General features: G+C 41.5%; 5 protein-coding genes across 6 annotated transcripts in view; 1 reads left to right on the forward strand and 4 right to left on the reverse strand.

Moving 5' to 3' along the window:
* The first annotated feature begins 3894 nt into the window (after positions 1 to 3894).
* dixdc1a (DIX domain containing 1a) lies at positions 3895 to 12633 on the forward strand. 2 transcript variants are annotated; one of them, XM_071527620.1, is made up of 15 exons: positions 3895 to 4431; positions 6679 to 6836; positions 6979 to 7124; positions 7837 to 7926; positions 8183 to 8236; positions 8339 to 8389; positions 8660 to 8764; positions 8889 to 8942; positions 9037 to 9129; positions 9236 to 9313; positions 9537 to 9698; positions 9850 to 9916; positions 10024 to 10132; positions 10432 to 10540; positions 12175 to 12633. In XM_071527620.1, the coding sequence occupies exons 1-15, from the start codon at positions 4409 to 4411 to the stop codon at positions 12256 to 12258; spliced, it is 1383 nt and encodes a 460-aa protein (XP_071383721.1). In that variant the 5' UTR covers positions 3895 to 4408; the 3' UTR covers positions 12259 to 12633. The 2 variants fall into 2 exon arrangements, with proteins under 2 accessions (XP_071383721.1, XP_071383722.1); XM_071527621.1 differs by having other exon boundaries at positions 9853 to 9916.
* Positions 12634 to 13334: 701 nt separating this feature from the next.
* Positions 13335 to 15243, reverse strand: pih1d2 (PIH1 domain containing 2). The gene is made up of 5 exons (XM_071527619.1): positions 15061 to 15243; positions 14440 to 14566; positions 14096 to 14332; positions 13627 to 13904; positions 13335 to 13469 (listed from the first exon to the last, which is right to left on the reverse strand). Exons 1-5 carry the CDS (start codon positions 15241 to 15243, stop codon positions 13335 to 13337), a joined length of 960 nt encoding a protein of 319 aa, XP_071383720.1.
* A 486-nt stretch (positions 15244 to 15729) lies between these two features.
* tmprss5 (transmembrane serine protease 5) lies at positions 15730 to 23251 on the reverse strand. Its single transcript, XM_071527623.1, has 13 exons — positions 23159 to 23251; positions 19848 to 19995; positions 19311 to 19391; positions 18414 to 18527; positions 17894 to 18029; positions 17536 to 17649; positions 17385 to 17428; positions 17112 to 17274; positions 16782 to 16966; positions 16601 to 16699; positions 16339 to 16481; positions 16046 to 16198; positions 15730 to 15896 (listed from the first exon to the last, which is right to left on the reverse strand). The coding sequence occupies exons 1-13, from the start codon at positions 23249 to 23251 to the stop codon at positions 15888 to 15890; spliced, it is 1482 nt and encodes a 493-aa protein (XP_071383724.1). The 3' UTR covers positions 15730 to 15887.
* Positions 23252 to 30475: 7224 nt separating this feature from the next.
* On the reverse strand, positions 30476 to 46321 carry zbtb16b (zinc finger and BTB domain containing 16b). The gene is made up of 6 exons (XM_071527622.1): positions 45141 to 46321; positions 42022 to 42119; positions 39435 to 39521; positions 32703 to 32873; positions 31375 to 31542; positions 30476 to 30705 (listed from the first exon to the last, which is right to left on the reverse strand). The coding sequence occupies exons 1-6, from the start codon at positions 46316 to 46318 to the stop codon at positions 30476 to 30478; spliced, it is 1932 nt and encodes a 643-aa protein (XP_071383723.1). The 5' UTR covers positions 46319 to 46321.
* A 5975-nt stretch (positions 46322 to 52296) lies between these two features.
* The window catches only part of ncam1b (neural cell adhesion molecule 1b), a gene marked incomplete at its 5' end in the record, with an annotated part of 36427 nt that continues 17564 nt past the window's right edge, over positions 52297 to 71159 (reverse strand). Inside the window, 13 exons of the mRNA XM_071527624.1 lie at positions 52297 to 52417; positions 53310 to 54452; positions 55266 to 55382; positions 56426 to 56624; positions 58619 to 58799; positions 58938 to 59062; positions 60328 to 60330; positions 61081 to 61113; positions 63469 to 63597; positions 64519 to 64689; positions 66149 to 66245; positions 66564 to 66751; positions 67375 to 67525. Coding sequence (XP_071383725.1) covers positions 52297 to 52417; positions 53310 to 54452; positions 55266 to 55382; positions 56426 to 56624; positions 58619 to 58799; positions 58938 to 59062; positions 60328 to 60330; positions 61081 to 61113; positions 63469 to 63597; positions 64519 to 64689; positions 66149 to 66245; positions 66564 to 66751; positions 67375 to 67525 — 2658 coding nt within the window. The remainder of the gene's footprint in view (positions 52418 to 53309; positions 54453 to 55265; positions 55383 to 56425; positions 56625 to 58618; positions 58800 to 58937; positions 59063 to 60327; positions 60331 to 61080; positions 61114 to 63468; positions 63598 to 64518; positions 64690 to 66148; positions 66246 to 66563; positions 66752 to 67374; positions 67526 to 71159) is intronic.

Below are 71159 nucleotides of genomic sequence, written 5' to 3' on the forward strand. Positions count from 1 at the left end.
GACAAAATCTTATCAAATGGGGGTCTGTGGTGCCTCATGCATATTTGTATGAGGGTCGCTGACATAAAAACGATTGGAAACTCGTGTTTATTAGCATGCACATAGTAGGTTACAATCAGAATCCAAAGTCTCAGACAAATAGAGAAGGTTAACATGCAAACAAATTGTTCTTTATGAGCAACTCATTTGATTCACAAATGTGTCGTCCCTGCGGCAACCTGACCTGCTAAATCTTCTTCTACCTCCTTTCTCCCCCGTGGTGGAACGACTTTCCCATCCCACCTTGAACAGCAGAGTCACTCACTATCCTCCTGCATGAATTAAAAACTCGTTACTTCCCCAATTCCCTATACCTTCCTGGCAAATCGTCATCCTCTACTTGTATTGTACCTGATCTTGCCCATATCTTTTTAATAGTGATGGAAAAAGTAAAAGCAAAGTTGTAAAGCATAGGAACCAATAAAAGAACAAGTACATGTAGGCTGTTTTAAATAAAAAAAACTATTAAAAGAAGTTACCAAATTTTGCGAATCTGATCTCATAGCTCCACCGATTGTTGTAGCTCCACCCAACAGTCTTGATCTACTATTTTATTTTATGTTTTTTATTTTATTCTTCGTCAGGTCTTTTGATGGAGCAAGAATGTTGTTTGAACCTACTTTGAGTTTTGCAGGTTAATCCTTGCCCAGCACCAGTGAAAGAGGTGTATGTGCGTATTACTTTGATTTACTCAGTGTCATTAAATCCCACTGTCTCATTCTCAACTCACAGAAATAAGGTGTGATACTAAGTAAATGGAAGTGCACAAAATACTAAGTACCCTACAAAGTAGAAGCGGACAAACGAGTGTGTATTTAAAGGTTTGAAGGCCTATATAGGGGTGTAGCTAGGAGTCATGGGCCCTATATGCAAAGGAGGTGACTCTGCCCCCCCTCCACTTTCCTCTCATCCCCACACCACCATTATTCCATCTTTGACAAACATCTGACATCAACAACTCAAACACACCTCCACACATTCATTTACTAATCAGTCATCAGACACATTCTTAATTGAAATTATGTGTTTTGGGTGCTTCCCTGATAGCGCTAATTGGTTGCCATAACCAACTTTCACCTGTAATCCCCTTTCAGAATCTGTAGGGAGGACAGATTAGTTTTAGTCTGCACAATTTGACATGTGTACATACAGTTGATGCATCATATCTTTTGAGAAAGGTGTATTTGTTTGCAATTTTGTAGATTTGAACCAAACCCTGTTTCAAAACCAGAGCAGTGTGAAATCAAAGTATAAAATATTCATGAATCTACCACAAAATATATTTCAGTGCAGACACTTAAGACACTCCCTCAGTTTAGGGCCTGTGGGTAGTCAATAACAACCCCCCCCCCCCCCCCCCCCCCTCCTCACTCATCCACCCTCCCAACACACACACACCCAACACCCCAGGGCCCATAACCTACCATAACCATCAACTTGTTACGCATTATATTGAGTGAAGTTTGACTGCGCTAGTTACACAAAATTCCTGAAACAAGTGAAACTGCATGGAAACAAGTGTAGTTATCTCACCTCATCGGCAGAATTTTTCTCTTGGTTTAAGTAAAATAAGATCTGAAGGCTGAAAATGAAACTAAATGACTTTTTTTTTTGCAGTGTACATCTGACTACAACATCAGACTCTTGGCTCCCACAACAGCATTCCTCAGCGCTGAATCAATAAACAGACGTTTGTTAACACTTGTGTTTTTCTGGTTTGTGTCTTTGCATACGGAGTTATAGCTCAAGCATGAATATTCAGGAACTTATCATATCTGTGGCAGACTGAGGCTGCTTGTCACTCTTTTTAATGATGGGTGTGTTTCTCCACATCGGCTGTTTACACTTGAAGTTTCCTGTAGGCATCGTTTAGCTGATCCTGTTATTCGGACCAATTTAGTCTGAGTGCTATTTTGTGACATCCAATTTCTGTTGTGATCTACAGACAGTCTTTCCTAAAAATTGGTATCATTACTTTTTCCACATCTCGTTGCGAACAAAAATGATTACAGATTTAGAATTTAATTTTTTTTACACATTGACAACTTGAAATCTTTCCCCAAAGCAGAGTGTGTTGTGACTCAGTTTAGGGCATTTTGTCACATGCTAATTTGTGCTGTTAAGAGGAATAAATAGACTAATTGTCATTCCTGAAGAATTCTATATTTATTGCAAAACAGTTATTCAGATAATTAGCCTATTCATAATTCTACTTGGTGTCAGTAATTTCAAAAGAGATGCTCTAAATGTTTAATAACTAATATGACAGCTACTTTTGCCCAGTTGTCCACTGAATAGAGACAAAATCGATCAATCAAATTAGTTTGGTACCACTGACCCTTATGTGACAAGGATTATTAATTTGTATGACAATGATTATTGATGACTTACACCGATCAAAGTTAATGTTGTGAAAAACACATGACCCTCTAATTCCCACACTTAACAAAATGCTATAATACTTTAATCATATTCTGGATAATACATAGTGGAATTAGATGTTTTTCTATTTCTGATAACACTGTACAGCACAGAAACATTGTTTTTAATATTATGCAATGAAAAATGATCTCCATTTACATCATTGGCTTTCTTATGTGCCTCACTGCCAGTGTGACCCTTGTCTTCATAATGTATGTTTCAAAATATAATGTATATGTTCTATGGATTAATAGAAATATCCAACAAAAATGCAAAGATTTCAAATTTTCACTATCAGGTATTCAAAAAACAATCATCACCTAACAGTCATGTCATCTAAGACTTTATAGACTGTTGAAACTAACATAACCTCTATATGAAGAAGGCAAACATTTGTAGTTTCAGATTAAACATCCCTGTGACGACTAGCCTTGGCCTCTCCAGGTTAGCCTATGTTGGATCCTAATGGAGCCTTTGCATTTCATTGCATTAAATAAGTTGCATTAGCCTGATGGGACCACAGATTTGTACGGCTCTGCGTTATCACTCTACAATAAAGTAGCTTATTCAAGCATGTGCTGATGGTGCTCATGCAGAATTTAAGACACTGTCATATTGTTATGGGCACAATTGCAAGCTGCCACATAGAAAAAGTGGCTGTTATTGTTCACTGATGGCGGGTTACACATTCTGCTTGTTTATAACACCAGTAACATTTCTAACGGCATAGATTATGATAGTCTGTGTAGCCAACAGAGCACTTACCACTAGCAGTCCATACAAAAGCTTTTGTTTCAAACCAGGCAGCTGCCTCTCACTCTCACAATTTGGTTTAATCTGATGTCTCTCATATGTGAATGGAATCTCTAAACAAGATTTTTCAAGGTTTGTGCTTTTATAAGTGAAGTCAATGGTTATTCATTGTGCACATGACAATGGCTAGATTTGAAATAGCTGTGACTGAATGCCGACCTCTGCATTTTATAAATACCCTTCTCTGGTTGTTCCAGTCATTCCACACAAACTTCCCTCTCTGTGTGAATATATCATTAACGCTGCACACATGTTTCAACTTGCTTGGTGTGTCGTCTTCGTGCAAGGCAGTGATTTTTTCAAAAACAAAAACAAATGACTTCCACCACACAGAGCTTGAATAACTCAAGCCATTTTCATGTGTCTTTTTCTATCTGTATGTGCAGGACTGTACACCGTTTCAGCTACAGTGACATACACAAAAAAACACAGGGAAAGAGAAGAAGAATGAGAAGGAGAGAATCCCCCTCCTCCTTCACGCGAAAGGGGAGACCACTGAAAGGAAGGAGGAGGGATGAAGGAGGGGGAGGGTAAACACACCCAGACAGAGCCATGTCTGACATCCTCGCTCAGTAAAAGAAGGAAGGACTGATACAAAGCCAGTGCGACAGAGAGGAAGAAAGAAAGGGAGGGTAGAGGGAATAAATGCAAAAGAGAGGCAGGGGGGGGAAAACGGGCGAAAAGATGCACAAGAGCTGCATCAGTTCTTGTCCAGAAGGAACAAAAAACATTGTGTTCGTGAATGGGAGCTCGTGAGCTCACCCACAAGGCGAGTGCAATGAGAAACCAGGCAGAATTCAGACGCTGGTGTTGCTGAGCACCAATCCTCTCTCTCTCTCTCTCTGTCACCACAGGCTAGGATTGAGCCTTGCAGTGATTTAGGGAAGGGTTCAGGGCTGTAGGATTTGGAGCTTTATGTTTTAGGGAATATGCTACTGGAGAGGATTTGAACGTGCTGTTATTGCAGATTGAACACAGCGTGCGACGTGGAGACTCCTCCGGTTCGCTGTCCTCGGGGCTGCTCCCCTCCCTGCTGCCTCTGGCTCTGTTTGGGCTATGGTCCTGACTGAGAAGCAGGGCATCACCCAGATGCAGGGCACAGACTGTATGGGAGGTTAAGAGTGTAACCACCAGAATGGGAGCCAAACAGATGAAATGGTAAGAGCCAGTTTTCAACATATTCTCATTATTATTTTAACACCATGTCACTCTGGTTGAACTCAGGAGGCTGTTGTTTTCACCTACAATGCATGTGCCCTAGCAATAAAAAATAGGCCTGTAGCCAGTCAGGCAGTCGACTATTGCATCTTGATAAACATGTCCAGTCTTGACAATCTCACTGTTAGAAAGATATTGGTAATTACAGCATAAAAAACAGATATTTTGTGTCCTAGTTGTGCAGAGTCTTTTGTTCCGCTGTGTACAGTAGGTGTGGGTGTGTCTCTGTACCAGTTGGAGGTGGCTGCGTGTGTCAGTGTGAGCCGAGAGCCTGCTGCCTAGCAACGGCCATTTAACTTCAGTCAGCAGATCATCTGTTCGGTGATCCTGATGAAGACCAGAAATTCGAAATTAAATTAGAAAATCACATATTGACATGTTTATTTGTCATATGAAATTGATTGTCCTAGAGTTAAGTAATGCTTGCTTTGGGAGAGTGAATCATTTTAAAATGCTAACCTTTGTAGCTACTTTTGGTATTTACCAGACAAGGAAGTAACTCTTTAAAATGACATGATAAATAATAAGCCTACATATTGTACAACATTTTCATATAAAGTGACAAATGTAACAAAATGCCCACATATGAAAAAAATACATTAATCTGTTGCAATGAAGCTCATCTCTTGCAAATCCGAGTGCTTAATCTTTGGCTTATCTCATATAGTTCATATCTATTTGTATGCTGCCTGTGTTGGTGCATCAGATCAGCAGGGAGCATCTAAAAGAAATTAGTTAGAGTTTATTGAACTAAACCCTGAGACAATGATAGAGGGTATCTTGACAATGTCATCATCTGCACTGACAAGATTAGCTGGAACCATCTGCTTTGGAGCTGCTTCCCTTTGGAGAAACACTTAGGGAAAATCACAGCAGCTTCTGATAAGAAGCTTCATGTTTTTGTTTTTTTTACGTGACCCAGTGCAATTATTGTTTCTCAGAAGCTGGGAGGAACTATCTAACTGAAGTTGCTCAGTGTGGTGAATGTTGCCAATGTACCAAATGTACCAACATTTCTTTCTGTTTCATCATTAAACTCTCCTTATTTAAAGTTTTAAATTCAAGCAACCATGATGGTACTTATGTTCACACCATTTCCAATTAATCAGTAGCCAACTTTGCAGCTGACAGACAGGACATCAGTGACTAGGCCCACATCATTATAAGTTATATGTACAATGCAAAAAAATTTAATTCCATATAGTGGCAGTGTGAACTCAAAAGTGACAGATAATACCCGTGTTACTGTTTACAGTCTTACTGTTGCGATTTAGCTTGCACTGAGTAATGCTATTAGATAAGCAGAAAATCTCATCAGCTATAATCTAAATCTTGCTGCATATGCATGCTGAGGAAATTTTAACCGTGAAAATGTATTCCTTCAGTACCTTCCTTGGTTCCTCAAGACTGTTTTAGCCCAGAGTTCCACAGTTTTGTTTTTTTTCCTTCGCAGCTTGGTTGCCTGAGGAGCAGAGTGATGAATAGTGATGCTTTTCTATCCCTTGTCTGGCATAGAGTTTAGGTCTGACTCCACAGAAGCTGGGTTGTTTTCCCACAGACACAAAGGGAAGAGAGAGGATTCCCTGCTAGGGAAGCATGTATAATGCCATAGGTCACAGGTCACAAATAGCTGTATCCCATTTCTAAAAACACACCAGAGTGAACATGACAAGCGGCCTGAACCTCAGGGTGCTGGAAATGCACTCAGCGTACACAAAGATCACAAAACACATACTAAGCAGGAGCTGGAAGAAAACCAGCCATTCAGAAACGATGAAAACGTTATGTTTTGAAATTATGGCCCAAGGGGAATCAAACTATGTAAAGAATTTCCGGCCTGAATAATGACAGACTTGCACAAATTCCTGCCCTGATATTTTCTCATCAAGTCTCAATCATTTTATGTGATTGTCTTTTAATGAGGTTTTATGGTTAAGTAATGTATTGGCAGATAGTCAATGATCTTTGTACTTTGTACTATGGGAATACTGTCTGTATAGGCTAACTGTGGTCAAAGTTTAGGAATTCATTTTAAATGTTTAGTCCAGATGAGATTAATGTACAGTGTACTTGGGGAAGAATTTATGTCTAGCTTCCTTTTATGTAACTAGGACTATTTATTGCTATTTATTTGGCACAAGAAATGCAAACGCACTCATTCCTGTCTTTGCCCACCATCTGTTCCAGTCTCAGCTCAGCCAGTCCCGCTCACTCCCCCAAAGAAGAATATGTTATCACCCAGTCCACTGACACCCCCAAAGAGGCAATAGTCAACGATCAGTCTGCGGACCAGGGGGAACCTCGGGATGACAAATCAGAGCTGACAGAGAAGAAATCTGTTACAGGTTGGCTGCACATCAACTCTTGTGTAGCAAGATCCCATGCTACTTATCCCACATACAAAGAAAACGCTCCCATGCCTAGTCTCCCTTCTCCCTCTCTCCCTCTCTCGCTCCATCTCTCTCTCTCTGTTATTCGCCCTTTCAGAGGAGGTCTCTTTGTGTGGTTTGTGTCCTACCATGGGTCATGATGGGCAAGAGGAGGAGAAATCATGGGAGGAGCAGCTGGACGCCCACCAGGAGCAGCTGGAGAAGGAGATGCAGGAGGCCAGGAGGATGGTGTTCCGCCTACAGGTAACTCCAGCTGACAACACACACTCAAAAACAGACTGCACACCTGCTATAAAGACATCCAAAGAAGGCATACGCACTACATATGTATCTGGGGCAGGTAACAGCTCAACTAGAGGAGAGATTTATCGCTTAAGTTTTATCTAATGCCTGACTTCTATAAATCTTTCAGAGGTAAAATCAATATAAAGCTTGACCAATGTAAACATTATGTCAGTGGCGAGGTGATGGTGCAGCTTCGTCAAATCAACAGCCGTTTGGTACAGTACTTTCGGATAAAGGTGTGTAGAGACATTTTATAGATGCTGCTTCCATTCAAGTACCCTTTTCTGCCCTCTAAACACATGATACTGTCATGTACTACACATGTCCAAAGCGAGCGCAATGCTCTTGGCAAGGTGTCCAGTTCAGGTTAAGGTTGAGGTTCATTAATTCTTAGAGTTTTCTTAGAGTATTTATTGGACTTTTTGGTACAAAGCAGACACCATCTGCATAAATTTCCTCCAATACAAAAACAAATATATTAATTCTTAGAGTTTTTGTTGTGTCTCTGAATATATGTGTGCATATGTGGATGTGCATGCTTGTATATATGGGTGAGAGTAGCTGACTGAGATGGAGAAGTCTGTGTCTGTGGACTCCTACAGGCTTCTCAGCTTTGTATATTAAATTATGAGCGTCTGTTTACAGGCCTTGTGTGTGTATTCCTCCTCAGGCTTTGCTGTTGCATGGCTCACTCCCTGAGGAGGACCAGGATGGATCTGTGAGCTTCGGAGATAGCCGGGCTAATGCTGAGCAGCAGCTGGTACGGTGCCCTCTCCCTGCTAACTTGATGAAAACAGCTCTCTCTCGCTTGCCACTCTTGTGTGAAGTGCCGGTGTCAACCCGTCTGTTGTGACGATGTTTTCACCGTCACTCCACTTGAGAGTGGCTTGAGAGAGCGCAAATGAATCTTTCTGATCTGCTTATAAGCCCGCCGTCATGCAGGCCCACTGCCTCCTCATAAGCTCTGACATTTTTCCATTCTCTAATTATGCTGCTCATCCCCTCTCCCTTTGAAGGTTCTAATCCGCAGTCGTCTGGACCAAAGCATGGAGGAGGCCCTTGATCTCAAGGTACAGTAAGTAAATGTAATTAGGTTTAATATAGATGAGCTGCCATGTGAGCAAAGGGTCCCCCCCTTCTCTAATGTCTGTGTTCATTTGTCTGGTTTGTAGAGGGAGCTGCTGAGACACAAACAGGAGGCGCGCCACATTCAGGCCATCAAGGTAAACCCTGCCAACCTAACCCTCTTACTCCAGCTTGGTCTGTTGTGTATGAATTAAAGGATATAATTTAAGATATTCCACTCTTGTCCCATCCCCAGACTGATGGTTCTGCAATTTCTGTAATACACAATGGATTTTTTTGGTCGCATTTCATGTGATTTAAGAAAATGTACAGGTGGGTGTGTGCTATCGATAAGGCCGACAGGTTCGGTGTATCTGTATGCAGGTCTCCTCTGGAAGTTTCTTTGATCTCCCCCCCTCTCTCATTAGGATGCTCTGCAGCAGCGCATGGCAGTGCAGGAGGATGCTGTGCTGCAGCTAAAGCAGGAACTACTGAGGTGCAACATGGCCAGAGATCAGCTGGAAGGGGAAAATGTGAGACAAGTGATGATTTCCTTTTGACATCATAAATATTTGACCTGCTTGACCTGTGGCTCCCATTTATGTGAAAGTGATACAGCTCATATACAGTATCAAGTGGATATATTTATGTTTTCAGGTAGAGCTCAAACGCAAGTTGAGTGAACGGAACAAATTACTCAGTGAATATGAGGTAATCTCTTGATTTTTTCTTACATTTGAATGCATTACTTGAATATATGTATATACAATGAGTTTTAATTTATTCAACCTTCATGTCACAATAGCAGCAACTTGGGAAGAAGGACAGACTACTGCAGCAACAGCAACAAAAGCTAGATGAAGCTCAGCATAAAGTACATGAAGTCAGCCTTGGACGGGTATGGATCAAGAAATGTAGTGCCAATCGATTTCAAGTATACTACCATTCCTTTGCATTTCAAAAGACCTACTAATCTGTACGTTGTATTGTTTTCCATTTAACAGTCATTTAGAAATGAAAGCAGCAATTACAGTAACTCAGTGGCTTCAACCTCTCCTCCAGTATTTCAACACAATGCACCGGTGCGTCTAATATTCAAAATTATTTTTTCTATTTCAATCAGTGTTTTAATAGTAGCATTACTTGCTGTTTTAATAATAGCATTACTTGCTGTTTAACATGTTGATGTTGATGGCTTATTGCCATAAAATGATAAACAATCTACATTTACAACAATTGTAGCAAGAAGCTTTATGTCACAGTTTTTTGTTTTTTGTGTGTGTGTGTGTGTGTGTGTGTTATCAGGGAGAAGAGCTGCAGCTAGTGAGGGAAGCCCTGCGTAGTTTGAGGGACAGCTTCTCTGGTCACGACCCGCAGCATCACACTCTGGACACTCTAGAGCAAGGTGTGGCCAGTCTCATGGACCGCTTACACACTGTGGACACCCAGCGCAGGCAGGACAGAGGGGTACACACTCTCACACACACACACACACACACACACATACAGTTATGCACAGTACATCCACACACTGTATCACATCGGGCACCTGATGGTTGATGAATAAACAACGAATGACATTTGACTGATTATGATGAGTAATTGCTTCTTCTGCTAGGAGGAATTCAAATCACCGGGGCGCAGAGCCAATCCGACAGACCGGGACTCCTGGCCACCAAGCTCAAGTGAGACAAACAGAATCCTTGTTTTGTTTAGTATTCGTCATCCTCTGACTGAAACATTACTAATTCTCAATTCTCCTTGTGTTTGCTGTTTTTGTATTTATTTCCAGAAATGGCACACTCTCACAGCAGCCCGGGGTTGGACACCGCCGTCTCCACTAAAGTGCTCTACTTCACTGATCGTTCACTCACACCATTCCTGATTAACATCCCAAAAAGGTGCAAAATACATCATTATATGTTGCATTTGTATTACAGTGTTATTGTGTGTTCCTTCAATGTAGCATGCGTGAGTTTAATGCAAATTGTTGTTTGGATCTGTATATTTTTCAGTGGTTGTGCTTCGTAGGCACATGATCAGAACTATATATAGATGGTTAGATGGCTATACTGGTGAAATATGTCTATTTGGGGTGGAGAAGGTAAGTAAGTGTGGTGGTGGAGTTGCTTGAGCGTGTGTGTGTGTGTGTGTGACTGGGCAGACCAGCTCCCATGTGACTGACAGTGTATACTTATAGGTTGGGCGAGGTGACACTGCGAGACTTCAAGGCTGCTGTGGACAGGCAAGGCAGTTTCAGATACCACTTCAAGGCCCTTGACCCAGAGTTTGGCACAGTGAAAGAGGAGGTAGGCGTGGCAGTAAAATTATAGACCCCACTTCCTCTCAACTCAACTTCACCAGCGAAAGACCAAATGCCAACTAGACGATGCAGTTTTACATGGAACAGTGTGGGCCGGCTGAAAGCGCATGAAATGTTGAAACAGTAAATACATACATACATGTATGCAAGTCCAGATGTACACACATGATCACCTAATTACATACCTACATGCATACTGACGAATTGACGTGCATGCTATACCTAAAAATACACATACACACAAAGATATGTATACAAACACACAATTAATTTAAAACACAAATTAACAAGAAAGGAATGATTAACTGACACTGTAGCCTATAGAATCTCATAGGAAATTGGGTTACTATCTGATAAGCCAAAGCCACATTGACAAATCACAATCAAATTTCATATATAGACTAAACCTTTTTATGGCTTGACATGTATGCTTATAGTACACTCTTGCACACATGCACCAAGTGTAATGATCATAGGTTAACAGCCAAACGATATAAAAAGATCTAAAAAAGATATAAAAAACTGGGTAGGCTACATTCATTTTTGTATCTTGGTCTTCTGAAGCTATGTATCCATTTTTGTATCAATATGTCAAAAAATTGAAGAAGCCTACTATAAAAACCTGTTTTTCAAAATAACAGAAAATCTAATATGCTGGACCTGGATGGTGTAAGAGGCAAATTTGTAGATCAACAATAGCTGGAAGTGTGTGCAAAGTGCCATGTCTCTAGGACCAACGGTTGCAGAGTGTCCTTTTGAAATGTTTACTTTTGACCAGTGGTTACAGCGCCACCATCTGATATATTGCTGTTTCATAATTCATTCTGCACATCTAGCTGCACAAGTTAAAGTTTGAATGGAGTTGAGTTATGTAAGTCCAAACTTTTGGGTGGAAGAATAAATAAATAAAGAACTACAGCAACAGAGGTGTGCTTGCTTTCAGCTAGCCCACCACTTAATAATTGTAACTGTTCCTGCTCTATACTTTAAAACACTGTAGGGTGGCTGACTGATTTCCATCACAGAGAATCAGAAAATTCTGAATTGATTAATTTTCAGTGTTTGTCTGGACCTTTGTACAGACCTTTGTATATATGCAGGGGTGAAAGGGGTACCAAAACTTTTGCAAAGTATTGTTACTTTGCTGATATTTTAAGCAGAAGTAAAATTACTGGTGTAAAAATACTTAAGTAAAAGTAAAAAGTAGCTCATTTAAAATGTACTCAGAGTAAAAGTTACTGAGTTACTTTTTAGAGAAGAGAATGTTGTTAAATGGACAAGGACAGAGTTTAATCTAGATTATTTTAATTGGAAAAATTAGAAATTACAAACTAAAGAGCAAAAACTAAGTAAAGCCAGATTACTCTTCTCACTGCAAATGGCTTCACAACTTGTCGATTTACACTGGTCCAGTTTCTGTTCCTTATGGAGAGCCATAAAATGTGTTCCCTGTAATGGATGATTTATATAGCAATACTGTAACAATACTTGGCAAAAAAGTACACAAAAAAGCTACTCAATTGCATGTAAATTAAATGTAATGTAATTAGTTACTTCTTGTATAAATATGAGTCTTTCTTGGATATGTAAAGGTTGAAAGGTTCTGCTCTGGCTCTCCAGGTGTTCCAGGACGGAGCGGTTGTGCCTGGCTGGGAGGGGAAGATTGTAGCCTGGGTGGAGGAGGACCATGGAGAGAGGAGGTAGAGCTCCAAACCACAGATCACCACTACAAACCTCAGCTGCCACTGGACGAGGACGCCATTGAAAAATATTGTGATTCCATAGTAGAGAGTAGTTGTACACAATAAACTGGGACCAATGGATCTAACACCGTTTCAGTACAAAACCACATTTTCAAAGTGAATGTTTCATATGAAGAATTTGACTTGACATTTTTGGTACCACTTTATTTGAGCGAACACATATTAGACACTTTTTTTTTGCAGCTTATAGATGTGCATGTAACTACTTTAAAGGTAAATAACGAGCTTGCTGTGGGAGAACTAGCAATTAATGGTCAGTAATGTGAGAGTAGAAACATACTGACTAAAAACCAAGTATTTACATTAGTAAGTACATTGATTTAGAATTCATAATAACACCTTATATGCTGTGCAGTTATGAGCCGTAATTAGTGCTTAGTATGTGAACCTTAAAATAAAGTGTTACTGACATTTTTTCACAAGTTCTACATTGCCAAATTGTGATATTGTTGTTCTGCCTAAATTCTGATGTTTTAATAAACATGAATTATTGCATGAATATTTTTTTTTGTCAATTATTCCCACAGCATACAGTAATGAGACTGAACACCGGCTCCTCGCCATTATACCTCCACTCATACACCCACATATTCATAAACAAAACCCACAGATTTTCCATTGCAGTCAATTAATTTTTGGGTTAAGAATTAAATCTGCTGTAGCTAATCAGCCCACACGGCACAAAAGAGCATAGTGGCATTTGAAATATTTTGGTTTTCGTAAAGCATCATTTTACAGGGAAGCTGTTTGTTGTTAGCCAGGTTCAGAGGCACAGCCTGTGTCCCTCCATGACATAAAGTGTGTTTAAAAGGCATTTCAGATTGCGTAGCATCAATTCAGCCTCTCTTGGTCCATTTACTTTGAGGTACCTTCAGTAACAGAATTTACTCCTAGCCCCTCAATTTCATCAGGCCATTGCCAGCAGGAGGACTAATCACCTCCTGGGTCTCTAGGTGTGTTGCTCCACTAAGGAAAACAGTTTCAGATTGGATGGTTTTCCACAGATCATTTGATGTGTCACAGAACAGCCACACTCAAAGTGAGGCTTCGTTTCTTCTTGTTGAAGGTGGCGGAAGCACTCTCCTCATTTACAATTTCTGGGAGCTGCAAAAGGAGATGGTACACATCCTCCACTTCTAACAAGACATCATCCTGCAGAAGAATACATTCAGCACATTGTAAGACTCACAGTATTAGAAACAGGCCCACTATGTAACCTTGTTATGAGAAATAAGTACGCCCTGACACACACACTGGGTTCTAAAATGGTTCATAACAACTCAGTCAAAGGGAGGGTGCAACCACTGACCTTGGAGATGCTAAGCTGACACTCTGACATGGAGCAAACCTTTGGCAGTTGCACTGTCAGCTCCACGCTGCGAGGGATGCCCACAGCATCAGTGTTCACTTCGAGTTGGTACTCTGGCTTCTGTGGCTGCACTGTGAATGAGCTGGAAATGACCTGGATCAAATTCTTCTTTCTGTGCTCCGCGGGCCCCGAGATGAGTTGGGCTGCCGGGTCTTCTTCACTTTCCTCCAAACGAAGAGAGGAGATCTGCTGTAGGAGTTCAACTGGGGTCTGAGTGACTGTAAAAAGGAGATGAGCATAAGGGAGACCAGAGGTTGTAATTGAAACAAATCTCCTTTCAGCTACACATTTCTACAAACTAGTTGTGGTACAATGTGAAAGGTGTTAAAGCATCTGCATCAAACTAAAATAACTAAATCACAGATGCTTTACAGTGGCTTATCAGGGGCGATAGTTCTTGTCGCTCTACCTGTATCAGGTTGTTTGCCGCTGTTGGGCTGCTGGCGAAACTGAAGGCGGCGGTACAAGTCATCCAGGCTACCCTTCGGGCTACAGCTGATGACGGTGTACTGGTGAGATAACCTCAGCCCATGCTGCTGCTGGGTAAAGCTGAGGGCCAGCATGTAGACCTGGTCCATCTCCCTCCTGTCCTTACATTCCTGTAGCACTGCAGGGCTTAATGCCACATCCAACACGGTGTACCAGTCTATGCATAGGGAAAAACATAGGAACAATATATCAGTATCCCTATGCAAAATGAAGGGGAAAATGGGCAAGGCAACGGAAACCTCCCTATTCAGGAGTCTCTTTTACCTCTGCCTTCATCTGTGCCTGTTTCCAGTTTTCCTCCCAACACAGGTGTTGCTTCACTGGGATCCTGAGGTGCAGGCACACGTCTCCAGCCACATATATTGATGTACAGCAAACCTTTCTTTGGTTCCTGTTACAGACACAGATGTATTGTCTGTCAAGCTGTCAAAACCTCCCTCACCATCACTAATTAAATCATGCACAGACACAGGTGTGATAGCTATACTGGGACATTTGTGATTGACATAAAAGTCAATTATTTTGTATGCAACTGTGAGGTGTGCATGTGAGACAGAGGGAGGAGGGAGAGATAGAGTGAGTGAGAGAGAGAGAGAGAGAGAGAGAGAGAGAGAGAGAGAGAGAGAGAGAGAGAGAGAGAATGTACTGTTTGCCTTTCTTTCGTGTTTCTTGATGAGCAGCACTGTCAGTGACAGTGCACATTTGCTTTGGCAATATTGTTACAGAGCTGTTATGCCATTAAAGCTTGTTGAATTGAATTGAATTGAGAGAGATAGAGGAAGTGACAGACAGACAGACAGACAGACAGACAGACAGACAGAGAGATAGATAGCACTCAAATCAATGCAATTCAGGCTTGCAGAACATTAAGCTGCTGTTACCTACCAGTAATTCAGTGCGCAAACAGGAATCAAGCTCGGGTGCTGCACTGAATTCAACTCCCTCCTTCATCTGTTTTTCAATGAACCTCTGGTAGGCTTTGGGGTCATTCTGAGAAAGATCATCCAGCATGGACCAAAACTGATTGACCTGCTGCAAAACATCCTTTGGACAGCCGACGAAGGACATCCTAGGTAGGTTAACTGGTTAACAATAGCTAACGTACGGCAAGACAGAACAGCTGGAAAATCGTTATTGTGTACGAGTTAACGCTAGCTAAGTAAAGTTAACGTTAGCTCGAGAGAACTAGCGTTAGCTTGTCGACAGTTTAGTTGTAACTGAAAGCGCAGCTAATAACTATTAGGAAGAACCCTATATAGGAAGAAACTGTAATATATTAAAGATACTGACAGAATAATATAACAGCAATATTGCAATGCACCTTGGTATCCGGTACTGACAAAACCCAACTTATGTTTTTCCCTGTTGCTATGGAAACTAGCTGAGGGGTTAACGTCACACAAATGCCACCTGGCGGGGAAAAGGAGACAATAAAAGGGCTGTAGGTCAATGATAAAACTGGACACAGTCTGTTTGGAGGCATAATTTATATTCAGTACATGACAAATATAACGTAAAAATGCTTTTTAATCTCTGGAGTATGTGTGGTATCAATACAGTACATTATATGACAGACATTTATAGTAAAAAAAAAAAAAGAAAAAAAAAAAGAAAAAGAAAGAAAAAAGATTGCCTATGATTTTCAAATGTCTCAAATAGGAAATATCAGCAGCATCCTCTGCTGGTATGTTCTTGTCCTTCACGATCCCGCCTCAGTAATTCTGCAAAGAGAAACAATATTGTCTATGTAATAGCACTCAATTATTTGGCATCATGCAATTTCAAAATTGCCAACCTGAGATGATTATAGGGCCCTCTGATATTTCCATTCAAGTAAACATATTTGTATGATTGGATCATGTCTGTTCACCTCAATCATGTCATAGATCCAGCCCAAGAATTCAGCCACTTTGGTGTAAACCCCAGGATGGTTGGGCTCGGCACACCCTGTTCCCCAGCTGACCACACCCACCAACCTCCACACGTTGTCCTCCTGGCAAACCAGAGGACCCCCGCTGTCCCCCTGCAGAGGGAACAGGCAGAGGAGACATTACAGACCGACAGGCTTTCATTATGTCAAGGCTTCATCAAAAACAAATCACAGAGAAGCAGATAAATCTTTAAAAATGTATCTGCAAGGAACTGATGGTGCATTCAGCTGACCTGACATGCATCCACTTTTCCCTCAGTGTATCCAGCACAAAGCATCCGTGGAGTGATCTCTCCATTGTACATGCAGGAGCTGTTGCACTTCTTTGTGCTTATTAGCGGAACCGGCGCCTCTTTCAGGGTGTCAGGTATGTGAACTGAGGAAGAATCGCATATAAAGCTGCAGTCACAGATTGTGTCACCACACAATCTGTCATGATGTGTGAATTCAGCTTAGATGTAAATTATTTTTTACAGCAGTGCAGGAATGCCGTACCATCGTCCGGCTGTGTGTAGCCCCATCCGGAGATCCAGCACTGCATCCCTCCTGGAAGATCATAGTCGTACTGAGGCAAGCACACAGGCCTGATGGTATCTAGAACAAAAGACAAACATTTTGATTATTATAAAACCACTTTGAACTTCACTTTACATGCAAAGCTGGCTACCAGACTGACCTGAGAAATTCAGAGGGGTCCGCAGCTTCATCAGGGCTATGTCGCTGTCATGGCTCCTGTGGTTGTAGTTCTTGTTGTAGATGATCTTCTCCACAGCGTATCCAGTGTGCTGAGCCATTTTAGCCGAGCTACGCGTCACAATGCCGGCATAGACCACCCAGCTGGACACCTGAGGTAGCCTGTAGCTGACATTTGAGGAACAAACAAAGAGGAAGCAAAGACCAGTGAGAGAGAATCCTTCTCTGTTTGATGCGATTCAGTTGCTGATAACTGATTACTCTCCTTTGTGGAGTCCGTAACCTCTGACCTTTAGTCCTGGTAAGGCCTTACTTGTGCACACAATGGGCGGCTGTGACCACCCATTGACTGTTGATGATGGAGCCTCCACAGGTGTGGCGGTTGCTGTAGTAGAGGCTAACTTGCCAGGGCCACCTCCCCAACGTGGCCTCTACTCCCCCTATTATCCTGGGCAACTTGGCTCGTGTTCCACACTCTACACAGAGATAAATTAATGTAGCGTTTTCCTGAGTTATTTATGGAACTAGGGCTTGGTGTTAAAGTAGCTTAGGTGCAAAGTCAAACAAAAAGTTATGTTAAACTTACCAAAACATTTCAAAGCTATAACCTTCCCTGTGATACAGCTCCCCCTAGATGAAAATAAATGAGTTAACTAATGATGCATGATTCATGTGTTAGTAGCCATAATTTTCTCTGCACCATTATAAGTATTATGTACTCAGACAAATTGCCTTACCTGAATTGCCACATATTTTCCAGATTGTTCTTGTGTTCTGAGGTAATTTGTATAAAGCCATCATTATAGTTTGGCCCAATATCAGTTAGATTCACTCCTTTATGCTTGGTCAGTCTGGAAAGAGAAAGTATACAAATTGGGTGGGAGTCAGTAGTAAGATAATTCAGACCCGTGAGGCATGAAGCAAGCTTGTAAATATGGTATTAACAGGCCATAAATAAGCCAAGCCATCAACCTTGGCAACACAGGCTAAAGATTAAACTGTAAGTTATTGAGTGGGCGCTCGGTTCTCAATCAGTGTCAGGAACCCAGAGCTATGGGGAGGTGGTGTGTGATCCTGTCAGCGCAGCAGACCAACCTCAGATAGCCCAGCTGACGGCAGACCAGCGTTCCCAGGGAGGAGTTCCACCTCTCGTAGCACACGGGCAGCCAGGTGGAGAGCTTCTCCAGCTGGATCTCCAGGAGAGAGTTCTCTGGGCTGATTCTGTAAAACACTGAACCTGATTGATTGAAAATCCCTCCAGAGACAAGCTCAGTCAACAGTAATGAACTAGCCTCTTGTTTGAGTGGGAAATGAGTAGGAAAAACACTGGTATCTATGCTAATGTAGTCAATACAAACAGATCATTATGTGTGATGTTTTGATGTCAGTCAATGGGCATATCTCAAGAGTGACCAAAGGGCTAGAAGAAACAGCTGTTGCACAACAATTTTGTCACTATTCAATTTTAAACCTCTTCAGATATGAACCATTACTCCGTTGACTATGATTAAATACATAGTAGCAACCACAGAATTTTGTCCTGCCCATTTACTCATATGACAGTGAAACTAGGGCATGCTTCCAACGAACACCAGAGACTTAAGGTGACACAGACCTTTCCTGGGGTCGGACACAGAGATATCCTCAGTCACATTGCAGAAGGACGTCTCCTTGGTGTCTCCCAACCCTGCTGGACTCTGGGAGGAGGAAGGCCTCAGCAGAAGTCTAACTATATATGGAAAAGTTATAATGAATTTGGCTGTCAATCAGCCAGGTAGGCAGGCAGACTTAACATGTTCATTCACCACCTCAGAAAACTGAACATAACTGATGTTACAAAACTCCAGAGTATCTCTTACAGAATTAGCATAAAGAACAGACAAACCCTGTCTGGTACAGTAGCAAAATACTATCAAGCAGAGGTGGGAAGAATACTGAAGCAGCACTGCTCCTTAATTTAAATTTTACTCAAGTAAGAGTAAAAGCAGACAATAGCACAAGTGAAAGAGTAGCTCACTAAAACAATACTCAACAAGTTTGTTGCTTTTGAGCAAAAATCAAGATGTTTTGCAGGTTCCAAAATCTTCCCTCCACAAATTAATGGATTACTCATTTTGGCATGGTCCTTGAAAATAAGTTGATGGACCTTTATCAGCCAAAATTTGGGGGATATTTCCTTTTTAACCCATATCAACAAAGCTATAGTATCAGTTATGCTGGTATGAGAGTTCTAATAAATGCTCTCATCACAATTACATCAAATAAATCTTACTCCAGAAAAAATAGGAATGATGAATATTTAATTTATAAAAGATTCAATTAAATAAATGTTGATGTCCAAAAATACTGAAGTAAAAGTTTAAAAACACTCTGAACACACTGAAAAGTAGCGTTGACCTACAAATGTACAGTAGCCAGAGTTGTTGTAACTCGTTTACAGTTTAGTTTACAGTTTCCGGTTACCTTACTGTTAAGCCCATTTAGTGATTCTTTCATGAGCACAATAACTCACCTAGAAACCAGACACCCACAGCTAAGCCTCCCAGGAGTCCGACTGCACACACTGCTGCCAGCAGTCTCACCAGTCTATGAGCTAAGGCAATAGAAGAGCTTGGATTTAGTGCTATCTGATCCCAGATACGAGCTGAAAAGAATGTTAAATGTCAGCTGATACATACAGTACACTGACACACAGCAGTAAGACAGTGGCAGAAAATAATAAGCCGCACTCCATGCACGCACCAAGCTAAGCACATGAGCACACTGACAATATGCAAGATAAGGGACAGAGATGGATGCAATACGGTTCACAAGCAACTCTGCACAATGGCATGTATGTAAGGAAGCAGTGTCATACCTTCTGATCAATGCACTGCAGAGGTAATGGTTTAATGAATTGCAAAGTCATACTCCGCCTTGTATTTTTGGACATGCAATACTGTGTGTTTTAACTAGTGAGACAGCGTAGCTCACCTTGGTTTGTGCACCAATAAAGTAAGATTCCTGCTATATTGCCTGTGGTTTGACACCCATCACCACTGGGGCTTACCGTGGGTTGTAGAATGAATCCCCTTTATCCAAGCATGGCAGCCCTGGACTCCCTTGGCCCCTCCCACCTCTGCCGTTTTCTCTGAGTGGAAAGGATGACTGACAGCTGCAGGGTTCTCAATCACTGATAATGTGTCTCCATCAAGACTCTGTAATGATCATAGTAGGTACATTATATCTCATTTTCTCCACTAAAGTTTTGGCAAATTTGCCTCTTTGACACAACATTTTTGCTCCTCAATTTGCTCCTCAACAACAGCACATACGTCAGACTCTATCAGATTTAATTAGGAACATTGTAAACCTGGATATTAGGCACATGACTGACCCGTCCAGATGTAAGGAGTCGCAACTGTAGGTGTGTACAGGTGTATGTGTCACATATCCCCAAGTGTGTGAGGCATAATGAGCGACCTAAAATCCCTTACACGTCAGTATTGCATTGTGTGTGTTGATTAATTTTCATATGGGGGTAATTTTAAAGTGTCTGATAATTTTTTCAGAATGTTCCTACTTTTCGGAAATGTTTTATCACTCTGGATTGTGAAGCCTATGTGTTTGTCGGGTTAACTCTCCGAGAAGCAGCTGTTTCCATAAGCAACGCTGGGAGTATTACAGTAATTATAATAAAGCTATCTATAGATGTGCAATACAGACTTGGTATTATACAATTACAAATTCTCTCTAAATACCATCTGGTCCCATGTCTTAATACCGTAGCACTTAAAGGTACCTAAACATGTAATTTGGGTCTCTACAATTAGCACCAGTTGGATAGAGCAGAGAAGCCATTTATGATTACACATTCAGTACAACTATACAGCATTAGGTCATACAATGTACATGAACTGAATAAAAAAACATCTGATTAAAAATGTAGAGCAGGTTATTTAAAGTTGTCACTGCTGAAATAAAAAAATAGGCTATACAGGTTTGGAGCTAATACTGTATGTGTAAACAACATCTGTTACCATACATACAGAAGGTGCCATTGAAGGTGACAATGAGAGAGAGGTACAGTATTGTTGTTAGCATACATTGAACAGATGGAGGAAATTGTAGCATGGAAGTTGGTGTCTCGTGTCTTACCATGTTTTCCTTGTGTATAGTCCTGAGGAGAGAGCGGCTCTTTAGTGTTCATCTGTAGGCCTGTGCTGGAGGTAGAGGTCTGGTCCGCTCGCCGGTGGTGGACCATTTGCCATTTAACAGAATGCAACTCTGGATTTTCCCTTCACAAAGAGACAATGAGGTCAGCAGTGGTGCAGAGAATGAGGCTGTTGTTTGTCCAAGGGGGTCATGGGGCCTATGGAGGCAAGCTGAACCAGGTCTTTGTAGGGGGGAGCATCTCCAGAGATACCTCCAGGCCGAGCATTGATAGGACAGGGGGGGTTGCTAGGTAACACCTTTACCTGTGCCAAAAGATTGTCCATTTCACCCAAGAACTTTATTACCTGACAGTTTGTAGGTTCTGAGCAAAGGTCATAATTGCGGATTGTTGAAAAGTCTCATATCATGTCAATCCCAGTCATTTGGAATCCAAAGGTATCATCTCTCAACGGGGCACTCAAGAACAAAATGAACTCTGTTCTGTCTACCCGCCGACAGATGAGACTTTCTCTTTTTTCCCCTGTCCTTCCTTTAAGTAATACGCTTTTCTTCATTTCAAATAGCCTTTTTTGTACAAGATAGATAGGTCTAATTGGGTGGCTTCTGAAAAGGAAAACCTGAGTTTAATTATGGCTTTCCAAGAAATAACAGATGAGATAGGGATTTGAAATACAACAGCACATGCATTATTTGCTAATGGTGATTGAAACGGTAAATGATTTTGAACTCACAGGAATAGAAGGAGGTCAAAGCCTCTCTTCTTGTGAAGTTTTGACTGAACAACTGCATTCAGATTTCACTATAGACATATTGAATTTTTACGGAAATTAAATGTCTAATTTAATTTCCCTGTTAGAATTTGGGTTAGCCAAAGGTACCTTTGATACAAGAGTATGTATCTCCCATACTGTATGTCTGGTATGGGATTAGTCAGAGAGCAGGTGAAGGGGAAATCTGCCAGGAAGAGCATTCCACCTTGTCTTACTGTCAAAGCAGATTCCCAGAAATGTCCCAGATCTATTTGGCCCATCTAACCAGTGTCATATGGAATTATTTGGAAATCAAACACAGTGTAATGAGCATTACAACAGTAGCATGAATTGCATTTGACAGAGAAACGGCTATGGGCTGAAATTCATACTATTGGGTTTATAAGGGTAATGATGGTTGATAATGTTTTGAATTGCCCTCCTGCAGAGGAAAACAGAAGAGGTAAAATAGGAGAGTATATGGTGTGTTTGTGTTTGGTGATTCCACTGTGGTTAGATGTCTCCCTCTAATGGTGAAACACTGTTGCACTGAGATTGATTTGTTTTCTGAGACAGCCAAGTATGATCAATATTTTTTTTTTTAATTATTTTATTTTCAGTTTTTCAGTTTTATATTCAAGACACATGTAAACAAGATAAGACAGAAAATAACAGACAAAGAGAAGAAAAAGGAGAAGATGAAAAAAAGGGAGAAAGAGAAGCTGCCAGACATATACTGTATATATATATATATATATATAGTTCACAGCAATTTTCAAGAAGTTACATAGTCAGGTATTACAAGAGACCATGTAAAGGGTAAGGAGTACAGGGTTGCATCACTACAGAATATAATTAACAATTATTTATCTTTGAGACAGTCAATGAATGGACCCCATATGTTCAAAAATCTATTGGCCGCTTTAGAGTTGTAGAAGCGTATTCTCTCCATCTGTATGATTATGATCATTTTGGTGAGCCATTTCTGAAAGCAGGGGGGTGTAGGTGATTTCCAATCTGTTAGAATCATTTTTTTAGCAGCTACCATACCAAGCATCAATGCCAATTGTTCCTCAGATGTATAGCTTAAAGCAGTCTCTGAGCATCCAAAGAGTGCCAGTTCTGGATCAGGGGGAATGTCCTTTTCACAGACCCCGGAAAACCACTGGAATATTTCACACCAAAATTTTTGTAAATGAGGACAGAGCCAGAAAAGATGCGTTAAAGAGCCCTCTGCACCTTTGCATCTGTCACACAATGGAGAAACCGATGGATACATTTGGTGTAGTTTGGTCTTTGAATAGTGGAGTCTATGGATGACTTTGAATTGAATCAGTTTGTACCTGACATTAATCGAGCAAGTTTGGATTCTAGTCAATCCTTCATTCCAAATGTTGTCAGACACCTCAAGATTCAGCTCAGTGGACCAGGCTTCTTTCAGATGGTTAGTGGATACAGAGGTGGTAAATAGAGACACAAAGCGAGATCTCAGGTGTTTGGAGCCTGGAGGAAGCTGCAGGAGCTCGTAGAATGGGCAACTCTCTGGCATAGTTTCAAAATATGAGATTTTGTCTTTGACATAATGCCTAATTTGGAGATAATGAAAGAAGTGGGAGTTAGGGATGTTAAATGTTGTTTTCAACTGATTAAATGATGCAAACTGTTTGTCTATGTATAAATCTCCAAGGGTCGCAAGTCCCCTGTCCCTCCAGACAGCAAACACCCCATCCGTCTGAGATGGAAAAAAGGAATGGTTATGACATATAGGAGTGTATATAGAAACATTTGGCAGTTTGTTAACACTTCTTATCTGATTCAGAATCCTAAGAGAGTTTCTTAAAATAAAATTATTACCAATCAATTTATCTGGGGATTCTGTCTTGGAAAAAAAGCAGTACCGCAGAGTACAAAGGGAGGAACTTTTTACTGCTGTAGTTTCAATGTTTAGTCACAGGGGAGGATTGTTAAATGATGTCTCATCTGGGAATCCCCATTGCCAGTAAGTCAAAGTCCTAGCATTGGCCGCCCAAAAATAGTTCCTAAATACAGGAAGGCCTAAGCCTCCCTCATTTGTTGGCTTTTGCAGATGCGCTTTTGATATGCGATGAGCTTTATATCCCCAAACAAATGGAAAGATAATGGAGTCCAATTTCTTAAAAAATGATGAAGTCAGGAAGATTGGCAGATTCTGAAATCAATACAAAAATCTAGGAAGAGACATCATCTTGATTGCGTTGATACGCCCCACCATAGATAAGGGCAGAATCCTCCACTTCTCTATGTTCAGTTTAAGCTTTGTGACCATATCAACATAGTTGAGTTTAAATAAGAGTTTGGGATTTTGTGGTATTTTGAGCTCTAGGTATGTAAAGTGATCATATACTAGTTTAAATGGTAGAGCATTAAGGAAATCTGAGTCTATACTGTCCGACAAAGGCATGAACTCACTCTTACCCCAGTTGATTGTGTAGCCAGAGAGTTTGCCAAATGATTTAATAAAATCAAGGGACAACAAAACAAGGGAGGAACAGAGGCTTCTGGGTCAGTGAGGCATAGCAATGTATCATATGTGTAAGTATGATCAATAATTTACTTTAAATGTGTTATGTGTTAGCTATTGGAATCACAATAGAATAATTTGGGGAAGATGAAAGTCACCATTTTGGTTCATGGATACATGTGTACCTCATCAGTTCTTCCATAAAGCAGAAATCATTTAGTTATGTATGCCATAATCTGTAGTTCCTAGTTATCATATAAAAAAAAAATTGTTTTTTTTAGTACTTTTTAGTACTGTTTTTTGTGGTGACTACTGTATATATTTTCAGGAATCTCTTCTTTCTGTCTTCTTTGTCTCTGACGTTTGATATTTAAATTCTATTTGTAAAGCTTGATTGCTGCTTGTTAGTCTGTCTAAATGCTTGTATATTGCACTGCACCAACCTCACCAAGTCAAATTCCTAGTATGTGAAAATGTACCTGACGGAAATAAATGTGATTCTGGTTCTGATTCTGATGAGTATACAGAAAAATGAACCAGTGTCATATTTTCCACTGTCTTATGTATCCTATGAACCCTATAGGCATACAAATCTGAGTTGTGGACTGATCCCTCCAACATGACCACAATTTCAAATCTATCACCTTACATGGGGCTGTCACTGATGCCCCAGAGTGGACTGCATTCATTCATTCATTCATTCGTGTACATTGATCTGAGGCTCCAGCCAAGTTTGGACCTAGATCTATCTCTCTCTGCTCTGAGGGGATGCACTCGCCCTCTTTCGTGTGGCGAGATTTGATCAGCTTTGCTCTTATCTCAGCCATTAGTATGTGTGCCTCTTCCAGGGTCCAAACCTTGAACATCAGATGCAGCAGCCTCTCATCCCTCTTGAAATCCCACAGTTCTGACCGCACCAGAGAGGGAAGCTCCTTTTTTTTAGGCCTGGACAGCTTTTGCCAGAATACAGCCCACCAAAAAGGCATTTAAAACTGATTCATTGATGTGCGGTGCCATCATGAGGATTGATGTCATTGATGCAGTTGGCTGTGACCTCTCGTCAGCGGCTGGACTGTCCGCAGAGACAGACGGGGCAGAGTGGAACCCATCGGATTTTAATTGATAGCACAGTCATTCCCATTCAAATCTACACTCTTGAATGATCGTTTGGCTGGTACACTTACAATTGCTGCCACAGAATGTTTGATAATGTTGTCAGCAGTGTTGATCTGGCACATGAGACTCAGACAGCTGATGTGTTACCATGGCAACGGCATGTTTTGCATGAGCATTCCAGTGGCAGTTGTGATGAGCATTATAACTTTCTTAGTCTAATGTCTACACATGAAACATTTAAATTTACATGAGATCCAAATTCTGTGGAAGTCATGTTGGGGTGTGTCAAAGGAAATTACCATGATACACCAGGAAGAGTCCTGTCTGTGCTTTCATGTTCTGCGGTGGAACCTGTTAACGTTCCCAAAGCACGGCTGTGACTGTGGGCTCTGCGTGTGTGCCTTGTCACGACACAATCATCATCATGATCATCATCATCATGTGTTCAAGCAGTAAAGCCCACTGAAAGCTGTCACAGGGTGAGGGCAAAGATCTGCAGAGATGGTCATTAGATCAATCCTGGAGGGGCTGCAGAGTAACATAAATTGTGGCTTACATCACATTTTCGGCGATAGTGTTGGCAGTAGTGTTGAATTTTCAGACCTGTGTACCTCCTTATATCGTCTCTATTCTTAGAAAATCTTCAGTAGAAAGAAAGATGGTTCGCACTCAAAAAGAAGTAGGTTTTCCAAACCTTGTATGTTCTCATTTTTTTTAACGTTTTTATAAATGCAAATACAAGACATCATGCAGAAACGTTTCGGCTAGTAGCTTCGAAACTGAAGATATTCTACCTGTTTTTATGCACCAAACAAAGCAAGTGTGAGCATGGTGATTCCTCCTCCAGACTCTATTCTTAGAAGAGAAAGAGGCATTTCTCTGCTTGATAGAATACCCCCTCTCTCCCACCACAGTGCCTCTGCCTGGCTTTCCTCTGTGCTTCGATAAGTGTGTTCCTGTGCTGTCTGCCAGTGGGCTCTGCCTTCTGTGGAGCGATAAATCCCCAGTACTGAAGCCATGCCTGCAGTCGGGGGTGGAAGGCAGCTGTGGTGTCATACTGACCCCTTCTGGTAGACTTGGAGATTTATTTATTTTTTCAAATCTGCTGAAGGTAACCTTGCTCTACAATACCTGCAAAGAGGAGCAGTAGATTTCGGTGTAATTATTCAGCAATCCTATGTTCAAACACATTTTAAAATATTAACTTTAAGGTGATAGTTTGAAGGTTTGGACTTTTTCCTCCCTGGATGTGTGGAATGTGTTGTCGTCCCATAATTGCCATGCTCTCCATAAATTGCAGCAGTGTCAGAGGTCACAGTTGATAACATAGCTGAAATCCACTTTGATGAGTCTCTAACCATTGGGAAAATGAAAATGGGACACACACTATTTTGTAAGAGCAGCTGCACTGGACAGTATAAGAATGGCTTTTATTGTGTTATTCTAACTCTGTTATTCAATAGTTAACAAGTATCTTAGGTTTGGAATTACAGTGTACGCTGTAATCGAATGAAAAGACATTTGTGACAGGCCTAAGCATGAGTATGCCCTGATTACATCTGCTAAATGGTATGCAGTTGTGTCTGTATTGAATGTGACAGGATGAATAAATAGCTGTCATGTATGTGTTTGTGTCTTGTCTTGTAGAGGCTAATGATAGTGAGGGTGGGTAAGAGCAGAGCTGCTCCCCACCAGATGGCGGGTAATGTGGTTTGCTTTAGCTGCCCACCATGCTCACTCTAATTAAACAGAGGAGATTACATTAACACTGGCTCCTACTCAATCTGCTACTCTACTGAGCATGGTCTTGGGCTGAAGGAGGGGTTGGGTTGGATTGGGTCGAGGGGGATACAGAGGAGACATTTTTTTGCACCGTCAGAATTAAATATACGGTATATTTCTGCATTCAGTTCTCATTGTGGAAGTGAAGGTTGGAGAAGGTTAGAAAGAAAGGCTTGAGAACAGAAGGTTGCCAGTTCAATTCCTGGATCAACTGGAAACATCTAGGATGAAGTCAATGACAAGATCTTTCCCCACCTTCAGCAGCTACTCTCTAAATGCCCTTGAGCAAGGCACTTAACCCCCATCTGTTCTGGCAGTATCAGTGATCAACAGTATATGACAATGGGTGTATTGTAAAGGTCTCAGGTGAGCGTTTTAGAGCTGTGTACCTGCTGCTGCATGCATAGTTAAATAGTTTCAAACATCAACAATGTTAAGGATTGCCAAAATATTACCGTAGTACCATTTAAAATTTTTTTTACGACTGAACAGCAGTGTAAACATTGTGAACATGAATTAGCTGATAGGGTTGAAGTCATATAGCTAAAATGAGATGAAACTTTAATGATCCCCGTGGCAAAATTGGGTAAGCTAAAAAAGTCATATGGCTAGGAAACTAGAAAGAGTGTAAATGTTGTAGCTAGACAGAGTGTAAACATTGTGAGCTGGAATTTAGCTATTAGGGTTGAAGTCATGTAGCTTGAAAATAGGTTACACAATTTACAAAAGTCTACAGCTTACTCAGTGGCTACTTTATTGGGACAAGATGATAGAAAAAAAGAAAATCTAAGGAACCAATTCCACTGGCATGGTAACCTGTTCAAGCCCTTGAAGCTTTTGGTGAGCATGAAAACCCAGAAACACACACATTTTTGGTAAATGCTGCCATCATTACCTGTAATGAAGAGGAGCGGCGTTGTGTTTGCAGTGTTTCACCATAGTGTCACTTTCACTGTGCTGTCACATGGGCATGCCAGTGTACTGGCAGTGGCAGGCCAGATATACTGATGCTTAGCTCCTTCCACATCTGGAATAAAACCCAGGCCAGCTGCGCCTCTGGAACAGTGCCATCAAAGGTCAGCAGAGTGCTTGGAATGGCTCCAGCTGGGCGCAAGTTGCCCAGATGACACATAAACTCTAAACAACTTGAGACTGTAAAGAGCTGTGGCAGGAGCCAATAAACTATAAGTGGGCTCAGCAGCATTATGGCCCTTGTCCAACCTAGGGGCAAGGCTATAAAAGTGATATGTTCAGGTTGATTTAAGACTGTAGTAATCATAGATAGGGAAACATATTCGGGTCGTCCCATAATCCATTTCAGTGTCTTATCATTCAGACACCAGAAGGTGTGGGGAAATGAAACAGAATGCATAAAATAGTAAATTGTTTTATTCTTTTTTCACCATGCCACAGAACACTGACGCGTACAGAGTTGTGCCTGAATCCACACTGAGAAAACACTTTCACACACTGTGTTACAAAGCTGTAATGAAGAGGGATTTTACTGCACACATGGCAAGAAGAACAACCCTGATTGGATGCCAGGTCGAGCTTTGATCTGGTCCTGAGGTAGACAGACATTGACATAATCTAAACAATGCTAATCACATCCTTCTAGAACACACCAAATAAAAGGACATCTGCATTATCACAACATAGAAAGATCAAAGAAAAACCCTTTTCAAACAAAAGTGCTCTATTTCTTTTGGTCCACCGAGGAAATCCATTTATAGTGCATGTTCATGTAGAATACAGTGAATGTGTGTTTTCATGGCACTGAGTGTTGTTGGCTACTTCAGAAGGCATTGGTAATGCCCATAGATGCCAAGATTTGCTATACACACTGTTTTCATCCAGAGATCTCAGTCCATTGTCACTTTGAAGGGAACAATTTGAGAGAAGCGTGTACTTTTACATCAAAATTGCTTGGAACTTGCATCAGAGTATCAGTCACTATCACAGTATGTTGCTTCCAGTTGCAATGTTCAGACAAGTGGATCTACATGGCAGTCTATCTTTAATTAAGTAACAATAAACAAACACCCAGAAACAACTACCAATAGCACAAACCCATGTACTCAAGCACATCAATGCTCTATTTATAAAAGAGGCACAAGGGAGGGATCTTAATCAAATCAGAGACTTATAAAACACACACATTAAGATGTTTCTCAAATCATACCAAATGTAAACAGATAGCAAATTACTGTAATACAAAAATACAACGTTTAAATCTATAAGGCCCGTGTTAGGCTCACATAAAGGAATAACATACCATGACAGTTTGTACATTACAGCTACACTACAATTGACAATAACCTGCTTATAGTGATTCAATGTCAGAATTTTCTTTTCATGTTTTGTAAAAAAAACCAACTTGTTTTCATGTTTTCTTCAATTTTCTTCTAGAAAATTCTGATTCTGTGGTTTATAAGACATTTATCTATAGTTAATGATAAAAAACTACACATAAAAGCCATTTTGAGGCCTTTAGCATTTTTTTTTACACACTATTTAACCATTTAAATTAAATTTAATGTAGGTATGCGTTAGAAAATTAAAACTACTGATGAATGAACAAAGAAAATTTGCAGTAGGTCTAAAACAAAAAGTGTAAAGTGTGGAGGTAGAGCTTGCTCCACTAGCAATCAGCCCAAGAGACATAGACTGGGTGATGAAAATCAGCACATATTTGGTAACAAAACCCAACATATAAATAGCAAAACCTATTACATTGCAAAAGAAACGCAAATTGTGTGAGCCAGCTACCTCAAATAATATCACCCACTGCAAGAAAGACAAGGCAATTAAAGAGATCAAGCTTATGAGGTCAAAACATGGCAGCCATTCAAGTAAAACATGCAGAAAATAAACAACTCCAAAATAAACCCAACAGCAGAAAACTGATAAGTCACAGGAAATTAGGAGAGGAAATGTTGCTAAGTTCAACCAATCAAACCTTGGTGGAATTATTTTCAGCATCTACTCTGCACAATCATAGAAGATGACTCGGGTTGTTTGATAGTTTAGCAATCGCTCAAAAAGCTACTGCTACACATACAGGTCAGCAGTTGCAACCATTGTGGCGTTGAGTTTAACCACAGTGGATCCATTAGAGATACAACTAATATCAAAAGGTGTGAGTGTGTGTGTGTGTGTGTGTGTGTGTGTGTGTGTGTGTGTGTGTGAGAGAGAGAATGTGTGTGTCGTGTGTGCACAAGTGTGTCTGCATGCTTGCATGTGCTTGTGTGTGTTCAGGTGTTTGTGCATTTGCCATGTGTGTGTGCAGCTATGTGTGTGTGTGTGTGTGTGTGTGTGTGTGTTTGTTTGAATGTGTGTATGTGTCAGACTGTGTGCACTGGGTCTAAGTCCTGCTCAGACGTAACAGACATAAAGATAAGTCTTTTCTATCCTCCAGTCTGGCGGCACATCCTCCGGTTTGTGGCCCTTCATGTGCTTCTGCATGGCAGCCAGGCTGGGGCAGAAGTCCTGGCATATGGTGCACTGGTATGGAGACGCTCCGTTGTGAGTGCGCAGGTGCTTGATCATAGCCGAGTAGTCTCTGGACCGCTGGTGACACAGCTTACACTCAAATGGCTTCTCACCTGAAAAATTAAACAATACACATTAACCTTGTAAACCCCGAGCAGAGACTCGGCAGGTGAAACAGGAATCATCTTCTATTTCAGTCCACTGTACCTGCTGTTGTGGTGTGGTGTGGGATCTCTCTTTGTGGGTATGTGTGTGTGTGTGTGTGTGTGTGTGTGTGTGTGTGTGTGTGCTCTAGGGTTAAACCGATATATCAGTTTGCCTTATATAAAATATCAGATGGAGGTTCCTCCCTGATCACAGCTACATAAACACAGTCTGTGAAACTGCAATGCAATTTTATTTTGTTTTAATATTTTAATGTTTTTAAAATTCAATTCAGTAATGGTTTTTGTAAGTTAATTCTTCATTTAAAGGCAGTAAGTGAGTTTCTCCTACCATTGAATAGGTGTTTTGGGTCACCCTGCCTTAAAGAGCTGCTAACCAAACTAAAAAAATTAAATTAGTCTGGGTTTGTATCTCATGATCTAAATGGTATTTCCCAGGCTTTTCCATCCTGACAAGAATAACATTCTGTGGGAAAACACTGAATACATTTTTGGGGCATAAAAATTTTAAGATGTTGAATAACAGTGCAAAATCAGCAGCTCAAATACAAGAATATCGGCCTTAAAAAACCCATATCGGTCAAACCCTTGTGTGCTCTGCTGTGTCTGAGCTCTGACCTGTATGAACACGGTAGTGTGTCTCTAGCTGGTGTTTGAGGCTGAACCTCTTCCCGCAGCCATTGCACTCATAAGGCTTCTCTCCTGTATGGATGCGTTTGTGGCCCCGCAGCGTGCCGTCGTCTCTGAAGCAGCTCCCGCAGAATTCACACTCGAACGGGTGATCACCTGAAAACACAGCCATGTCACAACAAAAGCCTGCACCGCTGCAGCCCGCTTCGAGGCAGCCCATTATCACGACCAGCATAGAAGGGTAACTTTATCATTGGGGTGACATGTATAGTGCATATGCAGCTGCACAGGTCAAATAGTCACATAGCCCTTTCTGCACATGCATGTCAGGCGGGGGAATAATGTGCTTTCAGACGTTGCTAATGTTATGACATGAGGACACTCCTCTTGGCTGTCTGCTAATAGCTAATAAAAGTCCTCCAGCCATGTGCTGCTCTGCTCTCTATACTGTAGTTAATCTATTTCTCTCCTAGGCTGAGGCTTTGACTCATCTCCAATGACCTATGTGCCTCATTATCTCAGTGTCCACAGCAACAGCCAAGTCGGAGGATACATTGCTCTCCTCATTACAGGCTGATTCTCCCCAATCCCCCACCCCACTGTGGAGCAGATGACATTTACAAAATGTTACTTCCAAGCAGAATGGCATACAAACAAGATACGCTGCCATGGCCAAAACTCCCTTCACTTCTGTCTCTTCACATCAATTATGTATTTCTCCTGTCTAGACATCAAGCCGTCCTGACAGCTGGGAGTGTTATTTAAGGTAAAAGAAGAAAGAGGGACATCTTTTCAGTAAATATCTCTTCGTCTCCTGCGGCACTAAGACTCACCCTCGGTAGAACACACAGACAAGTCATTTCCATTTGCTTTTCCTTCAATATTTATTTGGGTTTCCTCTATCATTTTGGGTGAACCACACTAGAACTGACAGCCGTGAATTGCAGAAGCCCAAAGGCTGTCTAAGAACCCAAAATATAAACAGGATGAAATTGCCCAAAATATGCACCGGCCATAACGGTACAGTGCTGTCATCAGAGAGGTGAGTCATTTTATAGAGAAGGAAAAGGAAGGGTGGGAGAGCGTGCATGCAAATTAACTAAAATCTTAAAGCCAGTAACTGGAACAAGGAAATTACCCCATATACAGATATATATATATATATATATATATATCCTATGGCCTTATTTGTCTTTTTTGTAATAAATGCATGCTTTTAACACCACATATTTATTGATCATTTGTGACTGTGATGCTGCAGGAGATAATAAAACTGACGATGATGATGATGAGAATGAGGATGATCCATCTCTTACCCGAGTGAGAGCGCAAGTGTCTTTTGAGTGTGGTGTGGCTAGGGAAGGGGCGCTCACAGTGGCTGCAGATGTAGCTGTGCATGCCTGCATGGACCTCCATGTGCTGCTGCAGGGCCTTCTGGGTCTGGAAGCGCTTTGCACACAGCAGACAGAACACCGCCATGTCAGTCCCTGGAGAACGTACAAGACACAGACGCACAGTTATTTCAGTACCATACACAGACAGGGCCTTAAGTGGGGAAACTGGGTCACTTCAACTTTGTGTGAGTCCTCTGAGGGAAAAGCTTCTTTCAAAGAGCAAGTGCCTCTACCTAAACTAACTCCCCTAAAAGCCCAGAGGCACTTTCAACTGGAGTCTTTATACACTCTATTTTAAACCCTGAAAGTCATTGTTTTCTTTAAGAATTTCGAACACAATGCACAGCATGCCAATCACACAATCAATGGCTTCTTCCTGGTGTGTTAGATGTGTAATTATTCTCTTCATTCCCCATCAGGAGTCAGCTCCAGCCTGTGAAGTCCTCTGTCTCTTTGCTCAAAGAGCGGCTGATAGTAGCTCCACCCTAAATGATGCCTACACTATGCGCTCTGTGCAGAATGTTAAGTAGTGATATCAAGCCATTAAAGGCAGGACTGCAGGAAAAAACACAATCCAGTTTAATCCTGTGTGTGACCTGGCATCACTTTGGGGCTGCTTTCCTGTTGCACGGAGTGTGGAGAGGAATACAGATAGGGAGTCGCAGGCAGGGTAGTTTAAGTCAGAATGGCTCTGTGAAGAAGATCCATTGGCTGTCATACAGTCAACGCTTGATCTACAGGGTCTGTGTGCCAGCTCTTAACACCAATCTAGCACCCTTACTCACACTCATGCAAATTCATATGTGTGGTAAGACTGAGGAATTGGTTAATCAGCTGCACTGGAAATAATGTGCATGTCCTGGAGAGTGAAGCTTTAATGTGAGATTATGAGGTCCTTATTTCTCTGTCTGCTCAGGTTGCGGATCATTTACAATGCTAGCAGGTCCCATTGCTCCTGACTCAGATTCAATCAGACATCTCCAGCGGAGGATCATTAGTAAACAGAGGGCTGTGCCAGCACTTCATTGGAATTCAAGTGGGGTTGCTGTGTCGCATTTAAAATGCAGTCTGATGAGGTCCACTAAATCAAATCATTTGTTACTGTTATTGAAGTGCCTTGAGGCAACTGGCAATTAAATTGGAATTAACGCAGGGAAAGGGATACAGCACACTCATACTAAGAAGGAAGAGTGTCAGACACTTGCTTTAGGTTCAATCAAGTTAACAGACAAGCCCGTTGAAAGTAGAAAGACAAAACAAAGCAAACAAATTCACATTTTCAGGGATAAATCAAAAACATTCAGCGTGTATTGTTTTCTAATCCACATATCACAATTTGCTCAAACAAAGCAAAACGGTTTTTAGTCAGTAACATTTCATGGATGAGCACAATTTGACATAGACCCACAAAGCCTTTTCTTTGTGAGGCTGCATCTGAAAATATGATGCTTTTCTTTGAACCTCGTCAAAATGCTCGCTATGTGGAAGTTTTGAAATTCCCCCCAAAATGCCACTAATAGAACTGATCATTCGTAATCATTAACAGAAAGAAGACAGGATGAAAGACATTCCCCACTCTTAACAATCCTGCAGGGAGGCGATCCAGTGGAATGAACTGCACCTGTTCAGAGGCTTTAGCCTGTGGCCATTTACACAAAGGACACACAATGAGGTTCAGGCCCTCATTGACCAAGCCCATTAGTCATAGGCTCCTCATGCAACTCCTACAATCCCTGTCTTTATGCTGTCGCCTAATGACCAAGGCCCTTTCTCACCCACGGATCACAATATTTTAGTAGAAGACAAAAGACCCTCCCTCCTCTACGCCTCCGTACCCTCCCCATTCCCCTTATCCACTGACCATACAGGAAAGCCTTTCACTGTCTAACCAGCTTTACTTTCTGTCTTTGAGTCATACATAACTAATCCCGATGCGCTGGGCACTGTGCAGCAGTGAAGTCTGGATAATGATCTATCTAAAAATGGCTAAAGACATTTAAAGAGCACAAAATGCATTCTCTGCATGGTCTGTGATGTGGAGCCTTGATCCATTTTAAGTGTCGACCAATTCGATCGCAATATTTGCTGTGGCCAGCAGGGGGAGCGCTCTCCGCTTCAAAGTGTCCAGGTTACTTGGCTGGAGGCAGAGCAGAGCCCTCAACTAACTGAATAACACAGTATCCACCCTCTGTAGACACTTCAAAGCTATTTTAATTATCCTCTCTCCACAGTCTCTTTATTAACTATCATATATTTTAATAGCCTGTTTCAGTGCAGCCTGCATACTTCATTCTGTCTGCTAAAAACAACTTAAACTGTCTAGTTTCTTTCTTTGTGGGTGTAAACCATTCCTGCTCCCTGACACTTGCAAACACTCACTGATATATTCGCATCCTACTGTCATGAAGAATACTGAAATACCTTAAGAAAGAAATGTCACAAATATTCTGTCACAATAATCTTACTCTTGATCTCAGGCTGACATCCGGCGACAACATCTCAGCAGTAGTTTCGATTTATTCTGCTCAACCAATGCTGAAAATAAAAATAACAAAACAATATCCTAAAGTGTAAACAAAACATTCTGAGGCTAGGAAGTAAGTGTTTGTATGTGTTAGTGGTGGCATTTCGGGCTGATCACTACCTGCTTCAGTGCACCCTGTTAACTCTTCAAACAAAAAGGATTTGCTGCTGTAGTGTTTTCCAGTAGGCTTTGGTCCCAAGAGCAGAGCAGCTTCTCTGTGAGAGAGTCGGCCCTAAAGTTGGCTGTCATTGCCCCCTGCTTTCTCACCCTTAACCAGACAATGGGCCTGGGATTTGGTCTTAAGGCACAGGATGACCCCCTGACCCTTGGCCCTCAATGGGGTAAATACCATGTAATCAATGGTATTCCTCAAAGGCCGGAGAGTTGACTGAGCATTGTGTCTTGTGGGAGGGAGCCGGTTAGACTTTCCAGTGGGAATGATGATTTACTTTCAGCTAGTTCTCTTATTAAGCACAGAATATACAGATTTCATGTGTGTATCTGCATTATTGAGCTGCTTGTGTGATGCAAAACTTGACACAAGGCTATTAAATCAAGACTAGTTGAGGTAGTTGTGCTATTTCAGCATATCTACACCAAGAAGACATGTATGGTCATGTGATTAAGCACAGTTTGCCTTCATACATCTGCCACTCATTCAGTCCAACTGAGGTGGGAGCCAGCCAGGCTCTCACGCTGCCTAAGAAACAAAACCATGTGTCTAGGCAACCAGATAGGATCATGGTCCTTGTTGGGGTGAAGTGTTCAAGCTAATCCCTTCATTCACAAATAAGCGCAGCCTGTTTCTTTTCAAATGGCAAACAAAAGTTTTCCCACCCTGAGAATCTGGGAGTAAACCCACTGCAAATTGAACAAGAGATTGCATTCAATGACGACTGCAAATCTGTATAAATTCTACTGTGTGTTCATATTATACACTAGGTTTACCTTAGCATTAGTGTCCGGTACCCACCTACATCAATTACATTGATTGGTTTGTGAATATGCCTCTTTACATTTGTTAAACTATATGAAAATTACACAACATTGAATTCTTTCTGCTATTTTACAAGGAAGGACAAATAATATGTTTTATGAATGTTTGTAGATTAAGTAGATCTAATCATCTGAGTGGCGACTATCAGGCATTTGTTTCAGTAAATTGTGAGCTGCGGTTTCAACTCAAAGCTCGAAAATAAATCCCCTGCTACTATCAAAAGAGCAAGGAATTTCAAACAGATTTCACACTTCACAATATCGCATCACAGGCGAAGTCGTGTACACTCAACATAGCAAGACACCAGTCATACAACTCACTGTGAAGGCACACTAAGCTACGTCCTGTGGCACAGTGCAGCGTATACAGCGCTCTCACTGTCTGCCAGGTCACTGATATGACCCAGTTAAACATACGCAGTCACGGAGGCTACATTATGTGCTAGACCTCATATGACCCGGTGCGTTCATGCTATGCGTTTACTCAGACGGCTCCCTGTAGATGTGATGGTACTGGCTCTGGGGCAGTGGAACCACATACACACACACACACCACGGTACCTTAAACGACCCCAGGCACTCGTCAGTAGACTGCTAATCTACCCGAGTGAGGAACAACCGACTCAATAATTAATGCAACAAGAGATACGTTGCTCCTGTTTAACCACCATTCCATGGACCAGTTCATTGAGGTCACACTCTGTTCCCCATCTGAAACTGCCTTGATCCCTAGAATGTTTAACATATTTTCCCAATACACTGTAGTTCCCTCTACATTAAATAACAGGGCATCTCAGGGCACTGTGTGTCATGACAGTAAGTGCAAACAACCACTGGGGGCACAGTGGCCAAGTAGAACATAGTTCCATTCAGTTGAAGGTCTGTGTGAAATATAACTGGGTATTAACAGTAACCTATGCTGTATTTGAATGGACTACAGCACTGTTTAATTAGGACTGGAACAGAAGGTGATATTATTCACTTGATGAAGCAGCCTATAATGCGTGGAAACATTGCAGCTGCTGTAAGCACACAAAGACACCACTCTTTATGGCCTTTGCCTTGAAGGCAAGGTGGCAAAATGGTTAGCCAGCGTGGTCTGCAGCATATCCAGTCGATTTCTATGCATGCAGTAGATTAGCTACAGTCTTGGGTTTTCCAAAACTCTTTAAGTAAGATGATAGTTAAAAGCCTCGTACCCCAGAGCCTTGACTTGCTCTGATGAAACAAACCCCTTTGTTGTGAGAGCAATTCGGAGACAGATCCATTCTTTTATTTTGGGCACTGACAAGTAGGTCAGAGGAGACTATGACAGTGCTGTAGTGAGAAGTAAACAGCAGCACATGATGTTGTTTTCCTCTGAGTCCTGGCATCCAATGCCACCAGCAATCCACTTGCCCCCAGGAAGCCCCAACACCCCCCACCCCCTTCCCTTCCCACAGTCCACCCCGCCCCCAAACCCCCTCCTCCCTTTGATCTCAAACTTCAGCAACCCACGGCCATTCACCTCTGACATATCAAAATGGCTAAAGAGACTTTCACTGTAAACTAGCCTTGCAGCCAATGCTGCCAAATTGCTTAAGAGAAAGGTCTGCCTAAAGTAGTGTTATTTTCCCTCCAGAGGAGGTGGACGACAACATTGCAGCTGCTGAGGTCTGACAAGTGTTAATCTGCCAAGAGGAAACTCATTTGGCTCACTGGTTATGCCGCATGGCAAAACAAAGCCATGGTATCACCATCAGCACTCAAGCATTGAAAGATCCCATGTGTTTCAGGAAAAGTAAAATACAGTTGAGGTTTATTAAATATACATTTTTACATGGAGTTGTGAGCAGTATCTTGATTCCCCCTATATCCATCACACAACCGATTGAATTACCTGTACCTCATTTCAGTGTAGGCTGTGAGGCCTACAGTAAGCGTCAGTAAAAAGGGTCATGCGTCACACTAGACCAGGCTGAGATCATGACAAAATGAGAGAGTAATGCCCTCCTGTACCCTGCACTGGATACACTGCCAAGCTGAAACTGAGCTCTGGATGTTTACAACTTGGGGAGATGAGGGTAGAGACTTCTGGGCATCGTTAACACCCCTCCATGTCCACAGCCATTAACTATTCATACTGTGTGTGCCACCTGGAGTTACAGTTACATGCCAATGCTCCTGAGAGGGTTATCACCTTTCTCTGACAGTAGCAAAAAAGGTGTGGATTCAGACACTGTCAGGCATATGTTCTGTCTGCCACAAATAAAGCTTTCTGGGTTGGAGCGGATTGAAATCTGCGAGTCAAGAACTGGTGCTTAAGACTTACTGACTTCTGGGTAATGTGGCAATACTCCAGAAAGCTTTGATTTATACTTGGTTATGATATAATACTTGGTAATACTACTTCTAATAATAATAATAAGAAAAAGAATAATATAAAAGTCTATGAGTGTGGGTTTTAAGAGCTGATTTAAAGGATAATAATTATTTAGCAGCCTAAGCTCCTCAAGCGGGCCGTTCCAAAGTCTAAGAGACCTGCTGCCAAATCGCCAATTGCCTCTTGTCTCTTGCTTTCAATCTGCATTTGAGGATGCACCATCTAGGTTTGTGCAGCTACTCAGCTGGGAGAATACTTCCAGGGACACAGCTCTCGAGAAAAATATTTGGCCCCGTCCTCGTCCCGAGAGCTAGTGCCAAACATTTCCCATGCAAGAAGAGGGTGTAATACAAACATTTTCTTAATGTGAGACTGCTGCAAAACAAAATGGGCTCATCTAGTTGTTGAGGGGGAGTGTGTGAGTGTAAGGTAAATAATTCCATGGCCGTCACAAGCAGGAGGTGAGGATAGTATATCTGTGAAGCTGTAATGCGCTCGCGGTAAAGGCAAGGCTGCGGTGAAGTGGCTTGCACTCGGTATGGATGCCAAGAGATATTAGTGGGTGATATGTGAGAGGGCCTCCCACCTCGCTGTTGATAAATTATGGAGTATCATGACAGGAACAGTTTAACCCAGCCAGCATGACAAGCAAGTTTATACACATGATCAAAAGTTTAGACGTCACAGCTTACGCTACAGCTCAATGTATGCTGTCCAGGATCCATGTTGAACATAGTGTGTGTGTGTGTTTGAGTGTGTGTGTGTAAAGTACCTGTGTGTGTTTGCCTGTGGGCTTCCAGAGCATCCTCTGAGGAGAATGTTGCTCCACACTGATCACACACCAGCGCCTCTGCAGGAGCTGGAAGAAAAAAAAACATAATTATAAGAATGTATCTTTATTAGACAATACACGTAATGAGCATCTGTAGTTGAGATTACAGAGTACGCAAATTACTCTTGCATTTTTTTTTTTAAAATGAGAAAAAAACAAAGAGAGATGAACAAAGCCGCCCCATTTTGGAAGTCACTAAAGAGCCTCACTAGTCAGACACTTGTGCTTTCAGGTGTTGCACAAGGAAGCACATACACACAGTACAATGGAGCAGAGGAAACCGCCATAAAAACACAACTCAGGCCAAACAAAAGCACCAGACAGCGTGCAATGGCCCCTCTCTTCACAAAGAAGAGCAGAGCTGAAGAGTTTTATTTACCGTGGCCTGTTATCAGTCTCTGAACAGTAAGCAGACTGTCTGCCTGAGAGGCCACAGAAGGACTGGGTGTTCTCTCTACAGCAGACGCTTCCCGCCTGCGGCACATCCCTTTATCAAAAAACACTTCAGAGTCAACACCCCAAATCCCATCGCATACACTGTAACTACAGTTCCCAGTTCACCTTTGGAATGCCCTTGTCTATTCTGATGAGGATATAAAAGAGACAAGTATGTATACCGCTCGCAGAAATGTTGAATCCTTGTTTTGCACTTGCACCTGCACAGACAGACGCATAGACAGACACGCATGCACGCATACACGCACGCACGCAGGCAGGCACACACACTCACACACACTGACACACACACACACACAGCTGTTTGGATGTGGGTTGGCTCTCACAGAGATGTAAATCGGTTGCAGATCCATACTGGCCCAGGGCTCATTCACTGATCTATTTTCTGCTCAGCTGGCTTTAAACGAAGTTAAAATGACTCATTAAAACACCCACAAGCTTTGGGAACTCTGAGCGCTACAGCCTAAATGTGGTCCTCTTTCAACTCTTACGATACCTCTATATACAGATGCTGTGCCACTGTTCCCAATGCTGCATACAAATAACACACAAAAAACCCCCCGATTATGTTCAATTCTAAAAACAACATTTTTTGGAAAACAAACTGTTACTGTTTTGGAATAGTGTTTTTTGTTACATGGGAAGAAAAAAAAAACTTGGGAGAGACTAGTGTTATAGTAGTAACACTACAGCAGTGTTGTAGATCCTGATGTTGTGTGACGCTGTCCAGTGTGGTGTGTTGTGTTGTGTGAGATTGTGTGATAAGGGAGGAAGAGAACATAGTGCATTGTCTTGTGCAGTCAAAGGCACGGAGTGTGCTCTCATCCATAAACCATCAAACTGTCTCCAGACGCGGCTGCAATCGTCCTCCATCAAAACACTTTGTCTGGCATACCAAAATAAGAGCCAGCATCGAGCTGAATACCAAATCAGCCCATTAGAGCGGTGGAGCACTCGCTCCTTAGCAACCAGCGGGATCTAAGGCTGCTATACTGAAATACACAGCGACAAAGAAATAAGATCCACGTCTTTTTTGTAGTATTACGGGCTGACACGTCGGGATGGGGCGAGTGTGTGTACGCTTATGCAAAAAATTCAAATGAGGTGAAAGGTGCTGTTAGATTTCACTGTGAATTGAAAATCAAAGTGTCGTGTCGGGGTGTCACAGCGATACAAGACAATGTGTGTGTTTAGGGTTACACAGGAACGCACTGTGAGGAATAAGCACAGGCGAGGGACGGCTCAGGTAAAAGTCCTTTATGAGCGCTGTTTGGAAAGAGAGAGAGAGACGCATTCTCCCTCGTATCTGTCAGCAGTATGTCATCCCCGAACAATCCTCAGAGAGCAGCGGGGAGAAGACAGGGACCGAGCCTTGTCTATCCTCATATTCCAACTGAAGTTACTGTTTCTGTTTTAGTTTCATTTTTAGCCCCCCCCACCTCACCCGACCTCTCCCTCCCCCACTCCCCCCCCCCCTTCCACCCCCCTCTCCACCCCCCTCTGCTCCTCTTTCTCTATTTTGGATAAAGTAGCTGGGAGAGCAGTCAGGTCTGATTAAGTCTGCATTTGGGTACAGTGTGTTCCTGGACACACATCTGCGAGCGAGCCATCACACACGCTTCGGAACACTGGCAGAACACCCAGGCCTGCCGGCAGCTGATGATGTCATCACTCAGAAGGGGCAGAGCTGGCGAGCTGCCAGAGTCTCCAAAAAAAAAAAAAAAAACCACCAAAAAGATTCAACAGAGAGACTGGGGAGCGAGAGAGAGAGAGAGAGACAGATAGAGAGAGAGACAGAGAGAGGTACATAGACCTAAGCATGGAAAAGCATGATCCTAGTATTCGGAGCAGCACAAACTGGAAGGGAGGAGGGAGGGGGAGTGTGTGTGTGTGTGTGTGTGGGGGGGGGGGGATTATCCAAACACACTAAGTAGAATCAGCTTTTCTATGGATCTTGTGGCTCCTGTAGTATGAACAGGTGCATGTGAGAGGCCGCACTATCAAGAGGCTTCATAACCAAACTGAATGGGGTTTTTTTACTCCAAGACGAGAGCCTGACAGTTATAATTACCTGTGTGAGACAGCATGTGCATCCTCAGCCGCACGCTGTCCTGGAAGTGCTTGCCACAGTATTCGCAGCCGTGGCCCTTCTCGCCGTTATGCAGCCTCCTGCGCAAAAAGACAAACACGAAAATCTATGAGCGTGCAGCAGAAAAAGGAGGGAGAGCGGAGTTATGATAATGAAAGTGCTGCGTTTCTGTGCCGTTTGTGTAAGGTCTTCCAAAGCCAGCAGCGTCATTGTCCTAGTAAAAGAAGAGCATGTTTTCATTCCGGCAAGACTCCCTCACTGAATGCAACATCATTAGTGTAAGAGGCCCTTGGAGTTGTGAATCACAACGCATGAATGCTAAGAGAACACAGACAATAGGATATCTGGCTAATTTCAGAGTGCAGACATACACGTGCCTCCACCCGCCAGAGCAGCACGACGCCGGGCGCACACACAAGCGCGCCGCACACACACACACACACACACACACACACATGTACGTAAACACACAGAGAAACACACACACTTCTCCTGTAACTGCTATGAAAAGGAGAAAAAAAAGAAAGATGATTCGCTGAAGCTCTGCCGGCAGCAAAACCCATCATATCATATCACACACATCCAAGCATGCAAGGCATCTGCACTGTTATCCTTATATCCCCCCTCTAACAGAAGAACAAATGACCTAGAAGGAGGCCGTGCTTAAACACACTCTATGGTCAAAATAAATGAGTCCTAAAATCTCATTTAGCTAACACCAAATCAATGAGCTACATTACCATATTGAGCTAAAAGAAGGAAAAAAAAAATGTTGGAGCTAAATGCACATTGTCACTGTCCAAGAAACCCTGTAGACAGTTTGTCCCATTTTTAAGTTCGAAGATTTGAGTTACAGCTTGCATCGTCTCTCACATGTAGAAATTGAGATTGTTGACTTTTGACCAGTTCTTTTTTTTTTTTTAAATCATAATGCCTTACCTGGGTGAGGATAAAAAAAGTTCTTATTTTATTTCTTGAAAAGTAGACTTTTTGGAAATAGGTTTTAAAAGGTTACTGATGATATGTAAAAATTAAGAGTTCTTTTCCAAAATGCTAAATTTCTGTTCTGGAAAAAAATAATATTACCTGAAGTTTATCATTCAGTATCTCTAAAATACAGATCTAGTCTGTTAAAGTTTCAGTGTTTTGTGAACCAAGGATCTAAGTTTCCTAATAACCTCTAAAACATACCACAATTTGTGTTTTAATTTTGTGGTATCAATCATTTTACAGGCATAATTTTTTTCAAATGGTGGATATCTAATTTCAGAACAAAATTTAAATGTTTCCTAATCCTTTGTGTTATCTCATTAGGCACCACTAGGATTAAGTATTTAACCAAAACAATCTAAAAAAATACTTGCATTACTTTTGGATGGGACAGTATATCGAAATTCAATATATCACAATACAAAAATGTGACAATACGTATCGTGGGGCAGAAAATTTAATTGCGGTATTAGCTATGTATTAGCTATATTTTATTCTGCTGTAGTAATCACAAATGACTTAGCTTGCCCATCACAATTTCACAAGCTCTCCATTGAAATTATATTATTTGCACTTTGTTACGACATTTTAAAATTGTTGTTTACATTCTAGCAAGCCAATGCCATTGCTAGAGAGATTTGTGGCACAGAAGTACACATAATTCACATAATTGGTTGTATCGAATCGTGAACCACATATCGCGTATCCACTCGTATCGTGAGATAAGCATATCGTCTCATCCCTATTACTTATATATTTCTGTAGTTTTCAACAGAACTGTGCCAGGAGAAATTTGTTTTAAAACACTACAAAATGTCAATCTACAGGCCAGGTGTATGCTCAATGACCTGGTTAGAGACCTGGAGCAACTTCATTACATCCTCAAGCAGAGCCACCGATGGGACTCCTTCAACCTGCGGACATCTGCCTGTCTCCATGAGTGAGCAATGAGCATCACAAAATATCCCACAGGATGCTCTGTTTCACTGGGCAGTGTTGCTACAACTCTGGAGTGGCACAAGGCTGAAATGTCAGCCACTGGCGCCGATGGGGAAAGGGTAGAGGTTGGCGCTTCGATACTAATCCTGGGTCGGTTGCATCAGCAGTGGGACGTGCGGATTCTCTTGTTTGTAATGATTAGTGTTGACTCAAAGGCTGACAAGTGCACAAAATTATAAAAAGGCTATAGTAATAGAGTTAATGAGAGTTGTCATTGAGCTATTTGGTAGGCTTTGGTACATTTTTGTATACAATGACAAAATAAACTGACAAGCTAAAAAAAAAAAAAAAAGAGTAATAAAGCAGCAACACGGTGAGGCATAAAGCAGAAGTTATCCATCAACCAGCTGAAACGTCCAGCCTGGTCCCTGTTGAGAGGCTCTTCCCTGCCGATGCAAAGGAACGCATATCAAATAGTCTGGGAGACAGCCTCTCGTGTGAGACGCACGTCTGTAGCAATAATCAAACAGAATTTAGAAAAAGCGGCTTTGTAAATAGCAGCATTATGCGACACCAAGGCCTCTTTATATGAAATCCCTGACAAAGACCTAATTCAAAACTTCCCGAAAAGTCTCACTGTTAAGACATGAGTGCAGGTGTCTCTGAGAATAAATTAACATATTTGCTGTTGATCCTTTTCACTCTGATAGTATTTTAACATGTTGGGGGGGGGGGGGGGGATCAGAAGGACCAAAATTCTTGACTGTTCAATTCAAGAAGCATGTGTCACACACTTAGCGTACATGCACTCACACATTCCTCCCATCTTTTATTAGACTTAATAGTCTTCTTACTGACACTGTTTGCAGTGTTGCAGTGTATTTAATTTCTCCAGCAAAAACTATTTAATTAAAATTGTAACCACTTTCATCTGGATTTCACCACTGATTATTAGACTTGTCTTAGGAATTGCACATACTGTACATGCCAACTCTCCAAACAGGTACAGAGAGTTCAACAAATTGCTAGCACTGATCATCATTATTCATTCAATTTGTATTTTTTTTAATATCCATTATTGATTAATAGATTAAGATACTGCAGCACATTTACAGTGTAGGATGAAAGCTTCATTAAGCAGAGAAATGTTGACAGATTTCTGGTGCTCCTACCTGTGCTGCTCCATGGCCTGCCTGTTGTGCAGCTGAAGCCCACATTCACCACAACACTGTTGGCCTTGAGCCTGGCCCTCGCGCCTCATCCCTGCCGCAAACTGGCCCAGCCGGCTGAGGAGCTCCCTGTGGAGCAAGCCTTGGTGCAGCAGGCCGCTGTAGGCCCTCGGGTCCAGCGGCATGCCCAGGGACGGGGCCACCGACACGGACACTGGCATCATCCCCTCCCCTGTGTGGTTGGAGGGCATCGAGTACAGGGAGGCCAGATGTTTCTCTGCCATCCCAGGGAAGCTGTCAAGAGAGTTCCCCATTTGTCCTCCGTCGTCCTGGCCTGAGTGCAGCTCTCGAGCGCTGGTGATCACGCTGCCCCGGAGCGGGGTCCCCGGGCCCTCGTCTCTGGGCTGGTCTGACACGCAGCTCCCCTCCCCCGCGCTGGAGGACCTGCCCTCGCAGCCGTTGGCGTCGTCCACCTGCATGCTCTCTGACTTTATGCTCCTTGCAGGATCCAGGGACGAGGCCTGGGCCAGCTCTGCACCTGGACTGCGGTGCTGGAGCTGTTGAGGACTGACGCTCTCCATGTCGACCTCTTTATCCAGCCTGGGGCTCGACCCGGGAGCCCCCTCCGGTTCTGGGCTCCTCTCGGCCATGTGGTACAGCGCCAGGTGGTGGAGAGCAGTCGGGGTGGTGCAGTTGGTTCCATCCTGTACGGAATGCTTCTTGGACATCAGCATGTGCCTCCAGTGCCGGGCCCGGCTGTGGTCGCTGTGGTCTCCGGAGCCATGGTTCCTCACCGCCGCCTCCTCGCTCTCCTCAGACTGGATGGTCTCCAGCACCTTCAGGCACTGCTCCTCCAGGTACTCGATCTCCAGGATCTCGGCGGCGTACAGCAGGTCGTCCAGGTCCTCCGCCGTCGCCTGGAGGGAGGCGGTGTAGGCGTACTCCAGGATCTGCTGGAAGGTCTTGGGGGACAGGAAGTCCAGGGCGTAGCGCAGGCTGCTGCGGTGGAACAAGATCTCGAACATTTTGCTGGTGCAGGCCAGGACGGTGCGGTGCGCCGGGAACTCCTGGCCGTCCACCGTGATGATGACATCACACAGCGTGCCCGCCAGACGCATCTGATTGGCCCGCTGCAGAAGCGTGCTGGGGTGAGTGGGGTTGTGGAGCTGGAGCACACCCATTTTTGTCAGACCCGTATCCGCTCGGACCCTCGCTGAGCCCACGCATGAGGTGTGGCTGTTCCACTTGCCTTCACTTTGTTGCAGGTCTGCGGTTCGGGTGGAGGGGGAGGGTGGAAGATCATTAGTGGCTGCTTCACTTACAATGCACATCCATTTAACTTACAGGTGTAAAACACAGTGAATTAGCCTATAGTTCAGTGCACACTATCATTTATGGTACATCATAGGGAATACTTGAGAAGAATGTGTTATAAGATATAAAAATGACAATATATATTTTATAAAATATAAAGCCTTACCTGATATGTTGAGGTGGTACTGTTTTATGTCATGTAACCTACATTTATTTACTTATTTTAATTAAAAATCACGCACAGACAACAGGTCGATACACACAAAGCAACAGTTTCCATTGCAGGTGATTAGTCTGAGGTCTAGTTGAGAGCGGTCACGTCGCTGTAATAACGTCTGCATACTGAGAGGTGACGGTTCAATTTATCAAGCGCTGGACACACACACACACACACACACACACACACACACATACACACACAGAGTGTCGATGCCCTCAACAGGTAGGTATACCATTAAGAAACGCCTCGAGGGGCAGATTAGTTAATGTACACGCGCATTATGCGTTGTGTTAAATACGATGAAGATGCTCCGCTCAAATGATGTAGAGCCAAAAATAAGTTATCAAACTATCAAAATGATGAAAGCGTGGAAACGAAGCGCGATCACGGCTCCCGAGGAGAGTCACTCCACGCACATATCCAAATGATTCCCGTGACTGTCTGAGTGACGAGTTGGTCCTCTGGTATATATAATCTATATACTGTTGGACCACTCACCCACCGCCGCTCGAGTGATGCTGACAGGCTGCATCCTCGGTCCTGAACTATCCGCAACATCAGAGCGCATCAGGTGCAGACGCGCAACCCACCTTTAGTCTAACACAACCAGACAAATCCTCGCATCTCGCTTATTTACTGTCCGCATAGTGTTTAAGCAACATGTTATGCCCGAAAAAGGCATTTATCTAAAAAAAAAACAAACAAACAATGATATCACAGCGGGAACAGACCGGGCTACAATATAGGCTAGTCTGGGTTTAATCAAGTTTGTAAAATCTCGATTCAGACTGTAGGCAAACTTCGGCCAATTTCTAGGCTACATGTGTTGCCTTAGCCGAGGCGAACTTACAGCAGCCCACCACAAAATTGACATTTATATAAAAATAAATGAATTATTAAAAATAGTCTCAGTCTGGAAAGTAGTTCATCAGATCAGATTCTCCTGTGTAAAATAATCTGTACTGGAAACACTGACGAACAAGACAAGTAAAAGTATGAGCTGTCATACTTCTTCTTACCTCTATTTCCTAACGTCCTCCGTTGATTATCCAGGCAACATCATGGTTAGGCATTTCACAGTACCCGCTCCAAACTCAGTGCTGCTCCAAGTAAGCAAATCATCACCCAGGCACCAGTGTCAAGCCCGCCAGAACAAAAACACGCGTCCGGTTGGACCTTTCAAAATAAAACCCATCTCGACAACCACGTGTTGTTTCTTGATTAGGGGAGACCAGGGTGGTTTTAACAGGGGATACTTTCAAAAGTCTTTCAATTCCTCCAATCAGGAGCAAGTTAGAAATCCTATGATCAACTGTGTAGATGTTCCTTTCAGCCCCAAGCCCACATGTGTAAAAGAAATAGGCTGTAAATAAAACTGGCAAATTTAAATTTTTAATAATTCTATTTTTGAGTTTGTTTTTTTTTTTAGCTAAATTTGTTTTTTGGATAGCACAGTTTATGTGACTGTCACAATTATGGAACTTAGATTAAGATAATTGATAATTGATATTTTATAGGTAATTATCATTTGAGTATACTGATATTACAATATCGTATTACACCGTGAGGCTATCTTAGCTAGCTGTTTAATAGTTGCTGGGGTTGGGGATAGTTGTGACAAATAGCACTGTAGTAGGATACTACAACTTAACTGAGTTAACACACACAAACACGCACACAAATTCACACACATACACAAACACACAATTCTGTTCAAAACAGAGGTCATATTATGTGCACATTACATTTGTTTGATCTAACTCAAATGAGCAAGACGATATGGACAGAAATGTGAAAAATGTTACAACCATCCCCAGTCTCCCCTAATACGAAGTACCAAAATGACCATAAAGAATATACAAGGATTCAAAAGTAGGTATACAATTTTCAATAACAAAGTTGTATAATAATTCAACATTCAATTTGTACCTGGATACAGGAAAAAAGTATTTAATAATGCAGTGAGTATTAATAATGTATGTAAAACTCTATACCTATTTTTTAAACAGGCTGTATTTAGGGAGGAATATGTTTTTAATGAATAAGTCATCAACTAGTATTTTATTAGCCTCAAATTTACCTGTTCATTTTTTAATCATAAAATAGCATGCACCATAATGCAACATTATCTTTTTTTAGTTTCTATATTACACCTAGAGTTTACCTCTATTTAATTTAATGATCCCCCCGGGTCTGTGTAATGCTGATTACTACAATATTCTCATTCAAAATCAAATGTGAAAAACAGGAGAATTGAGTGCAAAAGTCTCTCTTTAGATTTAAGATTTTATTTTCTGATGTTTGATTTTTGTCACGCTTCCTCCTCCTCTAAGATTGTAATTCAGGAGGAGATTTCCCACAGACCAATAAGAAGCAAGTCCAGCCTCACTTCAGTCTCCGCATGCCAATCAACACATGGCATGCTGTTGAAATGAAAGGTAGGCCTACAGTTTTGTGATTGAGATAAATATTTCAGTTGCCACTTTTAATAAATAACAAATAAATAGATTGAAAAACAAGCCCAAATCACCTACATTTTGTATTTATACAAGGGGCAATAAATTGAGATTTCAGAATATTCTTAGTGTTGTCTTTCCATTTTAATCATTTGAATTAGAGAATTAAACTAAATATTAGATTGTTAAGGGTTACACAGACCTGAATTAATATTTCAAGTCTATTATTTATTGCTCTGTACACCCCAGTACTTGACTCTTCTTTTTCCATAAACGACTAATTTCATTGTTTTATTTTGAAGGCAGAGCCGCCTCACTTCTGGTGTCACTCTGCCTGTCTGCGGCTAGCTTGACGCAGCTGCAAATCATCACCCGGGCGACGTCACGGCTTTGAATGATCGTCCTCTGTTCCTTGGCTGAAAACAGAGACATCTACAGGGCATCTGAACAACCTGCCAGCAGAGACAGAGAGGGGACTGATAGACTGGGTTATGACCAGTTTGGTGCCCTATCATAACGGGTAGAAACCGATCTGATTAATGCTTTTTGATATCAAGAACAAACCAGTTTCTATTTATAAGTGAAGTAATGAGAAAACATGAATAAACCCCGGCAGCGGTGCTGCCTGGGAAATAGGATGCCATGACAGGTCACAGTGTTGGCCACTTTGGGTATTGACACACACTGTTGGCAGCGCGTTTCAAGTCACATTAGCCTCGGTGCTTCAGTGTTTACTGAAGAAGAGCGATCAAACACAAACAGGGGTACTGAAGGTAGCTGATGTTCTGCAGCCCAAAATATCAAGTACTCACTGTTACACCTAGGCATTAATATCCTAGCCTGAAAGTATTAACTTTGCTCTTGGACAAACATGCATGATGTAAGACTTATTTATTTGCTCCTGTCTGTCTGGGCATTCAGCCCAGAGAATCTCTAACCCACCAAAACCTGTTTGCAGTATAACCATTCTGTAAATAATCCTGTGTGAGTCCATGACATGGCGAAAACAAAGGAACTCCAAAAAGGTATTTCCTGCCACCTAGTGTTGAAAACATTTTACTGCAGGCACAAAAAAGGAAAGGGGGAATCACTGAAACTAAGGACACAAAGGGTCAGAACAATATTAGATTCAGAAACCATGTTTTATTTTGTAAATGGGTTGTCGCTCAGACTGTACACAACAGATATTTTCTGAGTTTGACCCAATGAAACCAAAAGGAACCTCCAGAGACGAGGGGAACAAGGTGGTCTGGTGACAGCTGGAGATTACAAGGTAAGTAAAGCCTGTAGTGTCGTTTTGATATACTGAAAAGCCTTCTTCACTCCACTCCATTGGCATTACATCTACTAGCACTGCAACTACTAACTAACATTTTAGAAAAATTCATCTTGTGTATCAGGTCGACCACCCTGCTCCCTGCCACTGGTATCCCAAACTTGACAAGCAGTCACTCCTGGTGAGTGATTTTGTACAAAAGACAAAAATCGAAAAAGAAATTCAAAGACCACATTACAGAACACTTGAATAACAATCAGGGGGAAGAAAATAAAAACATTGTGTGATTATGCCAGAACAAGCCCAAAGGTAACACTCATTAAATCAATATGAAATCTAGTTTGCCCCAAACAAACATGGGCATGTCTATCTGCATTGTAGTTATACGTTATGAAGTACTGACTGAATTCATGCCAAGACTCATAACGTCTCCCTTCACTATAGCTGGCAATACATAGTGCTGTGACCAGAGACGGACAGTTTCATACACTACACGTGTTATAATGACCACATTAGTCCATTTATTGTACTTTTCTTCTAAAGATACAATATAAAAAAAGAATAGGCTAAATCTCTCACGACAAAGCTATGCAGATTATTATAGAAACTGATGACAAGACAATCTATTGACACACAGGCACAGTGCACAAGCTTGCAGGCAGGAATGGAAAATAAATCTTTCTAGTTTTAAATAGTACAAAAAGGCTTTTTAAAGTTTTTTTTGGGGGGGGGGGGGGCGTTTTTTTTTTTTTTTTTTTTGCTTTAAAAGCACAACTGAAATTATGAAGCCAGGCATTTGATCTGCTTTTCATGTGAAGAAGATAGCTATCAGTTGATGCTCGAAACAAAGAAATGGCATATATTTAGCTCAAGATTATAAGACATTCACTTGATTTGAGGTTCTCCAACCCTTGGATGACAATTAGTAGTTCTGTTGGGATTTTTTTTTGTCTCTCTCTCTCTGAACATTTGTGTTCAACGTGTACAATATCTGTTATTTTATTTAGAGACATATTAATTTTAATTAACACTGTGGTAATGCAGGTATCAGACTGACTAACAGCTGATCCCTCAACCAGATCACTATATGGGCCAACAGTTGGAAGAAATCTGATCTAATCATAACAAATCTATTGTAGTGGGATTCTCTTTGATTCACTTTCCCCCTGCAGCTGGCTGTGGGTTAATAGTGTATTTTTATGGCCATAACACATGTGGTTATAATCAAAAACAATGAACTGAGGCCTATGTTTAATAAATGACTGCATATCTGTGAGAGATAAAACATCCCCACAACAGACAGTGAAACAATAACCCTTGCAAACAAAACATTACAACCGCTTGCAGGTCAGACATGCAGAACAAGCTATTCAATAAGACTAGCCCTCAAATTATAATTTAAAATAAAAAATGCAAACAGTTTTACATTTGAACAATGTAACAAGAAAATAAAAAAAATAATTTCTATATAGTCAGTTTTTTTTTTTATATATATATATTTTCCATAATAATTCAATGCTTATGTGCAACCGTACTTCAAACTCTAAGCACAACAGAAACTACAGTCTAATCTCATCTCTTTACCAAGCGATCATTATAATAAGAGTTTGTTCTTAATTGTCCTGACTGGTTAAATAAAATAACGATAAAAAAATAAAAGTAAATCTCTCATGACCTCAAGATAAACTAGAACTCCTTGGGTGTAGCGAACGTATCTTAACTGAAACCAGAAACGACAGCACAGTCACTCTGTGCTCTAATCAATCTACAAAGTACAAGTGTATGTTGTTCTGAATATGCAGTTAAGGGCACTGGAAATCAAAACTCCTGTAGTGTTTCTCGCTGTTGCTGCTGCTGCAAATGTTTTGGATGGGCTGGGGTTTCCCTGCCCCATCATGCTTTGCTCTCGGTGATATCTGTCTGTATGACATTGTTGTGTTCTGCCGTTTTCTCCATCAGGGCATTTGATAATTCTGTCTCGTCTCCTTTACCTTTCTCATCAGAAAAAATACTCCTGAAACGGGAAAGGGAAAAAGAGGCAAAGTTAAAAAAAACCAATCTGTTCACCCCTGGCGAGAAAACAGAAAAATACAGGGAAAAAAAACAACAACAAACCGACACCTCTGTTGAACACAACCTTAGACATTTCTTCACTATGAGGTCTTCGCCAAATATGTAAGAAGACTTCATACATATTTATGAGTATTCTTACATATTTCTTCACCACCTTGACAACACAGTCAGATAAAAACTGAGCAGACAGATAATGAGATACCCTTATAGTTCATCCTGTATCATTTATATTTTAATATACACAGCGTTTAGCAAATACTATGTATTAATCAGTCTAGTGCTACTTCAAAGAGACTGTGATAGGACAGTAAATGAGTCCTGGGCTGGTAGCTGTGGCAGAATGTGATATTTCTATGCATGTTAAAGCGGTGAAGCACAGTTGCTAGATCCTGCCTGAAGCTCCTCTGCCTCCTAGGCTTCAGCGCAGGGCAAATACCAGTATCTGGCCTCCCTTTGATCTCTTTAGTAGAGCTGTGGAATTAGTGAGGATTGAGGCAACACTCAGAGGCACATACTTTAACTTACTGCCCGTCTGAGACAAAATAGTGTGTCATTATACTAATTAACTGTGTAGCGAGTGCTGCAAAAGTAAAGAACCGCAGTGGGGAGCTGTTACACACAAGCACAAAAAACAGAACCGTCATACCTCTCTTCCATCACAATCCACAAGATTTCTACTTATCACAATGTCATTACCACAGTTTACCATTACAGTGTTTCGTATCGTGTGGTCAATGGCAAGATGCGGTGGTGAATGAATGGGCATACATGTTACACGCACACACACACACACACACACACACACAGAGATAAACCTCTAGAGGGAGCCGTACTCGTCGTTGACAGGAGGAGCAGTCTTGGCCAGACTCTCTGATGCCTCCAGAGCTGGGTCTGAGGGGGGGAAGTCTGCTCCGTCTCCGTTGGGCAGAGAGAGGGGGCTGTCCAGGCTAATAAGGTCTGGTGGGGACATCCCTATCCCGTTTGGCATCTCTAGCTCTAACTCTGCATTTTTGGGCCCTGTGACGTGAGGTGTGGTCAGGTTCGGGGACTGGATGGCGTACATGTTGGGTGTGAGGAGATCGTTAGAGATGGGTGCGTCGAGACTAGCTGCAGAAGAGGCAGGGACGGACAGAGGGGCACTTAGGGCGGCGGAAACGGGAGTGAGGATATCTGCAACCAGAGGAGCAGATCCTTCAGCGTCCAGGACTTTATGAGTATTGTGGACAACTGAAGGAGAGTTAGTGGCAGTGGGAGCTTTAGGGGCAAAGGTGGCATCTTTGGCAGGAGCTGCATTATTGTCGACAGCCTGGTCAATAGGTTTATCGGCGGCAAAGGGAGTAAGGCTAAGCCCGCTGGTATCTGGGGCAGTGGTATTTGAATCAGGGTCTGGTTTAGTAGTGGCAGTAGCTGCTGGAGTGGAGGCAGTTTGCACTGGTGTCTCTGCGTCTAGGACTACAGGAGCTGACTGGGTGGGGAACTGGGTGATTGGGGGACTAGGAGCAGGTTTCTTGGTGTCTAGAGTGGGAGAGGCAGAGGCAGAAGACGTAGCAAGTGCAGATACCGGGGAGCTACGGTTAGCCTTCAGCAAGGCCAGTTTGGGAGAGTTCCTACGCTTTGGTGGTATCGGTGTGGCAGACTTTTGAGATTTAGTTCGTTCAGGGGTACAAGAAGGAGTGGCCATTTTCTCCTCTGCTTCTGGGGCGCTATTTTCTCTTTGTTCCGCTATTCTAGCTGTGACAGCAGAGGTGGAAATGAGGGGGTTGGGTGGGGCTGTGTTTGATTCTGGGGTGGGGGCCGGGGCCGGGACAGGCGTGGGTGAGGGGTCGTTGGCCGGGGTGGACAGGCTACAAGTGAGGGTAGTGGTCTCGCTACAGGGGCTGTCCTGAGCAGGGTCAAAGGTTGCAGTGGCTGTGTCAGAGTTGGTGGCTATGGAGGAGAGGGTGTCCAGTGTCAGAGCAGCAGTGTTAGCCGCCAGCCTGAGAGAGCAGGGAGAGAACAGAGACACACAGACTAGACACCAGGGTGACTGTGGCAGAGGAAGGGTGGCCAGGAGAAGCATGCAGAGGGTTTAGTCGGTGTTATAGATTTACACAAACGTAGACAGAGCAACCAAAACGACTACTAGGCCTAGTGACAAAAAGAAAAAAGAAAAGACACAAAGGGTTTCATGCTGTGAGTGGACATTAAAGGATACAGCCCATACACACACCAACATGGAGTACATTGAGCTAGGAAAACTGTAAATGTACTAAGAAGCACCAGTATTCCTGCAGAACACTACAACACCACGCATAACCACCTGTAAGGGTTGAACAGTACCAGTGACAATCTCCTTATAAAATCTATTTTTTTCTACAATGCTGATATGAGATATGGCTTGCTGAGGTCGTCAAATCACTTAATACAAGTTGACCACACTCAAGAGGACAACGGCCTTTCCATGTCTTTAGCTGGTATTGCTTCAACCTTGATACAATGAGACAAAAAAATCTCCTACGGCTGAAGAAGAAACACATATAGAGTGCAATAATCCCTGCGAAAGGGAATAAAAACAGATCACCTCAACAGAAAGCAACACAAATTCAGTGGACTCCACTCAAGAATCACCAACACATGAACTTTTACAAAAGTTCAGATTTCCTTTGTTGTATTAACTCAATGAATGAGGGTCAAATTGTAATCCTGGTGAATAATATGAGAATTGTTCTTTAAAGTGGAGTGCAATGTGCAGCGGCTAAAAAGACTTGAAAGGTAAAAAGACTGTGCGCTGTATGTCAGCTTTTACTCACTCTGGCTCTGTGAGGGGTGTGGTCTCATTGGGTTCTGTTGGCCCTCCTGCGTTATGATTGGCTGTGACCTCATCGTCCGTTCTGACTTCCACTATTGGCTCTTTCGACTCATCCTTCCTGTAGGACAGAAATATTCTGTGACAAATATCTGGGGAAAATGTCAACAGATTCTGTTATTTCACAGAACAGTTGCTTCTGCTGCAGTGAGCATAAGGAAAAAGTGATGCAAGAGCAGTACAATAGACAGTGGTTATGGTTACAGAGAACTGTGAATGGAGGAACTGTTAAAACCCAATCAAAGTAGTCTGAATATTTGACGAGGGTAACTGTTCACATGCACATCCATGTGGCTTGTTCTTTCCATATCTACACCCATCTAATCTTCTAATCATGTCCTTCCTTTAGTGGAATCTGTAGCATAAAACAACAGATTTGAATTTGCCATATCACACATATATCGCATGAGTGTGTGTATTTGTTCAATGCATCACTTAAACCCAACATCTTTCATACTTTCAGTAAAGAAAAAATCCACCCTAAAATACTTTACCACTGTCAACAACAGCTACTGGCGATGTATCTTGTATTTCTGGGTTCAGGGGCGAAACTCACACTTTTTTTCTGAACTGTAAAAAAATCTTGCTTTGCAATCTGTTGCTCTCTCCACCTGCACTCAAAACCCACCACTGAAATGCTCAGGCACGTTCAGGAAGTTCTCTGGGGGTTCTCAAAAGGCATTCTGGGAAATATAGGTAATCACTAACTGAAGTAGAAGAAGCAGGCTGAGGGAATAAGTGGGTATAACAAAAAGGGGAATTACAACAGTTCATTATAAAGTGACTCCTGGAATGCATCGAACATCATAGATTGATGATACATAACAGTGTGAGAGTATCTGAGGGTGGAATTTTCCTTTTAATGATTTGAGCAAAAATCTTCTGCATCTTGGCATTCATCTTTAAAATTGAAATCATTTAACTAAATGGCTACATAACCTGCTTATGTGTGGATAAAATACATGCACCAGAGTTCAAAAGGGCAGCTTTAGCTGGACCTTAACATTTTCAACCTGACCGAGGCTGATTGGATTATTCAACTGTGACTGACGTGTTTATCTGAGGTTTGCCAGGCTGCATGTAAACGTAGCCTGTGATACTCACATGAAGGCAGCCTTGCCCTCTTCCATGTTGTGTCCTTTGGTTCCGGTGCCTGATTTGCCGCAGAGGCACATGATGAGGCCACATTTGTTCACAAAGAAACAGGTGACATCCACGGCCAGGAGCAGCAGTACAAATACTACAACAAGGATCCCCGCCCACAGGATGATGCCCATAGAAAGAGCTGTCTCATCACCCATATCTGCCAGAGAAGAGACAGAGAGGATAGCACTGAGTACCTGTAGTGTGACGCAGTTTAATAGAAGGAGTCATGAAGAATGTGCGACTGTAACCGCTAATGGTTTTGTAAAACAGAAACAACTCACCTGCTACGAACACTGCCATTATGTTCTAGACTGTAGGTCTCAGCGTGTATTGAGATGCAATGTGGTGTATTTGTGTGTAATGTTCTGTATCACTTCTACTCAATCACTTATATAACTTCATTTCAAACATGAGGCGTGTTTAGGAATTAAGTGTGCCACCAGCTGTCCTTAAAAATAAAATAAAAAACAATTCAATTATATTAAACCCATTTATTTGGTATTAGACAGAAAGAAGAAAACCAGAAGAAAGCTTGCAATATGTTCCTATGTTGCTAGTTACCTGGCAATGCAAGACATTTTGTAAACAAAATGTATGTGAGGCTATTTCACATATCCCAAGAGGCTATGATGTGTCTTCACTGTTTGTGTCTACGTCACCTTGGCCACCTTGTTTAAAGATGGATTCAACTCTTAAGATATCAATAATCAGCAGGTAATCAAAGTCTACTTGAGAATAAGATGCAGTTGAGAAAAACCCAATCAAATTATAAATGATGTATAAAAACATAGGTACTTTTGAATGAGACTTGATATGTATTAAATAAATGAGATATACCTGGACATTTTCCTTAGTAATCAACACAAGAAGTTGCAATTAATTGCATATCAACACCACCTATGATAGTTCTGTATACAGCTTGTCAAACTGTAGCAATATTAATATTATATTAACACTTGGTATTCTGTTAGTTGTTTCGGTTCTCAATCATGTAAAAGTTAATGTTACAAATCTTTACATACAGTACATATCATTTTGTGAGTGATAAAACAATATAATACATTTTTTATGTAAACTGACATGTCCAGCACTCAGCATTCACTCAGTGTTCTGTGCACAGTGCTATTTTGTTTTGTTTTGTTTTGTTTTTTAATATAACCTCATTTGAATTACACTATTGTTCATTACTGTAAACTGGCACTCCTTTCTGTTGTCTAGTACTGATGACTAGCTGTGCTATGCTGAGCAGAGTGGATCTGTAGGAGACAGAGGAGTCCACTGCCTTTGGTTCAGTACGTCTGTCTGGTCTGTGCTGTAGCTACTGAGCACCCTTTTTCACCCGCTAACAGAGACACATCTGTCTTGGACAAAGTCTGCTTAGGGAGTGAAAGCATTCAGAGAGACAGCCAGGCCAGAGAAAGGCAAGCTCTCCTCTACAGTAATTGTGTGAACTCCCCACGAACTATGAAAGCAGGAATACGGTGATGAGGGACAGGATGAGTGATACCAAAGTGTATGTCACAGATGAACAGCCCTGAGTGGCTGGGGACAGCACACCCCGAACCACACCAAAATACACACAGGTCAGGACGAAAATGTTCACGTGGTCCACCACACCAATGTCCAGGACCAGGCAAGAGTGCAGGAACATTGAGAGAGGGATAAAGAGAAAGGGAAAGAGAATAAAGGAGGGGGGGAAATGAAGGGAAACAAAGGAAAGAAGGGTGGGGAAAACGGAGGAAGAGAGAAAATGTGAAAATGTGTCAGGTCTGAAAACCAAAAAAGTGAAAAAGAGAAAAAGAAACTTTTTTTTTTTTTTACTGAGGGAGAAAATAAAGGAAAAAACAAAAAAAATACAACACATCAACACATCAAAGCAAAAGCACAGCACAAGGGGAGACTACACCATTATCCACTAGATGGTGACTCAGTGGCGGGTGAGTGGAATATGCTTTAGATTGGAAAATGAATTAGAAAACAAAAAAGACCAAAAAACAAAGTGTGAAGTGTGTGAAGTTTTTATTTAGTTGCCATTCACCTTTCAGTGCTAGAGAGGTGAAAATAGGACCCCTGCTCTGTTCGAGCTTTGAGTTTGGCTCCTCAGGTTTCTGTGTGTTTAGTGCCGGTGTGAGTGGCCTGGGGGGGGGATACCTGGGATGGGAGCTGGCTCTGTGAGCGTTGTGAAGGACAGCATTCCTGGTTGGGACTTGCCCTTCTGATTCTCTGCCACCACATAGACACTGTAGTCCGTGTTCCAGTCCAACCCACTCAGAACCACGTACTCGCTGCTGCTGGGCATCCGGATCTCTGGCTTCCAGTCGGACACCTGTTTCTGAGGGTGCACACATACACATATTTGAGTTAAAGTGAAGGCTTGAACACTACAGAACTAGACTAGAATTGTTCCCCTTTAAATAACATATCTGGAAATGGCAACACTATAGAGCTTGGCTAGAAGCCCCATACTCACTCGTTTGTAGCGGACGAGATAATGGATGATGGGTGAGCCGCCGTCATCCTGCTTGATCCAGCTGACTTTGATGGAGTTGCCTTTGGGTTGAAGGATCCCTTCGAGCTTAGGAGGATTTGGCTTCCCTACAAGCACACAAGAGCAATATATGGGTTATTTAAAGGTTAATTTAAAAGATGCAGAGAACTAGAAGTCAAGTTATTGTGTTGGGAGGAGCAGAGGCAATTCTGTGATTCCACCAGTACCTTTAAAATTATGGGAGGAAAAAAAAGCCTTGGTTAGAAATAAAAGAAAAGTCCAACATTTGAAACTGGTCCCTCTCTTTGTTGTTGTCCTTTTAGCATAGTTGCCCTTCTTTTATCACTTGCCTCCAGATAGTTTGTCTCAAGTCAGGCTAATAACCAAATGATGCACATGGCATGCTTATCTGATTCAGTCTGTGAGTTGCTGAGTGACATTCAATTGGCATAAAATTGCTGACTGACATTCACCAGTGTCATACAAGGCTTTGGGGAGAGAGTTATTTGACTCATTGTCTGAAATGTTTTTGTAGGATTTGCATTTTGTAGCATAACAAATAGGCTTGCCTGCAAAGATGATAACCATTTGGCGAAATGTTTATGCAATACAATCCAGTTGAGATGGACTATGCTAATGTTTGACACCTTTTAACTTAAATGACTGATTGCAATAGTCCACGTTATATTAAATAATTCAGTTTTAACACACAATAATTTACTGATGACTTCAGTGTGGGGTGACTCATAATATTGATGACTATTAAGTGTGGGGTGACTCGTGCAAAAAATTGATTTGCAACAGAAATACATCAGACGGCAACTGCAGGACAACAACAAGAAGGATGTGCATGGTGGTTAACCCTCATAAGCTTAATCATGTCACTGCTTGTCATTATAACCTTGTGTGATTGAACTGGTCCATGTTAGTTGAGTTAGCCTGTAATGCATGGAATTCAGGCTAAGGTTAAACATGATAAACAACATGAAGACATAATGGCTAGGTTTCAGGTGGGCAGAAATTGATTATGATTCTCTTGTGATTAGTGAAAAATGGATTATTACATTGTTGAGTTACAGTAACACATCCTATAAGGGGGAGAGATAACATCACACAGGTACTGGTACTATCTGGGTGATGCAGATATATTATATAACACTGCTGATGCTTCTTAAGTCACTGTGAAGACAGCTCTGGGCCTCTTTCATTTATCCAGCTGAGGCAACTGTCTACATGACTGGTTAACAAGAATGAGGCGGACATGTGTTAAACGTTTGCGTATAAGCAAAGAATGTGTTGCTTAAAGCATTAGTGGTAGGATTCTCCAGTACAGTTAGGATTCTTCTTGTAAAAATCTGGAACATTGAGTTACCTTCTGCAGAGTGGAGGAGATCATCAGCACCATGCAAGCCAAATAACAGTCACATGAATTGCACGCATGTGATTGGTTGAAAGGAAAGTGGGAGAAGTAACATGAAAGATATAATAGACAACAAAACATGGAGAGGGAAAACAAAGTTAAAAGACCTGCAGACAAACTAAAACAGAAAGACATGGAATCACAAAAAAACACTCAACACTAATAAACACAACAGCACAGGCAGGTTTCCTCTGTATGGGATCAGTAGGTGGGAAGTGCAGGAGACATCGGACAGCTTTATCTTCTCCACTAAGACTATAATTTGCAACGCAATTGATTAATCAATGCTGATGGCTATAATCCAAACATAAACCTCCCCTAGTGACATCAAACAGCTGAAACCAGAGGGAAATGTGCAGCGTTTGTAATGCAAAGATATTAAAAAATACTGATGTTTTGCCAAATACTTCACTAATTACAAATCACATTGATAATGAGATGCATATCTGGATAACTATGCAATCAACCCATGAGATTTGGGTGAAATAAAATGCATAGGAGATAGGCACAGATTAGTTTATATTCATAATCAGGCCATATAAGGCCATATTGTTCCAACAACATATAACGAAATATAACGATTTGCTATGCTATGTTGTCAAATAATTACTGGTTCAGCTAAACAGCAGGGGTGATAGGATTGTCCTGAGGATACAAGCAGCTAGTTAAAAACTAATTATCTATTATCTCCACTACAGAACAAACCTGTGTCTTCAGTGAAAAAATGAAATATGCCATCTAGGAACATGAAAGAAAAGATATCAGGCAATCAGAATCAGTGTCTTCAGAAATTACTGCCTTTATCTCTATAATACAACTTCACTGAGGCATTTAACCGGGCCTATTTCTGGCAAGACTGGACAAAAAACAGCAAAGGAAAAAACAAACAACATTTCATAATGGCCACATTTCAGGTGTGGCTCTGTGCTGAGATAGAGATACCAAACTACGCAGAATGTTATGATACATTGCTTTTAAAGGTGGTGTAAAATGAAAAAAATGTTTAAAGCATATTTTAAAAAACGTGCTTTGTAAATATTCCTAATTGCTTTCACTTACTGCTGTGGCTAACCAGGTTTTTTAGATGCCGCTGTGCAGACTGCTTTCCCTCAAACAGTATCTGAATTAAGATGAGTGTCTCTTCAATGCAACAAATTACATAATTAAAACAAAACTCTGTGGTAGTCCTGAAATTGCAATTATTGCAACATCAACCATAATATTTATTTGCTAGTCACTAAATAATGCAGTTTTGTACACCAAATCAGCAAAATGCCAACAGACACTATATTATTGACTTTGCCGTTGGTTTAGTTTTGATCATGTCAGACATATTATTTGTTGCCAGTGAGCTTCCCTCTAGCCAGTAAGACAGAACATGTGAATAAAAACAGAGAGACAGGGAAGCTTGGACATGTTGATTCAAAGCAAAGCTGAGATGAGCAAGATCGTGCTCTAAAAGCATCAATAACTTCTACTGTACAGTATATGAACAATAAAGTTGAAATAAATAAGTATGTTTATCACAAAAATGTCAATCTTGGTGTGGTAGGCATATGCCCCCCAGTGGGTGCAGTTCTCTGTTTACTGGGTATATTTCATAGCATGCTGGAAGATGTGTTTTTTTCTCCTTTCTACTGCATTTGACAAACAACATCTCCTTCAGAAAAACTCACTGAGAGAATGTGTGTAGGTGCTGAAAAACATTTCCACACAACATTATCTACTTCTACTTTTAGTTCAAACATTTAAGCTTCTGCAATGTGTCTCAGTTTTTGCCATTTTTTTCCTTTATCACCTTAAATTTTGAAATCCCACTGTGGGGTTTCCATCAGCCATGCTTAGTCATGCACAGGGAAGAGAGCATCTCCCTCATTCAAAGTGATTTGTCAAAGTAATTAGAGTTTTAATGGAAGCTATCTCCATCTCTCCAGAAACCAAGAGCACATATCAGTGACTGAATCTTTGTTTGATTAAAGATTAAATCAAGAGATAATAAAATGCTTTGTTCTTTGTTTAAATAAATACTGATGAAACATCAATTCAAACCTCTGAATAAATAAAAAGAGTATTATTCTGAAACACCACTTAAAACAATGATTCAGGCAAAGAGAGATGAAGCACTTACTTGTGAAAGAATAGCCTGATGGATACAACAGAAACATAAAGAAATGGAGGAAAAGATGGGTGAATAAAATTATAAAATGAAAGATATGAGGAGACAATCAGCATACGACTCTTAAAGATGTCCAGCAATAAAAATGGGATCGATTTGGAGTCAGCAAATCCATGCTAAACCAACAAGGGGCAGCAATTTCTCCTCCTGAGACATACATACACAACCATTAGAGGGGGCTAAAAACTAAGTAATGCAGGGAAGATTCAATTCAAGCTTGGCTTTTATAGAAGCAAGGAAAATTACAATCGATCATTCTCTCCTTCATCATGATGTAATGCACCTAATACAAGCAACACAAGCAATGGATCCCAAGTGATTGTGCAATGGGGCCCAAATCTGACCTCAGTGATAAAATCAGAATCCAATGAGTAAAATAGCAGGTTATTCTCTATGACAAAAATGTTTCTTGCAGCCTTTTAGATTTCAAGGCCTCCCTAACTTGTGACAAAATGGTTCTCTATGAAAAATACATTAGGATCACAGAAGTAGTTCAAAGGTTTTTTTTTTTTGTCAGTTTTATTCCTAGGAGTCATAGTAAACCAAAATGTCAGGCGAAAATAGGGGAGGGAATGGGGACAGTGTCACTTTTAATGAGCTCCAAATCTGTGTCGCCTACATCTGAGACGAGTTCTGAAATGTAAAGATAGACTGAAGGGAAAGACGCCATCGCCTGATGCGTTTGCAACACTGTGACAACAGTCTCAAACGCTCACTTTCGGGGTTGCAGCCCAGAAACACCACTCTTGATGAGTTTTCATACCTCGATAATGGAATGGACAAACATTTCTTGTGTTATTGCAAGACAGAGAATAGAGGGATTCAGGTAATGCGTTGGTTCAGATAGGTGAAGAAGGTCTGATAGAGGTTTTATGCTGTAAACTGTGTGTGCGTGCGTGTGTGTAGGTGCAACTTACGGACAGGCTCCGTCTTGAAGAACACAGCGGGACTGCCTTCACCCTCACCCTTGCCGTTAATGGCTGACATCTTCACTTCGTAGTTGGTCTCTGGTTTGAGGCCTGTGATAGTCACCTCACTGAGGGAGCCTGTCACAACATCAGAGGGAGAGCAATCCCTACTGAAAAATCCCCCACACTTTGACGAGCAGCAAGCCAGAACTGTCTCCTGTCCCACACACACACCCGCATAATTCATTTCATCACAAGTAAACAGCGATAAGCTCAGTTCTCATTAGGAATGGGAATATTTCATCTCGTTCATCCATTTAAATTACGTTTAAACAACAGATAAGAAAATATTTAAAGGACTAAGATGGTCTAAAAAGGTCTAAAAGCAGAAATATACCAAAACAAAATTAATTGACAGCTGTTTCCCAGACATTACCTTGCAGTGCCAACCTCACTTCTGGATGAAAAATTAGTTTTTTAAATGAGTTCTTACACCAACGTAGAGTTTCATTTTTTGACTCTAATGATAACATTTATTATTTTTTACATCTACTCATTCGTTTTTGAGTATTACTTTCTATATCTACTCATTACTCACATTACTGTACTCTGTTTTATTCTTACACAACCCGGTTTTTAATTCATGTATTGTTTTTTATTGCTTACTTCATGATTTGTAGTCATAATTGTTTTATTGTTTGTTCAGCACTTTGTAACACTGAAAAGTGCTATATTAAATAAAGTGTATTATCATGATCTATTATCCCAGTAAGATTGTGCACTTACATTATATAACAATAAGAGTGTGAACATGAGAATTCAGAAATATGGACAAATTAGCCAACTATTACCATAATGCAGAAAGGCGAGAGACATAAGTAAAATCAAGGAAAAATGCTGAAAATATACAAGTGTTGGGGTGTAGAAGGCAGGGAAATGATGAATTTAATTGAAAAAAATAAATCTATTTTCAATGCTGCTCTCTTCTCTCTCCATGGTTGTCCATTTTCACATTTTTCCCAAGACAGTAAAGACATATTTTGACAGAAGTGTTTGTACCTTCCTGGATGTCATAGATCCTGTGCGCCCAGCTGCCCCGGCCCTGCATCCTCCACTCAGCTCTGTATCTGAGGACAGGAACCCCTCCGGTGGCTTCAGGCTCCTGGAAATGGACCTGCGCTGTGCTGGAGAACGGCTCCACCTCACCGATGGATGGAGCTGATGGCACCTCTAGTTAAGGGAGGAAATGAAGTGCCATTACCATAAACGCTGTGGGACTGCAACTCACCACAACTCTCAGACTGTAAAGTTCCATCTAGATTCAGAAACAGCTTTTTCCCTGGGGTCGCATAACTCAACTCTGCCTCCTGACTACAACTCCCCACCATCACACTCCCCCAATCCCTCACACACCCCACACCCCCTCTATGGCAAATAAACTGTGCAATATGATCAGTGCAATATGGACAATATGTTACTGATCTGCTATCTGACTGTTTACATGATACTGACTGCTCTACTTGGAAAATGTCTATTTCTACTACTTAAGTTCTTACCTAGCTGCTCTTACGTTTTAAATTAACTACTCTTAGGTTTTTTTTTAATTTAATTTAACTACTCTTAAGTGAACAATACACTTTGCACACTGTGTTTTTGCACTCTTTTATTTATTTAATTTAATTTACTTGTTTATTATTGTTTAGTTTGTTATGCATCAAACTCAGGGAGCGGCAAATGCAATTTTGTTGTACTTGTACAATGACAATAAAGGAAATCTTGAATCTTGAATCTTCCACTGTGTTTACGTTTTACTCTCATATTGTAAGTAAAAACATTGGAGCAACTCACATGTTTCACATTCTGCCTACTTATACTACACTATAACGTCATCATGTTAGTGCTTACTCGCCACTTAAGAGAAATGTCAATTCAATGACCTTCCAGCTTACAGGATAATACTGATGTCATCAAGTTTTTTACCCATCATCAGTGTGTCAGGTACTTTCCATCTATCCGCAGCACCTTAGAATTCATCCTCTGCCTCCACAGAAACAGCAGTGAAACTGACTTGGCTCACAGCTCCCAATGCCTCCGAAGTGCATCTAAAAACCTCTCCAGAAACTTGCGTTTTCATCTGTATAAGTAATGTGTGATTTGTGACACTAATGTTGTTTCTCTTGCACTGAATACTGCATACTCTGACATCAATTTAGAAAATACATTTGGAGATAGGAAAAAACGCACCAAAATGTTGCTATAGCTGGCTGATCCCATGTCAGCCTTAACTGCTGGTAATTGCACACCCTCCAAATGCAAACAGTGAGCAGCCTTGCTGGACCTTTCCAAAAACAACAGTTTCGAAAGGATGGAATACCAATGCAGAAAGAAACTGAAGACTCTAATTGTTTTAGATGCACATTTTTAACAATTGTGACCTGTATTGCAGTCAGTGGGAGCTGAGGGGTAAGCGCAACCAAATACTAAAATACAAAATCGGGATTTAAATGTCCTGAAATGGTTAACAGCTTCAGAATCCCGGCAAGATAGATTAGATTTGTGCAGAAAACAGAAAACAGAAAACAGAAACCACCTTCCCGTCATCAATAAACCTTCTAATTTTGATCAAGCTAAGAAATCAGGGTCTATCTAAATGCATGGCAAAATGAATTGTGGGATCATGATGACTGACCAGCCTGAATGAGGAGGAACTCCTTGGACTCTGTACCCATCTCATTTGAGGCAGTGCAGTTATAGCTCCCAAAGTCATTCTCAGACTCGGGGGTTACCTGGAGGAGAAATTTTTTTTTTAGCAAATATATGAAGGGCAGTGTACCAAAACAGATGAACAGACCTCCGTGTCAAACACTATGAAGGTGACCTTTTTCTTTTGTTTGTCCATTAGAGTTGCCTATTTTTATTCGTTGCTCTGAGCTTTCCTTCTTCTGAATTATTCATCAGATTTTTTCCACAATGGAGTGGAAAGCAAACCCTTCACTTCAAGTCTATGCTCATGAAATCTTGATGACAAGGAGTATGTGTATGGGTGTGTGTGCATGTGGAAGATCTATATGTGTGTGTGTATCTTAATCTGTGTATAACTGCACCTCCAGGTAGCTGACTGAGGGACTTTTGAAGATCTTAATGTTGGTGGTGTTGGGGTTGGGCAGCTGCAGTCCGTCTCTCAGCCACATAATAGATACGTCACTAGGATGAGCCTGGACCTCACAGCTGATATTAACAGCATTCCCCTCCCAGGTGTACACTGCAACTGAGCCTTGGATCTTAGGGGCATCTAGGAAACAACAACAAAAAATGATTGATAACAACACAGACCTGGCAAAACACTGATGGTTTTGTGGTTTTAACAGTGCCTAGTAACAGTGCCTTGTAAAGCAGAATTTATGGGCTTTGTATGATGCCCATTTGGTTCAATTAGAAGGTGGATGACAAGCGATGCCGTTTGTAAAGTGTCACTGCTCATTCGGTTAAGAAAAATAGATCTGGGCACCCACACTCACTTGTATCAAATTCAAGAGCACTTCAACAACTTTCAAGATCTTGTTTGGTGAAATTCAAGGACTCACAATTGGTGTGTTTTGGGGTAAGACATGACACTGATCAAAATTAGACATAAGAGGCCTCAGTTATTACTCATGATCTTGTCAAGTCAAGAACTCATACGGAAATCCTTCATTTTCAAGCATCTGCTATATTAACACAAATTTCCATCAGAGGGTCCTAGGAGAGAAGAATGATGTTTTTGGATGCTATATTGTAATAAAAAAATCAGGTAGTTTCAAGGCCGTCCACGTTTAAGGCCTTATTTTCTCAAACCTGCAAACTTTAAAGGATTCTCAAGGCCCATGGGAACCCTGATACATATTGTATATATGTATTAGAGGATGAAGTTCTTACAGCGGACTTCCAGGTAGGCTGGCTGAGCATCCTCTCCGATGGCACTGCGAGCCGTGCAGAGGTACTGGCCGGCGTCTGTGTACTTGACATACTTCAGAGTGAGGGAGGACACACGAGCGTCGCTCCTCACCACTACGTTCCCATCCAGACTCTGCATGGGAGCAGAAAATCCACGGGTTTAATTTTGAAAGATCACATCTGCCAGAACATCACGTTAATAATATAATTATACTTCTATTCCAAGACCATATTGCACATTTATATTTATATGATGTAGAATTCTGCAAGATCAAGGCTTTGTAGAATCAAGTGCTTTCTGTGGCTTATCTTTCACAAGTATAACAAGCTGTCTTTGCGTTAACTAAGACATTGTGACCTGAAAAAAAAAAGAAAAAAAAAAGAAAAAAGAAAAACTCTTTAGAAAGCCTGCATTTAATGAAAGAGACACAGACAATCCATTAAAAAAAGCACAGACTCCACAGTGTAAAGACATATGGACACAGTTGACAGTACATGGGAGTTTATCAATAATTGACGAATGAAGGCACTAGAAACCGTCTAGGGCTTTTCACACAGTGGGCTCACCAACTCATGGAATATGCTGATGCATGGTGCTGAACAGCAGAGCATAAGCTTACATGCCATGCTTGCACTTTTACAGTGATGTTGCTCAGTGCTCAGTGTTATTGCACAAATTGACATTTTATAATAAATTAAGATTGTAAGTTGATTATTTGTGGTGGTGATTTGGGTGTAGATGGGTACAGTGTTCTCTGCACCCACATTCTGGTAATACACAGGACATGCCCCAATTTTCACTGATGAAAAAGAAATGCCAAGTCACAAGCATGTGAAACCAGGGAATAACATCAGAGAGCCTGCTAATGAGATGAGTAAATGACCTTGTTACTCTAGAGATACTTGGTTTCGTGAACTTGATATGCAGAGTTACAGCAACCAACCATAAGTAGCTTCCTAACCTTCAGTGTCAGGGTCAACCACTCCTTGTTGTTGTGGTTGTCGACATGTGACACCAAGTTGCCTGGGTCTGCAACTCTGTGTCTAAAGTTCCAGACAGACCAAATGGCTCTTTCTAAAAGGGGCATTTCTCCCTTAAGACTCTTTTTAGGTGTAGATCACAATGTTCTCACATCACAATGTTCCCTTTGACCTTTAGTTGCATATTGTAGATATTCAGTTGTAATGCTTTGTACTGATTGGAATTCCTAAACAAAATATTGCTAATGCTCAGTTTACTGATTTAAAACCCTTAATTTCCAATCAGTAACCCTCACTGAGGCTTTGGCCCATGCTTTTTTTCAACTAATTGAGCTGCTAATGACACAGAAAATGTTAAATGTCTTCTAGAAGATATTACTCTGAACTCTAAGCATTTCTCAACCTAAGTCTCAAACCAATTTAAACGGCGCAATACAATCTACAGTTTGGGGACACATGTGATACTTTCTTATACAGTATGTAATGATAAGCGTTGCTTTCTTTTCCGGAATTGCCCTTTTTACAAGGTGCTGCAGAATTGAAACTTAAAGGACCCCTCTTGGATAATTTGCATGGCTTTGATCCAAGTTGCAGGCGAAACAATGGCACGGATGCTTCTGCACATATTGAATTAGGCCCCAGTCTGGGCAGCCATGTAAGAGAAAACCTCATTAGTTTGTATTCAAATTCAATAGACAAAGCATGTCTGGGGCATTCATTATGCATGACGGGTAGCAGGACCAGGGAAACACTTACATAACACAGTACCCTTTCATTCTGACCCCTGGACACACAGCCTCCCCCCCTCAACCCACACTCCCTGTATTACAGCTTCTGACTGCTGCATCTGCATGCCACCTGCATACCATACTATGTAAAACAGTGAAGTCCAACTTAGTCCTTTAGCTTCAATATTGATATCTTCTTAATGTAAAATATTGTGCTCCTACTTTTTCGGACAATATAAGGTCAAAAGGTCACTAGAGCTAATTTTCATAAACACAGATGGACAATTTTCTCGGGGGCTACAGCCCCTCGTTCCCTACATGAAGCCCATAATGAATATCATCCGCAACCAGAGGAAAATTGTCCGTTCATTTGCAATGTGATATTGGTGATTCATTAAAGTTTCATAACAATGGTTTTCAGTAAGGAGCCAGAATGAATAATGCAACAGGGTGGTTGAGCCTACTGGAAACATTCAGCAAATTCAGTTTTACTTGATCATTATTTGTTGACTTTACTGCCTATAAAAATAGGAGTGAAACCGCCTTACATGAGTATGTGAAGCTGGGCACAAAATAGATGAGGTAGGGGAAAAACAAATGCTTGGAAACATAAGATTCTTTGTGGTAAGCTACTCTAATAAATCAAATCTAACTGATAGCAGAAAGCTGCAACAGTTTCTATACCTTTAGCAGCAGAGGAGAAAGGTATTGCAGGAACAGCAGAGCATAAAATTGAGAGTACATTGAGTACATGTCAGACTCGAGTCTCTCCAAATCTCCACTGGCCCGGCATACAAATTGAATGTACCTTCCCTTCCCCAGCTTGTCAATCGAACATTAAACTGCCTACTCACATCTGCAACAAACATGCTCAACATGCCCCAACACCTATGTGTTGCCTAGAATGGGACTTTTTGGTAGGGATACACTACGCAATTCTGAGCACAGTTGTACTACAACATCATATCGTATGTCGGAAAGAGCGAACATTATTATTTGATCCGATCCATCGATGTAACCCAATCCACCCACAAGCAGTAACAATAAATACAAATATGCTGCCGAGATGTCATTTGTCAAACGGTTGTTAATTAAAGTATATTACAGTTCATAAAACGAAGTAGCATGGCATAATTCCATTTTGTAGGCCACATATTTCTTCCTCTTATGGAAGGAGTGGTGCCTTTGCTTGGGATCATTCTTATCGATTTTAAAAAAGGCAACAACATAAAGAAGTTGGGAAGCTTAGGGAACTAGGGATGCACCGACCAGATTTTCTGGGGCTGATTCTGATTGTCGATTTTGTAACATTGTGATCAGCTGATCACTGATCCAATCGGCGATTAAAATGATGCTTTTTACCCAGACTTTCTATTACATCATGGAAAAGCCCACAGCAAGCATAAACAGTAAAATGCTCAATATAGCACTATACGATATAGAAGATTGTTCTTATGGCCGCATGATATTGCTGCCCTAACCATGTGTAAATCATGTTTTTTTTACAGTTATCACATGCTAGTATGTGCTTGAGGAGTGAAGTGCTGACTCACCTCCTGCCGCGGGTATTGCATGAAACGGTATTTCACTGTGGCAGCATATCATTCTGTCCAGTACATTAAATGGTTTGTAATGATATAGGCTATGAAATTCATAACACAGCTTCAGAAATTATTACATGTGGGCTGTCAATGAACACAATAATCAGTCAGTGAAATGAAATGACCGATCCTCTCTTTACGCTGCAAAATCAAACGTGTTCATTACTGTCAAATGATACATGAGCATGAATAACAAATGTACCGCTATAATGTGATGAGGCAGTTGAAAACGGTGATTGGGAAATCATCGATGACCTATTTAGAACATCTATCAGCTGATTGCAATCAGTAGCCGACTGGTCGGTGCATCCCAAACGGTACATCTGTGTAGATGTGAAATGAGTCTGTTTCAGATCTGTCCTCGGTGTTGGCGGTATTTGTGATCAATTTAATTACAGGGAAAGAAATGCTGGAAAACACATATTAGGTTCTGAAGTCAGCTGGAGAAGTGGCCTCG

The sequence above is a fragment of the Centroberyx affinis genome, unplaced genomic scaffold, assembly GCF_046629955.1.
Source record: "Centroberyx affinis isolate AG114_WGS23_722 - 3 ecotype Tasmania unplaced genomic scaffold, CSIRO-AGI_Caff_v1 ptg001549l_1, whole genome shotgun sequence".
NCBI lineage: Eukaryota > Metazoa > Chordata > Actinopteri > Beryciformes > Berycidae > Centroberyx > Centroberyx affinis.

Excerpts from the sequence above, each read along its gene's own strand:
- dixdc1a (XM_071527620.1), top strand. The coding sequence starts at position 4,409 with ATGGGAGCCAAACAGATGAAATG. Across the intron at positions 6,837-6,978 it reads AGAGAAGAAATCTGTTACAG|AGGAGGTCTCTTTGTGTGGT; the intron begins GTTGGCTGCACA and ends TCGCCCTTTCAG. Across the intron at positions 8,390-8,659 it reads GCCACATTCAGGCCATCAAG|GATGCTCTGCAGCAGCGCAT; the intron begins GTAAACCCTGCC and ends CTCTCTCATTAG.
- pih1d2 (XM_071527619.1), bottom strand. The coding sequence starts at position 15,243 with ATGTCCTTCGTCGGCTGTCCAAAGGATGTTTTGCAGCAGGTCAATCAG. Across the intron at positions 14,333-14,439 it reads AGGCACAGATGAAGGCAGAG|ACTGGTACACCGTGTTGGAT; the intron begins GTAAAAGAGACT and ends CCCTATGCATAG. Across the intron at positions 13,905-14,095 it reads CGGCAAACAACCTGATACAG|TCACTCAGACCCCAGTTGAA; the intron begins GTAGAGCGACAA and ends TCCTTTTTACAG.
- tmprss5 (XM_071527623.1), bottom strand. The coding sequence starts at position 23,251 with ATGCCAGAGAGTTGCCCATTCTACGAGCTCCTGCAGCTTCCTCCAGGC. Across the intron at positions 19,996-23,158 it reads TGTCTCTATTTACCACCTCT|AGTCTTGATGGAGACACATT; the intron begins GTATCCACTAAC and ends TGATCATTACAG. Across the intron at positions 16,967-17,111 it reads GCCGCCCATTGTGTGCACAA|CTACAGGCTACCTCAGGTGT; the intron begins GTAAGGCCTTAC and ends CTCAAATGTCAG.
- zbtb16b (XM_071527622.1), bottom strand. The coding sequence starts at position 46,318 with ATGGGTGTGCTCCAGCTCCACAACCCCACTCACCCCAGCACGCTTCTG. Across the intron at positions 42,120-45,140 it reads CAGGCCATGGAGCAGCACAG|GAGGCTGCATAACGGCGAGA; the intron begins GTAGGAGCACCA and ends CTTTTTGCGCAG. Across the intron at positions 30,706-31,374 it reads ACACTACCGTGTTCATACAG|GTGAGAAGCCATTTGAGTGT; the intron begins GTCAGAGCTCAG and ends TTAATTTTTCAG.